The following is a 72089-nucleotide window of genomic DNA, read 5'->3' as shown; positions in this document are numbered from 1 at the left end:
CAAACCTTAACATGCACTCTCCTTTCCCCATGTCTTGCCAAATGGTGGGGGACTCTGGGAACCACAGGGTGGAGGGAGTTGAGGGAGTCATAGATGCAGGGATCCTGAGTCCCTGAGTCACACGTTGGAGGAGAGCTATGCAGAAGTGCCACCTAACCAGCAACACCCACACTGGGATGTTCTGTGAGTAAGACATAACTTTGATGTATTAAACTACTAAGATTTTAGATACAGCACTTAACTTACCGTAATACATCCCCTGTTCTATAGATTACGGAATTGAGACACAACACATTTATACAACTTTGCCTAGGTCAGATGGCTATTAAGTGGCAGACTAGGAGTCACAGATGATTTTCTGACTAAAACCAGTGTTTTTGCCACTATACCACAGCTGCTTCCTAATTGTTTCTGCTATTTCCTTCAAAGAAGCAACAGATCTGCTGAGACAAGCAATTAGCTCAAACAGATGCAGTTACAGTTCACTGGCACTAACATAATTAGGACCTTAATGAAGATGGCGCTGGAGGAAAACAGACTGAAAGCAGGAGGTAATCAGGGCCGGGTCCTGGGCATTATATGGGAAGAGATGCTGCAAAGTCCCCTTTGAGGACATGAAAGCAACTTCACCCACGGAAGGCAATCTAGGAAGCTTGCAACAAGGGTAGAAACTGGTTACATTGGACTCACAATAGAGAAAGGTAGACCAGAATTAGCCCCTGGAAGGAAGGAAGCCCTAAATGTGCAAAGAGTCCTGGAAGGTTTTGCACAGCCAGCCCATCAGCCCACTGTCACTGCTCGGTCTGAAATTCTTCAGTTACTTCTCAATGGCAATAGCATCAAGTCTGGCCTTTTAACCACACACAAGATCCACTATGACTTGCTCATTCTTACCTATCCAGCCTCAACTCTCTTTCTTAAGGATGGCACAGGGAGTTTGCAGAGAATATGCCTTATACTCCAACAATTTAGACTATCATAACTCCCAGAGCCCACCATGCACCCCTGTTTCCTCTGCATTGGCCCCCATCCCCAGTCCCAGCCGCCTGAAAGCTCAGGTCTTTCTCCAGTCTGTGGCTTATGCCCCTCTCCTGTATCCCCATCACTCCCCTTGCACTCCTACATTATAGTGCTTTTCAGACTGCCTTACAATTTTTCATTCTTGCCCCCTACCAGACTATGTATTGTGCATCCTTGATTTCCATGTGCCTAGTAGAGCACATGGAACATAGAAAGAGCTCAACAAATGCTAGGTGAATGCATGAGTATGGCTGAATAAACAGAATCCTGAAGGAAAGTCACTTGGCACCAAAGTAGGGAGAAAAATGGTCCCCCACAGGTGTCCACTGTGATTTTGTTATATTACATGGCAAAATGGAATTAAAGTTACTGATCAACTGACCTTAAGATAGAGAGACGATCCTGGAGTGTCCAGATGGGCCCAGTGTAGTCACAAGGGTCCTTAAAAGGTGGAAGGGAGAGGAAGCACAGTCAGTGTCAGACAGATGCCACGGGGAAAGATCCAACCAGCCAGTGCTGACCTCAAAGAGGGAAGAGGGCCACGAGCCAAGGACACAGGCAGCCTCTAGAAGCTGCAAAAGACAAAAACAAAACCAACATAAAGAACGGATTTTCCCTTAGAACATCCAGCAAGGAACACAGCCCTGCTGACACCTTGCTTTGAGCCCTGTGCAACCCAGTTCAGACTTCTGACCTCCAGAACTGTAGGATGATACATTTATGTTGTTTTAAGCCACTGTTTGTGGTAATTTGTTACACAAACTAGAGAGAAAAAAATACAGGTGTTTTTAAGCTGTGTGCAAAGAAATTTCCAAAGAGAAAACTGCTATTTGTTCTTCCACATTAATTGAACAACTTCTATGTGCACAGCACTATGCTAAATCTGGAGGAACACAGAGGTAAATGGGGACAAATCTTGACCTTGGGGTCTGTCCTTCCAGGGGATTTGGGGGTGGGAGGGTTGAGGCAGGTGATGACCAGTCACTGAGAGACATTAGCAGCATTGAAAGAAGGAGGGAGCTAAAAATCAGAAGGAAATAGAACCTGACCTGGAGTTGAACAGATCTCTCCTTACCAAGCACAGGGAGCCATACTCAAGAAGGCCACTGTAGAAAGGGACTTTGAAGGCAGTCATGCAGTGTGGGCTCCCGACCAGGTTGCCATAGGAACCCAGAGATCCCTACCTATGCAAAAGCGCTGTCCTTGGTGACAAACCTATGTAAGAAAAGGAAATGAGAATTACAGAATGTTGAAACCAGAGTCGCTCTTGTCCAGTTCCCTCATTTAACAGATGAAATGATCAAGGTTTTGAGAAGGAAAACCACCTTCACTTTGAAGTCTTCTTTGACTCTTTGCGTGCAAGTCCTGCATTGGCCATGACTCCTCAGACCTTGACCCCGATCTCCATGGCAGTAACCATGACAGGTTCAGGTTAATGTGCATGTGGTTGCTCCATTCCCTTGCCCTGTATCTTGAAGGCAGCGGCTAAATCTTATCCATTTTATTTTCATTCCCCTTAGCAGTTGCTAATACATGGTAACTTAAAAAATTTTTTTCTTGAGTGCAAGATTCTGACAGGGTAAATCAGGTAAGCAGAGACTTCCCAAATCAAGGTACCAGACAAAAGAGAGAGAATAAGAGCAAGCTTTCTACAGTAAATATTTATTACTTTTATAGTCTAAAAGAGAGGGGTTTTTTAAAAATAAAAATAACTCCGTGTTTTTGGTTTATTTCAAAGCCTATCTTCTTCAGTTCTTCTGCATTCTCAGAAACCCAAGTGATATTCCACATTCAGGCACTTGGCAGTTGCATCACCGTGGCCTGGCAGGTTAATCTATGAGAGCCTGGTTTCCTCTAGGTGTGGATAATAGCACCTATTTTTTCTGATTGTTGAGATGATAACAAGTATTTGCACAACCCCAGTGCCCAGCGCATAGTAGATGCTCAACAAGTGTCACCTGCAATGAGCATTCTCCTAGGTTGGGGTATGTCCCTGTGCACTGGGGGCATGGACCCCGACATCGCGGAGCAGCTCCAGCCCTTCTGGCCCCTCCCACCACACTCTCAGAGCTCGTTTCTCTAATACACCTCTGCCTGCTTCTTCCTCAGGCTAGCATCGCCCAGGCAGGGCTGCTGAGCCAGGGGAGAGCTCTGCTCCGCCCAGGACCTGGGCCTGGAAGACACTCACCAGCACCACTGCTCTACCTTATCTTCTAAGAAGAGCGTTATCTTCTAAAGCCTGTAAGAGAAACTTCTGTTTTTCTGCAAATGGCTTCTCGAAACCCATAAATAAGGGACTTGTGAAAATGGCTGGTTTTCAACATAAAATGTTAAATTAAAAAAATCAAGCTACAACTGTATATAAGGTTTGGTCCTAATTTTATAAAATGCTGGACACGTAGCTTCAAAGGAAAAAAGACAAGAAAGAAATCAAGAGAAATTTGTAATTATTCCTTCAGAGTGGTAAGATCATGCATGCTTTTTACTTATTTGTTTGTTTTTCTGTTCATTTGTTTGTTTATTTTTTGCCTTTGAGACTTTGTAGCTGCCGGATACATGAGGGAGATATGCGGGCTTAGGGAACCTTAGTGGGGCTTCTTTCCAACTTCATGGTTCACCCATGTTAATGCGTTTTTAGAAAGTTTTACAATGAAAAATAAAACATAAGTATTATTCATTTGTCTCTGTACACACTTCCTGGGGAGAAGGCACACGGTCTCTGCCAGGGTTGGTCCCCACTCCTTCCCTGCCCTTCCATGCCATCCAGGCAAATGCATTTTGGGCTGTCTTTGCCCCGGCTCCACGTCTCTGTTCACTGTAGCCACCACCTCGGGCCAGCCTCAGGCCTCTTGTGGCAAGAGTCCACCTCTCCTCACTTACCTCCTCAAATCCCGCCTTCGTCAGGAAGCCCTCTAAGCCTGAGGCAGGAACCGAGGCCCTGTCCCCCACCGCCTGCCCACCCGTTGGCCCCCCCTGATTCCCGGTGGTCCTGCTTCCTCTCCTGCACCACGGAAGCTGATTCAACCAAGTACCAGAGGAGTAGAAATGAAAGTTGGGACTGAAGGTGAAAAGAAGGGAAATGGATGAAAACCACACAATTCAAAAGAGGCATGACTGAGTTTGGACAATCTGATATATCTGGTTAGGCATCCAGCGGTTACAAAATCTCAAGAGACAACAGCAGAAAGGGATTCAAATGGTCCTTTTTCTCTGATTGCTGTGGTAGGAGGCAAGAGATTATATATCTAAAGAGAGGAAACAGAGTGTCCCTTCTCTGAGAACACACACTCTCCGAAAAGAAGCATTGTATTACCAGCTCTGACCTGAGATGGGGAACACCTAGTGCCCAGGTAAGCAGAGCCATGTCCTCAGGGCCATCCATGCAGGCAGCTTATTTACCTCAACTTTTCTATTCTCTGGCTCATGGATTTAATTAAACTCTCTCTCTGGCTGTGTGTCTTTTAATATACTGTTTTTAAAATCCCAGCCGTGGCTTTTGCACAGACTTATATACCCAGTGTAGAGGTTCATTTGTAATCACAAATATCAGGAGTATGATGACAGAGTTGAAGGTATTTCCTATTAAAATAACATTATAAAAGCATCCCTAATTCACTATAAATTTTCTCTTTTAAAATCTGGGATGTTTGCTTCTCTTCTTGTTGCTATTTCGGGGAAAAGGACTGCCAAGTGGAGTTTTTCCATATTTGACTTGAAAGGGGGCGGGGGTGGGGAGAAGTCGATCCTTGTTATAACCCTGGTGCCAACAGTTGGCCTGGAATCAGGGTTCACAGCCAGATTTTCAGATTCCAGTAACCAGGAGTCCAGAATGAAAAGCCGCCTACAAACCTCTGTCTGCGAGGCCTCTGGCCAGGAAGAGGGGAACCTTTGATCTCGTCTGGAGCCCAAGGGTCTAAGGATGGAGCAGAGACAGGCGAGAATGCTGGCAAACAACTCGACTGGGCGCGCTCATTCAAAACATGTCTTAGATAAGGTCTCTCCGCTACGGGATTTGCCAGACAGCTCCAGCCAAGGGCCAGGGCAAGCTGCATTTCAGAACAGTTGCCTGTTCATTCTACCATGTTGTGTCCAGGGAGTGACCGGCCACCCGGTCTATCTACCCCAGGACTCCCGACCCGACCACAACCGTCCTCTCTGGGCACCTTGGATGTTCTCTTAAGAACCGCCCTTCCTTGCCTTTTGGGTGGAACTCGTCCTGGGCGACTTTTATTTTTCCAAACCCCTCTGTGCATAAACAGGAAGTTTGGAAAAGCTCAAGATGGCCGGGGGTCTGTCGAGGTGGCCAGTGATTCTCCTTGGGAAGCTGTATTGAGCAACATCAGTGGAATTGCTTCTGTCTAGATAGATCCCGGAACAGCTGGATCCTGCCTCCTTCTCTCTCTCTCTCTCTCTCTCTCTCTCTCTCTTTCTCTCTCTCTCACACACACACACACACACACACACACAAAGAACTTGGTGACAGGGAGTTCACACTGGCAGGGGTGTGGTAGAAGAAATGCCTTCATTTGTTAAGAGGCATGAACTCCTGCTCTCAAAGTGTTCAAGGGAGAAAGGTGAGTCCCAGGCATGGGGACCTTGGTCCCTTTACAGAGCTTTTCTCAAGATCCTAAGGGCGGGGGTAGGACTCCAAAGAAGAATCCTGTGAGAAACAGCCTGTCCATGGTTAAAGGTCCCTTAGGCAAAAATTCCCTATTACTCCTTGATTAAATAGAAAGATGCACGGAAACCAGTCATCCAACGATCAATGGCTGCCAGTGCCTGCTCCACCAGAGCTGACCTAATCCCAGATGCAAAGAGCTGAACTTCTGAGGATGGACAGCTGCAAGGAAAACCTCAGGCACGGCGAGACAGCCAGAGCCGCCCTGCAGGGAGGGGAATAAGAGCATTGGCAGCCACAGACAAGGGCCTTTTCTCCAGGCTCCTTCACAGCCACCCCTGCCTGGCCAGTCCCCAGGTTTAGCTAACATTTGCACCCTGAGCCACTACCTGCCATTGTCAGAGTTCTCTGAGGGCTACCCAGAGCCACAAGCCTCCTGCAGCAGCTACAGGCACAGCCCCCAGCCCACCCCGCCTTCTCCATCACCAGGCAGGAGCTGCTGGCCTGCTGACGCGGCCCTAGGGCATGTGGGTTACCCGGCTGGCCTTGCTGCACCAGTGCAGCCTCCTCTGGCCATACCTGTCCCGCATGCAGTATCCTCTATTACCCAAACTAGCATTGAGTTGCCTCTCTGCTGCCCATGAGCCAGTGCTTTCCTGCCCCATCAGTCTATGCTCCCTGCTCCCTAAGCCATGCTGGGCAATTCTGGAGTGCAAAGGTTCAGCCCAGGGCAGCACCTTAAAGCCTGGCAGGCAACCAGTCCCCAGAGCAGAAGCCCTGCCCAGGACTGACTGAGGAAGTGACACCCTCATCAGAGTGGCAGGACCCAAGGTTTAGAAAGCAGAGCATCCGTACCTACAGTGTCTGTACCACAGAATCTGTGGTACCTCCCCTGCACCTCGCACCCTGGCATCTGTGAGGAAAGACCCCATCAGGTAGGGAAGGAAGGAATACCATGACATGGCTGGGGGCGGGCAGCTCTTAGAGGAGAGGGGTGCCATGGATAATGGTGCTAGAGCTTTGAGCTACTCTTGGATTCCTTTTGTTGCCATTGTTAATGCACTCATATGCCTAGACTTTGTCTCATAAAACAGAGGAAACTGGGGAAGTCCATGTTACTCCACCTTCAGCAGACTCAACTCTCCTGACCTGGAGAGAAGCTCATGAAGACTGAAAGTCACTGGGAACTGAGTGCCAAGGAGTGTTAGACCATGAGACCCGCTGTGCCCCAGCAGAGGCCCAGCAGACACTGTGTCCAGGCTGCGTACATGCAGCCATGGCTCTGACAGCCAAAGCACATGCACCACAACGTGAGAAGCAAAGACTGCGGGGACACCAGTTCTGTCAAAGACATTTAAAAACACTTTGCAAATGTGGGACAACATGGATGGCCCTAGAGGACATTATGCTAAGCAAAATAAGCCAGACAAATACTGCATGACCTCATTTTTATGTGGAATCTAAAAATAGTCAGATTCATAGAAGCAGAGAGTAGAATGGGTGATTGCCAGGAGCCAGAGGAGGGGAAAGGGAGGAGATGGTCAAAGGACACAAAGTTTTAGTTACCAAATAAAGTTCTGGGGCAATACAACATAGTACCCATAGCTAACAAAACTGTCTTGCATACACTTCAAAATTTGCTGAGGGTAATTTTTATGGTAATTTTGCTTACCACAAAAATAATAATAAAGGGGGCAAGAGGTATAGCCTCAGTGGTTGTGATGGCTTCCTGGCTATATTATCATCATAACTCATAATAAGTTATCCTCAAACTCATTGAGTTGTGTATGTAAATATGTACAGCTTTTTACAAACCAGTCATACTTCAATAAAGTGCTTTTCTTTTAAGTTGGCCAAAAAAGAAAAGAAAAAAGAATAAAATTCTCATAAAGAAAATGTGAAAGAAATCTCTCTGATTGATCGGTTAATGAAGAGCCCAGAACTCTAAAGTGTGGGAGACCACCCAGTGGGTTTCAACAAGGTTGGGGTAGAATTCTCAGCAGTTTCCCAACAGATATTATCGTTGGGATTCAAGATGAAAAATCAGAACTTTCAGGAATTTTCAGGAATTCCCCAAAGTATAAGTTACTCTTTCAGTATTTCTAAAATTAATTATGGGTATCTAAAAAGTTTTTAATCAGTAAGAAATAATAAGTTGAGTAATGTTTTTAAAAACTATAGTCTATAGCAAATATTTGAACCCCTGGAAAATGTTAGCAAACATCGCTGTGCAGTTTTCAAAAACATTGTGTAACATCTGCATCTCCTGGTTAAGAGGTTAACTAGGATAACAGCCTAGTCAGAATGATATGCTGAAGATGCCGATTTAAGGACATATTTTACTCCCTAAATTTGTTTTTTCTTGGAACACTATTCAAGAGCTTTGCATAAAGTACACTATGCATAAAAACTCAATATGTGTTTTTTATTTGCAACAATTACCATTAGAGGCAAACACGACATGGCTATTGCTGTATGTATGACCAACTCATCAGATAGAAACTGCCTTTTGTTCTGCGTGCTCCTGTCCTGGTTTTTGATAATGTCACCTTTAACCTTGGATTCTGCGAGACATTGCTTCCTGATTTCTATTGGACATCACGGATTCTTTCAAACCAGTAACCCCTCTATTGACTGGCAAAACTTTAATTCTTGCAGGAGAATTTTAGAGCTCTTTCCTGTTTTCCTAATTTTTCAACTGACTTTTCTTGGAGTTCAAAACTTGGCAAAACACAAGAAATTTTCCAAGCAATGCTGAGAAACAATTCTCTTGTTAAACCACAGTTGAGATGTCCATCAGGTCCAGTGGGGGAGGCTCACAGGAAGGGGAAGCAAGGAGTTGGATGACAGGGGACTAGTGGGCACTTCGAGGCTGCAGCCAGTCCCGGGGCAAAGCATCTGTGAAAACTTGAAAGCACAAACCCAGCTTTTTCAATTCAGCCTTGGCCACAATATGTATTGGAAGCAGAAGCCACCAGCTTCATTTAGCAGTTAATGAAGAACCTTTAAAGAATGGAAGCTTGACAAGGTGCTTGGGAGCCATGAGCTAGCCATGACCTAGCTAGCCATGAGGACTTGTTAGAGAAGGAAGTTTAAAATGCTACCAATTTACCTCATAGTCATGAAATTAAGTTTCTGCCTACATCTTTTTGTTAAGGAGGCCAAATGGCTTTCCGGTAATACCGAAAGACTTGGTCTTTCTATTTCCAAGGAGAGTAGAATTGTAATCTGGAGGCGAGGTTGCTCCTTGAAACTACATTTGTCAACATGTTTTTGGGGGAAACATGTTTGTTATAATTATAATTCAACAACTTGAAATCATGAGAAGTTGAATTAATCCACCAGTTTAGTGATAATCACTCAGCCTGACACTACTGACCTGAGTCTATTTCACTTAATCTCTATAAAAGGACTTTCAAATTTCCTTAAAATTAGGAGATTAGCTAAAAGCATATTTGCAATTGTAAAATGGATTATAGATAAAATAAAGAGACTCCTTAAGAGATTAAGTTCAAAACTGCTGGAATCTCATATTGTTATGACCTAGCCCTCAGCCCTGTATCCCTTAGGTTTTGCAAAAATGAGGGAGTTTCTCACCCTAGAAAGAGCATTGGGATGCCCAAGCCTGGCATGTGTGATGCTCAGAGCCTGCAGGAAAGGGCCAGCCGGGCACATGATGGTCGGGCCACAGTCTCCAGGCCCAACCCCATCAGGGAAGTGCCAGTTCTAAAGAAGCAGCAGCTACAGTCGGGAGAGGGCTAAATCCCAGCTGAGCAGGTTTCTGCCGGAACTTGCGGGGACCAAGCAAGACTACTTTGTACCTTTAGTTTCGGAAAGATGGCATGAAAAGAAGACACAAGCCTGACATTTTGGGCTGACAAAAGAGAAACATTCTATGACACTAAATGTGGTTCCTTCTGTCTGCTTGTAGGCTTGGTTTCTCCCCATGGCCCCATGAGGGGTAAATCAGGTAAAACCATCAGGAAACCCAGAGGTAATGTGGGATGGGGGAAACAATGGACATTGCAAGACACCCCAGGGACTATGGCTGTCTGAGCAGAGGGAAAGAGCTGGGTAGCAACAGTTCCAGAGAACCAACCCACGGGCAAGCTCAGAATGACTACTCTGTTGGGGTGTTGTGACTCCTCGTACACCAAGGGCATCAACTACGTAATACCTGTCGTATTTTGGTTATTTATAAGGTAACTTGAAATTATAGGAGAGCTCCAATATCCCCAAAAGTCAGAGAAAGTGGAATCAGGGAGTAATTAGCCTAGTTACCAAGGGCAGTTTCCTGACTGTGACGAGAGAAACAATATCATGAAGAACTTCGGGCAAGTGATGGGCAGCAGCTTCCCCGGCATTAACTGATAGGCTGTCTTGCAGGTCAGAGCAGCTGGAAGAGGCTTAGAAACTCTAGAAAGCGGGGGAACCTAAGGTGCTTTCTGCCAACCTAACCATGAGTATTTAGAGAATTAAAGATTTCCCTTGAAGAATAAGGAACACAAGGTTAGATTAAGCAGCTATTCCTGGTCTTTGCAGCTGAGCAGGAAGACATATTTAATGTATATCTAGACAGGCATTTTTCATTTGAGTTTTTTATATCTTGTTTTTCAAAGATTCAGGCTTCCAGAAAGGTACAAACATAGTTCAGAGAATGCTTGTATCGTCTTTACCTTTCATCCAGATTCACTTCACCACGTTTGTTTTATTTCCTGAGCCATCAGTCTGCTCCATCTGTCTCTGTCCGTCTGTCCAACCACTCTCTACGTCTTTATCTATCACTCCATCTGCATATGCATAGCTATATAGACATATAGAAATAAAAATAGATAAAATTCCAGAGGTAATGCATCTTTTCCCCCAAGCCATCCAGTGAGCTTTTTGTAAACTCAAGGACATTCTCTTATATGGCCAGAGTGCAATGATCAAAATCAGGAAAATAACATTGATACAGTACTATTATCTAATCAACAAATTAATTTCACTAGTTGTCCACTGCTGTTCTTTATAACCAAAGGAAAAATACTTCCCCCTGTAGCCCAGATTCCAACCCAGGCTCACACATGCCACTTAGCCGCCATGCCTCTTTTGTCTCCTTTAGTCTGGGGCAGTCCCTCAGTCTTTGTCATTTATGACTTTTTTTTTTGATATTTTGAAGCATACAGATGTTCTGTCTTGAAGAATGTCCCACAGTTTTGGTTTAACTGATATTTCCTCAAGATTGGAGATTCAGGTTCTGGGCAGGAATACCATAGAAATGATGTATTCCTTTGGGTGCATTCATATCAGGAGGCACAAGATATCAATTCATCCAGTAACTGTGGTGTTAACATTGATCCCTCAGTTAAGATGCTGTCTGTCAGGTTCTCCACCATGAAATTATGACAGTTAATAAATACCTTTCTTAATAGATATCTTCTAGGGAGCTACTTTGCTACTATGTCGGTATCCTGTTCCTCATCACCCACTAGTTTTAACATCCATTGATGAGTCTTGCCTGAAATAATTTTAACTGTATGGGTTGCCAAATATTTTTCTAATTACATAATTCTTCCTACATTTTTTTGTGAGCATTCTGCTATAGGGAAATGCTTTCCTTTCTCCCTATTTATTTATTCAGCCACCCATCCATCCATCCATCCATCTATCCATTTACTGGTATAGACTCATGGATACATATTTTATTCTATGGCTTATAATCTAAATAATAAAATCATTATTTTAATGCTCAAACTGTCCCAGATTTGGCCAATGGGAGCCCCTTGGACCTGCTGCTGTAAAGGTGATACGTTCCTATCATTCTTTGAGCAGTTCCTTCTTTTCTGGCACAGGAAAATGTCTCAGCACCCAGCCCTAAAATTAGCTATTTCCCAAGGAGCCCTAATTTATTTTCCTAGAAAATATCTAAAAACCAAGATCTGGATGCTGGATGCTGAGTGTGCTCAGAGAGAAAGCATATGCATTTAAAATAGAGAAATACAATCAGGTTCCTTTCTCCTTTGTACTCCATTTTGGGTTTCCCTCCATCCTTGCTGGTTTTGTGTGTTTATGCTTTACACATATGAAATAAAACATGGTTTTAAAAGTCTAAATTTTAGGGGGAAAATGTGTATTTTGAGAAGTGTCACTGCCACCACATCCCTTCCATACTGTTCCTACCCCTAACCCTGTCCACCTTATTCCCAACCACCACCCATTGGCAACCAATCTCATTAGTGTTTTGGTTTATCCCTATGTTTCATTTTGAAGACATAAACAGATATATGTAAATTCCCCTGTATTTCTTGAATAAAAGACATATACTAAAAATTCTGTTTTCCTTTTCTCCACACTAGAAATCACTCCATATAAGTTTGAAGAAATTTTCTTAGTTCTTTTCTAGAGCTGCATAGTACTCCATCCTGGGGATGTACCCACCCCCTCTCTGATTTTGAGCATATGGTTCTCTTCCAACACTTTACAATTACAATAAATACTGTAAATAATTACTTTGTACACAAGCATTTTCTTATTTTCTGGGCATGTAAATTCCTAGAGGTGAAATTACTGACACAAATAGAAAATGCACATACAGTGTTGTTTTTAGATATTACCAAGTATCCTTCCAAAACCATTGCACCAGTTGGCACCCCTGGTATGAGATCACCTGTTTCCCACAACTTTGGCAACAGAATGTGCTGTCATATGTTTTAATTTTCACCAGTGTGAGTGAAAAATCATTTCACAGTTTTAATTTGCATTTCTCTAACTATGAGTGGGATTAAGCATCTTCTCATATTTAAAGATATTGTGTCTTTTGCCCAGTTTTCTATAGGGTACATTTTTTTTTACAACTTCGCTATGAATGGCATTTCCCCTTCAATTTCCTAGGCAGAACTAGAGGTCACATATTTGCTTATAATTTATCCTATCCCTTCATTTTTCAGTTAAATCTTTCCTGTGGTAACATTTTAGTTCTTGATATGGATACGGCCATTGTGAAAATGCTATCACACTTGACTTGTACACTTTTAAAAGCTTATTTTAAAAATTCTCAACTGATTAATTCTGTGCTAAATTATCAGCATCTTGCTGTCTAATTCCTAAAGAAAGCCTAGTGATTGCCAGAACCACACCAGAGGAGCCGTGGCGTGGGACTAAGCGGGAGAAGTAGCCTTCAGAAGAAGGGGCCCTGTGAGCACATATCAGGAAAGTGAGCCCACAACACAGCGCGCACATAGGGTCATCCTACCTCCTCCCCCACCATGCTGCCCACGCCCACCGACTTTCCCAACTCACCAGTTAGGGGAGAGGATTTACCAAGTGGACAGCAGTAGGGACCCCTCATTTTAAGTTTTTGCCTACAATCCTTCCTTCGTGTCCCTATAAGTGACACCCCTCTGTTTCAAGCCTCATTTTCTCTGTGACTTCCAGGGGTAGTAGAAGGAGCTAGGTGATCAAGTCTATCAAAAGTCAGAGAAGGACTGAGATGGCCTCGACGTTTTCTCCCATTCCCTAGGCACAGTGCAGAGCGGCGGTCAGTTGCTGCAGGCTCCTAATCCTCTAGAATCTGCTTTGGTAAGGGAGAGATGGGTACATTGAATAAAACTGCCGCAGGGCATCCATGGAGGCATCTTTTAAGAGTACTGCCTAGTTGTTGGATCCTGCAGGGAAATCCAGGGAAGAGGGAGTGGGGGCAGCCACACATCTTCAGAGCACTGGTGTCCCCTGAATACTTGCCACACCGAGGCCTGCTGATGACCCAGCTTCTCCCACGCAGCAGCCCCACGGCTGTCTGGCAAGTCTCTGAGCTGACAGTCCAGGGAGCAGGTGTGAGGCAGCTGTCAGGAAGGAAGACTGCCTGGCGTCGGGTGTAATTGAAGGTAAGCTGCAGCCCTAGCTCTCTCCCCACTTTCCAGCCCGATGATGGTGACTGTTTCAAGAAGTTTCCAAGAATGGCATAATCTATCGCGACCTTCCAAGGTTCCCTCCCCCAACCAGGACACATCGGCCCAGGACCGGCCCACCTCCCCACGCCCTGTGCTGAAGTCGCAGTGAACACACACACACTCACTTTCTTTCTCTCACCCTGCCCCACCTTGAGCAGCATTTGGGCTAGAAGCCATGCCCCTGCCAAGAATTCATGTCCCGAATCAGGCTGTCTGAGCATCACTGATTAGGGTGACCCCCAGTGGCCGACAGTATGCTGTTCTGTCCACACCTGCGTGGTGCAAGCCCAGAGCACAGGCATATAAATAACTGAAGGGTCCCTCTTCTCCTCCAGAGATTGTTCGGGGCCTCAGTTTATGACAGCCCTTCCCTGGGTGGGGCGGAGGGGGACAGAGTCAGTGCACTGGAACACCTGGGGCACATCACCTGCCCTGGGCCACCTCCACCTGCTGTGTGTGGAGACATGCCTGAGGGGCCCCTCAATCTTCTGCAAGTCATCCAGAGAAGAAACGAAGCGAAGTGTGGAGGTAGGTCACCCAGCACTTTCCCTCCTCGCCCCGTGGCACACTCATCACGGATCTGGGAGTGAGTGCTGCCCTGCTGGCTTCCCGGGTAGCATCCGCCTCTCTTGAGATTGAAGCATCAGGGACGGCAAGACATGATGCAGCTTGGGGCACCATGGCCCTTCTCTACTTGGTCTTCTCCACATCTTCACCCTGAGCCCGTGAAGCCCATCAGGATTCCCCCCGGCTCCTCAGCGAATCCCTGTGGTGGGACTCAGGCAGGAGCTACACTCAGGGGTCTCAGTTTATTTTCTCCACCACCATGGCTGGCAGTTCCCCTGCTGTTTTCCCCAAGGCTTAGTACTGGGAACATTATGGGGATAGAGCCTCAAGAGTTTGGGTTAAATCCCTGCTCCCCATGTATAAACAGATTGGCCTTGGGGAAATTTCCTGACCTAAGTCTCAATTTCCTCATTTAAAAAATGGCTTTAGAGCTAATGTTAGGGTTAAAATTAGTATTAATGGGTATTGAGCATCTTCTGCATGATATGAAAGATATGCTACAAATGTTAGTTCACCTCCACCTTTCCCCATGCATGAGGGGCAGGAGGGAGCGAGGGTCATCCTTTCCTTATTCCTGTGCCTCACGTCCAGGCCCCTGAGTTTGTTCCATGGCTCAACACCAACACCCGCCAGCTGTCCTGGGCTCACCTCCCCTGCAACCCCACTCTGCACACCTGTCTCCACCTCTCTGCAGAAATCACTCACACAATCGACTTTAGTGCCTGGGTGAAGCCACCTCCCCTTTATCCAAACATTCCTCTGCTCTCATCCTCAGAGCAACAGGTTCCATTTGGATGTCTAGTGAGAAAACCTTTTCTCACTGTTCTACCTCGGATAACCCACCACCAAGTGTTTTAACCCCAAGTTGGGCTGCAGCTCTATGTTCAAATTGCCTCCGAGCCCCTCATGTCGTCCAGCTGCAAGCTGGCCCCAACAACCCTGCTTCCCCAGACTTACCTGGCCCTGGCCTCTGGGACCCCATCTGCCTCCTGTCCCCACCGCCACCGGCGCACCGTCCGGCGTGGCCGGTCATTCGGGCCAGCTTTCCCAGTTCTATCCCCCCTCCTGTGACTCCCTCTGCTCCTCCTGGCACCCCTGCCAGACCGCAGAGTGCTCCGGGAGTGGGGCCACGAACCGAGCGGGCCTGGCCCACAAACGCACCTACAGCAGTCTGGCCTCAGAGCCCACTCCTTAGGGTTACTCTTCCCCACCTCCTGAGCACCCTTCACCCACCAGTCCCCACTCACTGACACACATTTTCACTAAATGCCTTTATTTTTCACTTTGTCAGAAAGACCACACTTCCAGTCAGTCTAGCCCATCACTAAATGCCATGAGCGATCCTGGGACACTGCTCCTGGGTGGCCTCAAAGGATCTCTCCTGCCTCTTTCTCCACTGCCAGCAGCCCCGTGTGCTCTGAGCCCAGCCATCCCTGACGCTGGAGAAATACTCTTCCTGGCTAAATGCTTCCTGTATTTCTCCCCCTTGGCAGATTCCTTTTCTAAGGACTTAACTATACCCAAATGTCCCAATATTAGAGGGGGGAAAAATCCCCTAACTCTACCATCCTTTTCAACCAACATTCAGTGTTTCTCTCCCTTTCAGAATCAAACCTTCCCAAACAGCAGGCAGTAACCAAAAGCAGGTAAGATTCTGTTTGAATCCTAGGCTTTTACTCTGCTGTGTGACCTTGGGAATATTACTTGACTTCCTTGTGCTTTAGTTACTTCAGAGGCAAACTCGGTGTAATGACAACCCTTCTCATAAGATTTACGTGAGGACTCAATTAGCTAATGTTTAACTCAGTGCCGGGCACGTCATGCGTACTCAGTAAGTCATGGATATTATAATTCACTGTGGCTTTTTAGATCAAATTGATGATTTCTCTGTCTTCTTTCCATTTTCATGGGACACGTGCTTTGTCAGTATTGCTCATTTGGCTTCTTTTACATTGTGTTCACCTTACACATTTCTGTACCTTATGCATTTTCGATCTGGTTTTTATTATTTTGGGGGGGGGATGCTACCTGCCAGGGTTTTAAGGATTTTTGTTTTTCTTTTTCACTTTCACAAAAGAAATACGTGGCTCACTTTTTAAATTTGGAAAGCGTATTTTAAAACTTAAAAGCACTCATAATGGGATAACATTGTATATGTAGCTTTTTAATCCTGTTTTTTAAATTTAACATCATATCGTGTGCATTTTCCAATTTTCTTAATTTTTTGACAATACATTTTTGTTTGGAATGGCTATATACTATGCAGTTCAAGGGATAACAAAAATCTCCCCTACTCTGAACATTTCTTTTGTCCTAATATTTTCCTATGATAAATACTGATATTTTCTTGACATCAGTCTTGACATACATTCTATGTTATTCCTTAAATTAAGATATTGTCTTAAAAGAGAATTAGGGCCTTAAAAGGGGACATAATTAGTTTTGTGTTAAGGAAACAATTACAACATCCCAAATATTCTGAAGGCTGCCTTTCCAAGAGAGCTTTGGAAGATCACTTCTCAGCTGGTGGAAGTTGCTGGTGGAATACAGACCTGGAGCTGCCGAGTACCTCGGGGGAGTCTGCCTGCCACTCTGATGTCCGGGCTGGGTCCCCTTCTATGGCCACGAGGGCAAGGACTCCAAAAATCAAATCGTTTTTGATTCATGTCAGGGCTGAAGATTTCAGATGATGACCTTCACTCAAATTCTCCCTTATTTCAGCTGTGTCTCTACTCTCAGCTCTGTGTTCTGTCTCTCAAAGTCCAAATGTCTCCAATGAGCCTTATCTCTGCAAATCGACCCCTTCCCGGTCACTGGCGCTGTCTACTATGTCTCGTGGTCTTGGGCAGCATCCTCTGGTTGACTCAAAGAACTAATCATGGAACTGGAAGAAGAGAAAGGGATTATCTAGTCTTACCTCCCTCTCAATTCTGGATAATATTGTTGGTAATTTTTTTAGTAGAATGAGTGTGCAAGTTATGTCTATAAAGTAGATAGAGCCCAAAAGGGACCCAACATTCAATCAAATTATCATTTTTGTATCTGAAAGAATTACAGTCCTGAGAGGTAAGACAGAGGTGAAAGGCTTAGATAGAGCACAATGACTCAAACCTGACTTGAAATCGGGTAATGCCTCATGAGCTACATGATCACCTCCTTCTCTAACTTTTGGAGTTCTTGCCGTAGTGGCCATAGGAAGGGACCCAGCCTGGACATCAGGGTGGTGGGCCGTGTTCCCCTGCATATCCTGCAGCTCTAGATCTGTAATCTATCAGCAAGTTCCACCAGCTGCGAAGGTGACCTTCCAAAGCCCTCCTGAAAAGGCCACCTTCAAAATGTTTGGAATGTCATAATTGTTTATTTAACACACGTAGTATTTTTAATTCCCAAGAGATTTAGGAGAAAGTAGAGATGTTAAGGAAATCCACACATAGTATTTGTTAATGATTCTGTGTATATTCACTATTTTTAAGTATTTTCTATATTTAAGAAAATTTGTCTTAGAGATTCACCTTGTGATACCAATTTAAACGTGTGTATTTGAATAATTAAGTTCGTGATTTGATGTCAAAATTTTACTGGATGACAAACACTTTCGAAACATTTAAGGGAACTTAAGAATCACTCAGCCTAAAGTCAGCTAACTGAAGTTCTTAAGAAAGGATATTTAGTGCATTAAACACATAATGTTTTCCTGTAATGTTTAAGGCAATTCATTAAATTATAAAATCTCCTTTCAAGTTGCTAAGAGAGTAGATCTTACGAACTTCTCACCACAAGAAAAAAATTTTTTGTGATGATATGTGGTAATGGATATTTACTAGACTCATTATTGTGATCATTTTGCAATATTACATAAATTATGTATATTATGTTGTACACCTGAAATTAATATGATGTTAATTATATCTCAATAAAAATAAATATTTACAACAAATAGTTTTATACTGATAAACTTGGAAAATGGACCAATTCCTCAAGAATCATAAACCACCAAAATACAATCAACATGAAATAAACGATCTGAATAGCCCTGTACTGTCAAAAAAAATTTCAGTTCATAATTTTAAAACTCCTGGAAAAGAAATCCTCAGGCCCATTTAGTTTCACTGAAGAATTAAGCCAAACATTCAAATTAGGCTTAACACCAACTTAAAACAGTCTCTTCTAAAAAATGTCTCTTGTAGAAATTGGACCATTATGTCATTTTTATCAACAGGACAAATTTTATCAACAAGAGAACATTTCCCAACTTCCTTTATGAAGCCAGTATTACCCTGATACTGAAACCAAAGACAGGACTGAGACAAAAACAATTTTTTCTGCAGGCCATTATTTCTAATGAACTTAGACACAAAAATCTTCAACAAAAGCAAATCCAATAAACTATGACAAGAAGGATACACCATGACTAAGTGTGATTTATTCCTGGTATACAAGGCTGTTTCACCATTTGAAAATTAATCAGGGTAATGATATCAACAAGCTAAACAAGAAAAATATACACTATTATCAATTAGTCCAGAAAAGCATTTGACAAAATCCAGCTCACATTGATAATAAAAAAATTTCTTAGCAAATTGGAAATACAGGGAAATTACTTCAATCTGACAGGCAGCATTACAAAAAAGTATGCAGCAAATGTTACTCAATGCTCTCTCCCTTCATTTGGGAATAAGTCAGGGATATCCTTGCTCACCACTATTAGCTAGATAGTCTAGCTAATGTAATAAAGTAAGAAACAAATAAAAGTCACACCAATTGGAAACAAAAGAAAAGTGATTGTTAAAACATGCTAGGTTTATAGATAGAATAATATTTCTAAGCTAAACATAAAGCTTTAAGTAAAACTAGAGTTCTTTAGTTTATATCTTATATAAATTCATAATTCTTTAAACCACAATAAACCTGTAATAGTGTTTTCTGCACACAAAAGATATCACTGGGGACATAAAAACCTCGCATTTCACATGCTAGGACTGTCAAATGCTCAAACATGCTCTGCTTGGCGACCACCATTGACAGAGAGCTCACAGCCTTGTTAAGCAGCCCATTCTTAGTAGGATAGCTTGAACCTTTAAGTCGGTTGAAAGGCTTCCCCTGCCCCTTATGTTAAATCAAACTCTGCCTCCTTGATCTCCAACCATCGAACCCAGTTGTGTCCTCCCATAGACACTGAACAAGTCTGCTCCCTCTTCCTCGTGGAGACAGTATCATCTTTTCTCAAAGTTCACCTCTCCATGCTCATCTCTGCAGATCTGCCAATCCCTCATTTGCTTTGCACCCATTTGTTGAGTGCCTGCAATGTTCCAGGCATGTGCTAGAACAACAACAATAACAAAAAAAAAAAAACAAAAAAAACCCAGGCCCTGCCCTCTAGCTCACAGTCTGGTAATGAAAAGAAGCAGGTGAGGAGGCAATGAGATGAGATCGTGAGACAAGGTCTATGCCAGGGGCCCTGAGAACATAGAAGCATCGCTCATCCTAATCTATGGAGTTACAGGTGGCTTCTCAAGGAAGGCCACGTCTAAGCCGGAGGAACACTCTGCAGTTGGCCCAGTGAAGAGGTGGGAGGAGCAGGAACAACATGTACAAAAGGCATAAGAGAAGAGGGAGCACAGCCTCTCACAGAATCATACATAGTTCCATGTAATCAGAGCTTGGACCAGGAAGACAGGATTTACCTTCTTTTTCTCACTGGTAATTGTCCTATTCAGACAGACTTAATCTAGGGTCCAAAAATTCCTCTGGAACTGTAAGCAAAACTGTGCACATAGGTGTACATATATGTTTCCTAGACAGAGTCCATAACTAGCAGCAGATTCTCAGAAGGTTTATTAGCATTAAGTTAGGAATTCCTGAGTTAGGTTTATCCATGTCTCTTAAAATGTGGTTCCTGAACCTAACACAGTACCAACATGCTCAGAGATAGGATCAGACAAGGCATCACCTCCCTCGTGAATGACATCACATCCCTGCCAGTGGGGCCTAAGGATGCACCCATCACACAGTAAATTCACATGTAGACAGTGGTCAGCCAAATCCCTCATGTCATTGCCACATGAATTCTGCCAGATTCCCTCCACCTTGCTCTTGGTCAATTGATGTTGAAATTAAAGTTAAACTTTTACATTAGCCCCTGTTAAATTCCTTTCCATGATCCAGACTCTCTGATCATCATTCATAATAAAACTAATAGCAATGACTAATATTCATTGAACATTTCTATGTGCCAGCAACTACACTAAATGCTTTTCACACATAATCTCATGTAGTAATCCTCCCAACAGGCTCCTAGAGTAGATATTATCCCCGTCTTAGATGTGAGGAAGCTGAGTCTCAGAGAGGGTATGGAACTTGCCAAGTGACCGAATTCAGATTTGAACCCAAATTCTTAACTGTTAAGCTATTCCATATTCAGTATTTCTTCCTTGAGCCACCCCACCTTAGTCAACTGACTCAGGGTTCCATGCCCGGTTCCCGGTTTGCGGTCTTTTCCCTACACACTGCCACAAAATTATTCTTTCTAAAATACCACTGAATCTAATCTGAACCTCTCAGATATTTGAATATGCCTATCTTTTAAAAAACAGGTGACTCGCTCGTGGTTTACAATCCCAGTACATGTGCAATCCAGTTTTGGCTGCCTTGGGACACGACTCTAGAGTGGGCTGCTCCCCACTGCCGGGGTCTGTCAGGCAGCGATCATCAGCACGTGTCCCTGCAGTCATGGCCCCTCCTAGAATCCCCAGTTAGGTGGTAGCAGACATCCTACAAGAGAGCAAAGGGATCTGCCATGCATATAGTTCGGGGATGCCCTTGACCCTATGGAGGGCATGAAGGTGCTCTTGGGTCCCTTAGATAGATGCTCATTCACTACGGGAGCACTGAACTTTCCTGAGCAAGATGGATTCACCTCTGCTTCTCTCTCCCCAACCCCGAGTTGATTCTAGGAGGAAGGCCAGCCATGAGGAGGGGACACTACCTGCTTCCTTCCATGCGAGGTCTCCAGAGCAGCCACGGCTTGCATGGATGAGGGAGCTTATCTTTAAAAAAAAAAAAAAAGCACTGAACTTCAGAAGCTGTCTTTGTAAGCCCCAGCCATGGGCTTCTTGTCAGGAAGCCTTTCAGATTCTCAGTTTGACTCTGCCTTGCTCAGTGAGCTTGGCCAATTAAGTTGTCTTTGTGTCTCAGTTTTTTCATTTGTCAGGTGGAAACACTATGTATCCTGCAGACGTCCAAAAAGTTCCCGTAAGGGTGACATGCAAAGTAACATGATAAATGTGAATATTCTCAGGGAAAAAAAATGTCCTCTAGCTGCACTTTCCACCTGATGCCAGATTTCTTCTGTCCCATGGAAGACTTCCACTGAGCCTCTCCCTGCTATAGCTGCCTGTTACCTTCACTACAGAAACCACAGGTAACGCCACCTGTCCTCCTTCCAGGGCATTCAAGGAACCATGGGAGGATGGAACAGACAGAGAAGGAATGGGACAGCATAGCCTTTCTGACCATCCTCCCTGCACCTGAAATGGGACTGGCTTGCCATGACTTTTTGAATGAACTTGGCAGTTCCTAGTTACAAGTACAGATTTGGTTCTGCCCTTCCCATTACCCAGCATGCTCAGCATCTGCCTCCCCGTCATCTAACACTGAGCCCAAATCTGGCAAAGGCTGCCAGGGGCTGAGGCACAGCAGACTCGCCCTGTCGGGACAGAGAAGTCTGCAGACTGTGGCTGTGACAGTAACACATCCTGGAGGTGTTGCCTGAAGGAAGTCCCTGGTCCAGGCAGACACTTTCATCCAGGGAATTTTTCATCTGAAGAAGCAAAGCACATAACACACTGTTGGAAAGAGGCAGAGAAAGAGGACCCTCAGACCTCCCCAGTATACATTTTCTCTGGCATTCCAAGGGAATCAGAAATGACCAGCCAAAGTGGGCAGCAGTTTGGGGTCCTAGCAGCTATTTTCTAGGCACTAGACACATGCAGGGCCTCACTAGACACCCGACCATATCAGCACAAATAGAGAAGCGGTGCCTATGTCTGCATTCGGGGGGACGAGGCAAACACCCAGGCTGGCTGAGAAACTGAGGAGGTCGGAGCAAGGGCTGCGGTTTGCAAAGTAAGGGAGCAGAGGCAGAGAGAAGGAAAAGAGATGGGGCTGGCAAGCAAGAGAGGAAAGGAGCCCGGAGGGTCCCATGGCACAACGCCAAGGAAGCAGCGGGGCCAGGAAGGGAATGGGGCAGGAGGGGTTTGGGAAACCGTTTTCTCGGCAGTCATGTGATTCTGGTCTCCTGGTCTTTCACAGTTGAACATTTAAAATCTCAAATACAATTTCATAACAGGTACTCTCCCATAGCCCACAGTGCTGTGGATTGGCTTCAGGACCAGATAAACATTTTTCAGATACCAGTCAAAACTTCTACATTTCAGTTTCTCCCAGAGTGCCTTTCTGGAAGAAATGTCTACCAAATTGATGCCAGAGTTCTGTAAATAAAACATGGAGTGTTCCTGGGCCTCACAATGTCCTTGACACCACCAAAGGGTCTGGATGACGCATGAGAGAACAGAGTATTTTCCTAGTAGCCTGTAAGGTAATCCTGATAATTTTTAATTTACAGTTTTCCAGGAAAAGCCTGAACCCTAGGAAATGCTGCTTTCAAAGATTCTTGCAAGGACTGAGTCACTCAGATTTTTTCTTGTCATTAGCAAGCTGACACAGACTGCTCCTGCTTGAGGTAATAGTTACATCAATAAGGCACATAATACCCCTTGACGGCCAGGACAGGCTTTCAGAAGAACATTCTGGCAGCAAGATTTGGAGCTTAGAGATTTGCTAGAAGTGATATCTGTCAGGAATCAAAGTGAGAGAATGCTTTAGCCCAGAGCCACAGCTTGGAAACAGAAGACAGCATATCACACCAGGCTCAGCTGGCTGGGCAGACGGGCGGGCGGCCTCTACCGAGAAAGGCATCCTTATTCACGTGCATCCAACAGGATTACAGTCCCTCCTCCCACCCTCATCCATCCTGTCTCCCATGGTGTGGCCTCTTAACAGTGAGCTCCTGATGTCTGACCTGCCCCATGGAGAATCCCTGATGACAGTGGTACATGAAGATCCTTGGTTTGAATCGTATCTCCTCTGCTTACTATCTGGTTACCTGGAACATAGTCCTTTCAGTTCTCTGGGCTTCAGATTCCTTATCTGTAAACTTAGAATAATAAACAAACCTACCCCCATACATATGTTGGAATGATTAGTGAATGCACAGAGCATAGAACTCTACATAATTGTTGATGTCATTATCATCACACCCTAATTAGGAGCTCACCCTAATTCTTTAGGGCGGGATGGCACTTTTGCTCCATCCTTTCCCTTTTCTACCATTCCCACCATCTCCTCCTCCTTTGTTCTTCCTTGCTTCTGTTTGGTTCCACGACAAACCTGGAGAGGTATGTTCCAGGCCAAGTAGACCGTGTGTTTGCATTCATCCATCCAGACTTCAGCCACGCGCAGAGCACTGAGCTTCAAGGCAGAACTCAGATCTAGGGCATAGAGCTTGTGGTGTCTCTCTAGATGAGCAACCCGGGAGCAGGGCAAGATCTCGATTTTCTCTCCACACTGCCACACCTGAAGAGAAGGGGAAAAAGAATCACCTGGGCAGGCTGGGGCCCATGGCCAATAAGTGACCCAGCTTGTTGACTAGCAGATGCCACATCTTGGAACCATTTTTTAAAGAATGTAAATTCATTCCCCCAACTCCCACCTCTACTCCCCACCTGCTTCTCTGTAACAACCTTCCTTAGAAGTCTTCCAACCTGCACCTCTCCTGTCTTTCAGACAGCTTCAGAAATCCTACCTCCTTCAGGAAGTCCTCCTGAATGGACCTAAGGAAGGACTGCCCCAGGCTCCTTTATCCCCAAGGAAAGTGGCAAAGTCCTAAGAGGCACCCTGCCATGAGCCAATCTCCCTGGACTTAGTTTCCCACAACCCTTCTCCACCCTGCATGCCAGATGTAAGGCGACATGGTGGACAGACCCGCAGGTGGCCCCCGCGATCCCTGCCTCCTGGTCTTGCACGCTTCCCTAATCCCCTCCCTTTGATGTGGGTTTGTAATCTCCTTTTAACCACAAAATACGACAAAGGTAACAGGATATACATGGTCACCTGTGTGTGACGTAAGATTGCAGTTGTCCTTCTTGCCAGGAAGCATGCTCTCTTGCTGCCTTTGCAGAAACAAGATACCATGTTGCAAGCCCCCCTGTGGAGAGGGCCAAAAAATGAAGGGCAGCTCCCAACAGAGAGCTGGGAAAAAAGCGCACGCTTCCTCGGAATGGAAGGCCTCCAGGAACTGAGTGCTGCCGACGATCAGATGAGCCTGGAGGCCGATGCTTCCCCAGCCAATCCTAGACGAGGACCCAGCCCTAGCCAAAACCTTGACTGCAGTCTTGCAGAGGATCCTGCCAAGCCAAGCATGGACTCCTGACCCACAGAAACTGTGAGACAATAAAACACATCTTGCTTTAAGCTACTAAGCTTGTTATAATATTGTTACATGGCAATCGGTAATGAATAGAGGTGATCCATGACCAAGAGATACTATGATTTATGACCTAATCCTAAATAATCTTCCATGCCATCCTGATGGGTACAAATATACTTGTCAGACCACACATTCTAATATTTGCCTTAAAAATGTGGTCTTCATCCCTATAGATCACAGAACTATCTAATGACACTAGATTTATATAATGTCCCCAGTTCATCTGGAAGTGGTGAATGATCTTCTGCATCCACGCCTATGGGAGTCCAAGACAAGGGTAAGCAATTTAAGACCTGCTAGTCCAGTGAACCACCTGAGGGCTCAGTCTTCCTATTTGACTTTCAGATTTTTATGTCCCTTTCTCCACTCTGAACCCAAAGATTTCCCCTCCCTCACCACTCCCACAACTCACAATAGCAGTAACACAAAGCCAGGCTTTGGAGTCAGACTGACCTGTGTTCAAATCCTGACTTGACCACTACATGCCTGGCAGTAAGAGGCTGATTCTCATCTGGCTCATCCACAAAACGGCACACCCACCCTTTGGGCTGTTAAAACTAAACTTTGTTTTTGAATTTTATTTCCTACAGCCAAAGATTTAAAAATCCAAATGTAACTTTACTTCAGTTTTCCTAGTTGATAGAGGTTTCCAAACCACAGGAATTTAGTGAGAAAAATTAACTGTTGGCACAAGAAACATTAAAGTTGAGTAAAGAGATAAAAATCAGAGTTGCCATTTATGAAGTAATGTTAACTATTATCCTCGACCAAAAGTCTTCCAATTTTACTGTTTATTCCCATGAGCCAAACACCCCCCCATTCTCACTCTCTCTTTCTCACCCCTCTCTCTCCCTGACACACACACAGACATGAAGCTTCTGCTTACAACATCACTTACTTTGTGCTACCTACTATCCTAATATTTTGCATGAATTTAACCCTTGCCATGTTGTTATTATTATCATATCCATTTAAATAACTTGCCCATGTTTACCAGCTAGTGAAAAACAGCTGGATTTGGAATTCCGACAGTCCACGCCCACGTGTTGAGCTCTGGCACAGTCCCAGAATACACAAGGTGCTTAGCAGATGCTGGCTCTCCTTTCTCACCCATCAGCCCAAATTCTCCACCTCCATTTATAAGCCTCCACATGCACCAGCACAGCCATGGCTCCCAGACATCAGAACAAAACACTCCACGCCTCGCTGATGTTCTCCAAGATTTGTTATTTGAGAAAGACAGATCTAACATGTGCTTAGAGGTTTTAAAAGGCAAATAACCACACACAGAAACCAAGGGACCTGGATCTGGGGAGAACTGGGTTTTTTGTTTGTTTTTTTAATGTTTTCAATTTTGATATCATTAATATACAATTACTTGAACAACATTATGGTTATTAGACTCCCCCCATTATCAAGTCCCCCCCACATACCCCATTACAGTCACTGTCCGTCAGCATAGTAAGATGCTATAGAATCATTACTTGTCTTCTCTGTATATACTGCCTTTCCCGTGTCCCCCCCACTACATTATGTGTGCTAATCATAATGCCCCATTTTCCCCCTTATCCCTCCCTTCGCACCCACCCTCCCCAGTCCCTTTCCCCTTGGTAACTGTTAGTCCATTCTTGGGTTCTGTGAATCTGCTGCTGTTTTGTTCCTTCAGTTTTTGCTTTGTTCTTATACTCCACAGATGAGTGAAATCATTTGATACTTGTCTTTCCCCCTCTGGCTTATTTCACTGAGCATAATACCCTCTAGCTCCATCCATGTTGTTGCAAATGGTAGGATTTGTTTTCTTCTTACGGCTGAATAATATTCCACTGTGTATATGTACCACCACTTCTTTATCCATTCATCTACTGATGGACACTTAGGTTGCTTCCATTTCTTGGCTATTATAAATAGTGCTGCGATAAACATAGGGGTGCATATGTCTTTTTCAAACTGGGCTCCTGCATTCTTAGGGTAAATTCCTAGGAGTGGAATTCCTGGGTCAAATGGTATTTCTATTTTGAGTTTTTTGAGGAACCTCCATACTGCTTTCCACAATGGTTGAACTAATTTACAAGCCCACCAGCAGTGTAGGAGGGTTCCCCTTTCTTGGGGAGAACTGTTTTATCCAAGCAAAGGAAAAGGATGATCCTTTCCCAACACACCCTACCTTACATTTCAAGCAAAGTCTATTAAAAAACACAAAATGTTAAAAGAAAGAGGATTTCTTGTGGAAAGTCAAATGGCAAAGTTCTACATGTGGAGTAGGGGAATGGAAACCGAGAGGGGGACAGAGGGGAGAGCAGAGAAAAGGAGCTCAGGAATTATAAGAAGGGCTTGGGGTTCTAAGGTGGGGGGTCAGGGTTCCTACCAAATTCATGGAAAGTTCTGCTAAGTAAGAAAACCCCAGGCACACTGTAACTAGGGTACTTTGCTAAGTACCATGCTTTAAATTATTTCTGCATTTACATTTTCGTGCTGGAGACTATTGTACTCTCAGTATCGATTCACCTGGACATCCTTAGTTACAGAAGGAATAACTGTAACCAACCGGCTGAATCTCCACTTCCCAGGCTCCTTTGCATATAGGTGTGGTCAGGTGACCCATAGCGGCCCGTGGAATTTAGGGGAAATTACATACACACTTCCAGGTAATACCCTTAAAAAGAAGGAACAAGCTCTGTCTTTCCCCCTTTTCTCTTCCTACTGACCAGGCCACAGGCGCAGTGCTGAGCACGGCAGAGCCACAAGCTGGAAGATCCTTTGCCCACATCGCCGTGGAGCTGCCATCTCAGTCCTGAACTGCTGATGTTCAAACTGTTGTGGGAAAGAGAAATTAATTTCTATCTTGTTTAAGCCTCTGCTATTTTTGCCTCTGTCACAGAATCCTAACAAGGGTTCTTATAATTATCTTTATAAATAATCTGAAATGATATACTACATTTTAACTGCACCATTATTCTCATGATGTGAAACAGGATACTTCTCATTTTACAAATAGGAAAACTGATCAAGACCTCCATGCAAAAAAATTAGTCTTCTCTGCCAGAGAGTATGATTGTGGCTTAAAATATAAACCAGACAGGGACTCAAAGTTTATTTGTTAACCTATTAACATAAAGTACTAATTGGGTGCAATATGTGGCTATAGGATAATTAGTTTCGATTGGAAAGAAATTGAGGGGTGTATCTGAATTAACTTTAGACAGAAAATTGTCTTTTTCTTCCAGACACTATAATGGACCAGAGATCATCTGGTCTCAGGCACAGAATTCCAGAGCAGAGAAGGGGGGATAAAAGCTATTTTATACAAGCTCAGTGCACAGTGAGTTAGCAGAGCCAGGACTAGAGCCTAGGTCTTGCATTTTCTACAATACCAACCTAAAATCATTATTATTGTTATTTTTATCATTAACCCTTTAGGGAGTGTAAGCCATGTGTCACTTACCACACTAGGCACTTGATAGAGCCAGGTCCAGTTTAGAATGCTTGTATTTGCCCAAGATAACACAAACTTCAGGTGTCAGGGTAGGCTTTGGACGTAAGTCTGTCTGTCTGCAATACTGTGTAATTTTTGCTACCTTATACTGCCTCATTTAAGAGTTCAGCCTTAGAATGGAAGATCCAAGAAGGATAAATTAACAAGAATAACCACAAAACCAAGGAGCAAAAACAAGGCCTGTAGATTATACTTCAAGAGGCAAAATGGAAACTATGGAAGGGATATTTTTTGCATGAAGCTGTCCCTAATTGATTGTGATGGGTTGAATTTATTGGCCCCAATTCTTCATACCTCTCTTCATGGCTTTGCTGTAGGCAGAAGATACCCCACCAGTCCCTGACTTTGGGCTGGACCATGAGACTTACTTTGACAGGTGAACAGGGCAGAAGAAATAATGTGCTAGTTCCAAACCTGGGCCTTAAGAGGCATCATGTGGTTCCACTTGCCCTCTCTTGCAACATCAGGAGAGTTTAGGAAGGTAGCTGCTGTCCCATCAACCTGGGTCTCAGAACGAACGTGTGTGGAACAGAGCTGGCTGGGCCTAAAGATCTATGAGAATAAATCATTATTTTTTTAAGTCACTGAGTTTGGGGTGGTTTATTACAAAGCATTTCTGTAGCAATAGCTAATGGATACACTAATATAATATGAACCTGCACTTGGAATTTCCCCAATTGTCCTAGTTTGCACCCTGAATTCCCTTACAGAGCACAAAATTTCAGATTTTTCATCTGACCTGAGAAGACATGAGAAGCTGAAGAAGACACATCATTGTTGAAATGTGAAACCAGTGTTGTTCCAGACACACAGGAAGTGGGTCTGAACTAGAACTGGTTAGAGGTTTTCACTGATATACAAGATACAAGCCATCATTGGCTATTAGTCCTTGACTAGACTACATCTTACCACAGACTTATGTCACATGCCAGCTGCTCCAGCCGTCCAATCAGGAGCAAGTTTGCTGCCCACACTCCTGTGTCTCCTGGTCCTCTGCCTTCTCCAGTTTCCCTTTGACTGGTTTTGTAGAAAGCTGTCTGCCCCAAATTTGGTTTATTCCAAGAGATGACTGGAAAATGCCTGGAGTCCTTAAGGGAAACAGGAACACCATTGCTCAGCCTCAGAACCCCTTCCCATGCCTTACAGATTGCATGGACCTATTCCACTGCAGAGCCCTGTGGCCTGTCCCTACTGACCTGGCAACAGGAGGATTTGCCCACCTCTCGAGCCAAAGACATTCAGCCTTGTTCCAGGATTCCAGAGATCCTACTCTGATTATTTCCACTTCTGCTTTGCCCTATAATAAGAGTGAGACTGTACCCACAGTCAGGCTGAGTTCCACATTCTCTCCTCCATAGATGAGTATCCCACCATCCAGAGACCCAGTCTCCCCCACGAAGAGCCTGTTGGCAGCCAGGATGCTCAGGTTGGAAGGACTCCTGGAGCGCTCACAGCAGGAGAGTCACTGCCTCCTCTGTGAGCGACTGGTCGGGATGGGGGTGAGGGGCAAGGAGCCCAAAGGTGGTCTGGCCCTCAAAGCTCTCCCCAAGCCTCCTCTTATCCTAGAGGCTCAGGCTGGGCTAAGTGCACGCAGCCCTCCTCCCCACTGTGCTGTCATGACCCTGCTCAAATTACACCAAAGTTACATCCTTCTCACCTTGATATCCCTATTTCATAGCCTGATAAATGCTTAAAACGACCCAAATGTCTCCTAAAACATCAAGTGCTTTGCTTTGTTTTGTGCAAAAGCCCCTAAACAATACAAAGAGTCTGTGATAGCTTATGTGGGACCAGCTTTTCTATGCCCTGACCTTCACCCTCTCTCCTCCACGCCCCCAGCCAACTCCCAGTACTACCACCAAAGATAAACTACACCCACCCCATCCATTCATGACTCATCATGCGCCAACCAAGTTCCCGAGCCCATTCAGACTTACTTCTGTGGGGTGGTGACATCATGCAGATCCAGCCAGGCCTCTGGCTGTAGGTCGTAGCAGCCCCATAGTCTCCAGTCAAAACCATCAGCTGCCAATGTGTACTTTTACAGTTCAAAGGTGTCAAAACGAACGTTATCAAACACAGAAGACACAATCACAGTGCTGTCTTCCTGAATTAGAGCCAAGATGGGCTCTGCCCTTGAATAATGTATAACAAACCCAGGCTGGATATGAGAGTGAGCAGCTCAAGCAAGCAGACAGAACTGTGCCAAGCACCTTGACCTGACACAGAGCACCTTCATCACTTAGGCTGTGCTGGGTGGTGAGTGGAACTCTCCACAGTCCAGAGAATCTCTGCAGCTTTCAGGAGAGCTGGCTGACCCATGTCAAGAGCAGCTTTAGAATTGGTTTATCAATATGCCAGCCCCAAGGCATTTTGAACAGAACCCTCAGTATTCTACCTTAATTTACATTATCTCTTGATTCTCTCTGTTTCATGTTTCTTTGCCCTCTGATTCTCCACATTTTCCAAAGAACACAGCTCTCTTTGTATCATGTAATTTCAGGGCTGGAAAACCCTTAGGAATTACCAAAAGATTATCTCTTCATTTTACAAATAAATACATAAGGCAAAGTGACTGACTTATTCAAAGTCACAAAGTATTTGCCAAAGTCAGGGGTGGATCCCTCTGTGAATACTCCAAGCTCGTTGTTTTTCTTTAGGGGAGGGGGCAGACCGTGAGCAAGAGTCACTGGTCCTCTGAGGAGCCTCAGCATCCAAAGCCCTCATTCCTCGGTGCTGTCCTTGCAGAGAATGATTCCAAATCCCTTCGTGGCATCTGAAGGTCTCCTTTGGACCCCACCTCACCCCCTCAGGCCTCCTTCATGGTGCCTGGAAAAGGGCACAGGTGGCTTTAGAGTCACGCAGTCCTGACCTGACTCAGCTCCACCACCAGGTGATCTTTCCGGGTCTAGTTTACTAATTACTCATCTGTGTGATTGAGATGGTGACCCAGTCTTGACTTTGTGAAGACCAGTGTGCCCAGCACAAATGTGCTCATCAACAGGCCCTCAGTAAGTGGTCCCTTTCTTTGCCCTACCTGAGAAGCACAGTGTGCTAAGCTGAAAGTTAAAACCCCTTCCCAGCATAGCACAGCCGGTAAATGGTCATTTTTACCATTATTCCTTAGTCAAGCTGCTCACCATCTGAGCTGAAATCGTCCACCAAGATGATCTCCTTCACACCCGAGAGGGGGTCGGGTTGATGATACTGGTGATGGCCCACCTGCATTACACACAGAGCTTCATTCATGAGTGTGAGAATGACACTGAGGGATGGGAGTTGCAAAGAATATTTCTTCCCAAGACACCAATAAAAGACCACTCTTCATAAATGTATTACCTTTTAAAACTACTAACCAATCTACCCCTTCACTACATATGGTGTTATTATGTATAAATCAACTCACCGATGCCCCCCAAACTCATTAGGAAAGGAAATGCTCAGTTGCTTATCACAGTAGCAAGAACATTTTGTATGTTTTTCCCAAAATTCTCCTGCTATGGGAATAAAATCCATTTCTTTTTGATTAACCTGCAGTGGACATTTCCATTTGAACATCCAACATGGCCTAAAAGGATCTCCTGTTCCTCCCCCACCCCTAAATTAGCTTCTTTTCAGACACATTCTTTCTATCACTGCCGCCACCCTTCCCCATGTTCTCAGACCTTCAGTCGTTTTTTGACACAACCTTCTACATCACCACCGTAGAGAGGTGGCAAACTGTCCAAAGAATGGTGCCCGACACATTTTTTAATGTCACAGTTTACATTTATTAAATGCTTACCATACACTAGGCACTAGCTTACTCTTATTTTTAACATCTTTATATATCTTTATTGAGATATATTTTACCTAGGATAAAATTCACCCATTTAAAAGTGAACAATATTTTTTATATTCACAGAGTTGAGCAACCATCACCACTAATTTCAGATTTTCATCACACTTGAAAGAAACCCATTACCAGTCGCTCTCCATTCTTCCCCAACCTATTCCAGCCCCATCCCCCCAGCCATAAGAAACCAATAATCTACTTTCTATCTCTGCAGAATTGCTTATTCCAGACTTTTCAGATAAATGGAAGCATGCAATATGTGGTCTTTTGTGATTGTCTTCTTTCACTTGGCATAATGTTTCCAAGGTTCATCAATGTTATAGCACATATCAGCACTTCATCCTTTTTTATTGTTGAATAATATTCCATTATATGGATATACTGCCTGTTTATCCACTCATCAATCATTGGACATTTAGGATCTCTCTTTTTTTTGGCTATTGTTAATACCTGTATGAACACTCTTGAACAAGTTTCTGTGTTGGCATTTGTTTTCATTTCACTTATATACACACCTAAGAGTGTAATTGCTAAGTCATATGAGAAACTCATGTTCAGCAATTTGATGAACTACCATACTGTCTTCCAAAGTGGCTGCAACATTTTACATTACCACCAGCAATGAAGGAGGTTCCGATTTCTCCACAATCTGGACAACACTTGTCATTATCTGTTGTTTTGATGATAGCCATCCCATGGGTTTTACCTCATTGCGATTTTGCTTTCCATTTCCCTAATAACTAACGATGTTGAGCACCTCTTCACTCATTTGTTGGCCATTTGCTTATCTTCTTTGCAGCAATGTCTGAGTCCTTTGTTAATTTTTAATTCGGTTATCTATTTATTATTGAATTGTTAAAGTTCTTTATGTGTTCTAGATTCAACTACCTTATTGTATATATGTCTTACAAATATTTTACCCCACCCTGTAAGTTGTCTTCACTTCCTGATGATATTATTTGCAGCAATTTTTTTTTTAAGTTTGGATGAAGTCCAACTTTTTCATTTCTCTTTTATCCCTTATGCTTTTGGTATCATATCTAAAAGCCATTTCCATGGTGGTTACCATGGGGTAGGGGTTGAGGTGGGTGGGTGAAATAGGTGGAGGAGACTGAGGCACAAAGTCTCAATCATAATATCAATTAGTCATAGAAATAAAAGTACAGCATAGAGAATATAGTCAATAGTTCTGTAACACCTTTCTATGTTGACATTTAGTAACTACACTAGTTGGGGTGAGGATTTAATAATGGGATTGAATAGGATTGAATCACTATGTTGTATAATTGAAACCAATATAATACGGTATATCAACTATTCTTCAATAAAAAAATATAAATAAAAAAATAAAAAAAATAAAAAAACAAAAACCACTTCCAAACACATGATTTCCAAAATTTACTCTTATGTTTTCTTCTCAGATTTTTATAGTTTTATCATTACACTCATATTTATGACCTCTTTGAATTAATATGTATGGTGTGATATAGGGATACAATCTCATCTTTTTTCACACAAATGACCAGTCGTCCGGACTGTTTGTAGAAGAGACTGTTCTGGATTGTCTTGGCACCTGTAAAGAAGAAAAACTCTCCTGTGTGTCTCTTTTTTTCTACTACAGTACCCACTGCTCACAATGAAAACTTTGGCAGCCAGATGTGTGGGCATTTTCCCACAGCAGACAATTCTGTGACACCAGTTGGGTGTCCTTCAGTTTAACTCAGTTCTGATGCTATCTACCTGAAGCTAACATCAGATTCCACAAGTTAAAGGTTCAGGCCCACAAGAATATCCCACCACCACCATTCCAGAGGCCAGTTACAATACCTGTGTTACCTGTCCTTTGTACACACTGGCTATAAATTGGAAGTTCCCATGCCCCGTTCTTAGATTAAATTTATTTGCTAGAGCAACTCCAGAACTCAGAAAACCAGTTACTTACTAAGTTACCAGTTTATTAGAAAGGAGATTAAAGGATATGATCTATATGTCTATCCTCAGCCAGTAGCATCTTGTCTTGATTACTGTAACTTCGTAGTAAGTTCTGAAATCAGGAAAATGTGAGTCCTGTAACTTTATTCTTTTTTAAGATGTTTTAGCTATTTGCAATAACTTGCATTTCCATTGAATTTTGGGATCATCTTGCCAATTTTTACCCAAAATTCAGCTGGTATTTTAATAGGAATTGTAGATCAACGTGGAAGCTATTACCATTTTAACAAAATTAAATCTTCTAACCATGAATATCAGATGTTTTCCATTTATTTGAATCTTTAATTTCTTAACCCATGTTTTATAGTTCTCCATTTACAAACTTGCACTTATTTGTTAAATGCACTCCCAAATATTTTCTGATGCTATTATTTGAATTGTTTATTGCAAATCTATAGAAACATAATTGGATTTTGTGTATTGATTGTATATCCTGCAACTTCCTGTATTCATTTATTAGTTTTAATTAATTTTTATGGATCTTTTTATAAATTTATGTCATCTGTGGGTAGTGAGTTTTACTTCTTCCATTCCAAACTGGATGTCTTTTATTTCTTTTTCTTCTCTGGCTAGAAATTTTCAGTAAAATATTGAATGTGAACAGTGAGATCAGACATACTTGTTTCAGATCACATGGGGAAAGATTTCTGTCTTTCGACATTAGGAATGATGTTATCTATGGGCATTTCATAGATGTCCTTATTATGTTGAGGAAGTTCTCATACATTCCTCTCTCATTGAGTGTCTTTATTATGAAAGGGTGTTGGATGTTATCAAATGGTTTTCTCTGTGTCTATTGAGACGGTAGTGTGCTTTTTGTCCTTTATTCCATTAAGATGATATATTACAGTGACTCATTTTTCAGAGTTTGAACTATATTTCTGGCTTAAATCCCACTTATTCCTGGTGTATAAGTCTATTTTGATGCTGTTAGGTTCAGTTTGCTAGAATCTTGTTGAGGATTTTCACATCTATGTCCATGAGGGAAGTTGCTCTGCTGTTTTTTTTTCTTGTGATGCATTTATCCAGCTTTGGCATCAGGGTAATACTGCTCTCATATAATGAGTTGGTGAGTGTTCCCTCCACTTACATTGTTAGGAAGAGTTTAAGAAGAGCTGAAGCCACTTCTTAATTAAACTTCAGTAGAATTCACCAGTGAAGCTAGCTGGACCTGACCTTTTCTTTGTGAGTGTGTTTTTAGTTACTAATTTAATCTCTTGTTACAGGTCTACTTAGATTTTCTATTTCTTCTTTAGCCAGTTTTGGAAGTTTGTGTGTTTCTAAGAATTAGTTCATTTCGTCTGAGTTATCCAGTTTGTTGGGATACGCTTGTTTATAGTATTCCCTAATACTCCCTGATTTCTGTAGGGTCAGTAGTGATATCTCTCTTTCAACCCTGATTTTCATCTTTTCTATATTTTTCTTGGTCAGTCTAACTAAATTTTTGTCAATTTTGTTGATCTTTCCAGAACAATCTTCCCTTGAAGATATTTTTTTTCTATTTTTATTTCATGTATTTCCCCTCTAAAAGCTTTAAATGGTTCTTTTTTATAATTTTCTCTAATCAAATCATTACTTCGTTAGAGAGAGGAAATGCTGCACTCACCATCCTCCCATTCTGGCAGCAAGACTCAGTTGACACATTTTTTAAAAACTGAAAGCTTTTGCCAATATAAAAAAAGTCCAGAATTTCAGTCTCTCTGACAAACCAAACATTTGTCTTACTGCAACCACTTTCTCTGCTGATAACACCTCCTCTGGCCAGAGTCAGAGTTACTAAAACTATTCAAATGGACACATGCTGTGAAGAAATACCCTGCACAGCAGTGGCCAGAGACAGGGCTGGGGAGATCCTCATGACCAAACAAGGAAGGCTAATTAGAATGGATTTTAACCTGGAGATACTGAAGGATTTTAAGCAAAGGATAGCATGATCAAATGAACATTTTTTAAAGATTATTCTGGCTGCTATAAGAACAGATAAAAAGGGATCAGCCACCTGCAGCCCCCATAATACTGGTGGGCAGGTCTGAAGACCTCAGCTAAGGCACACCCTGAAGAAAGAAGGGGGTGAAAGAGAAGTGGTCTCAATTGGACTTCCTAGTCACGTGAATGTGGTGGGTAGGGGACGTGCAGGCAGGATACTGTATTGCAATGCTTTTCAGGCTCTAAGGTGCATGCAAATCACCTGGGAATCTTGTTAAAAGCCCGACTGTGGTTCAGCAGGTCTGGGTGGGGTCTGCAATTCTGCCTTTCTAACCGGCTCCCGGGTGGTGCCAATGCTGTAAGAGCGGGCACGACGAAGCAGAGCAAAGCCTCCAGAGAGACCGGTACTAGTGTCACAGCTCTGTCACCTTTCGTCTGGATTGCCTTGGGAAAGCTACCTACCCTTTGTGTGCCTCCTTTACCTGACCTTTAAAATGGTAGTAGTACTAATAAAAATAATATTCACGTCATAGTTGTATAAGAAAAGACTTTCCCAGTTTTCCACCTATGTAAGGAAAAACCCAGTTCCTTGCTGTCTATGTATGTCTCCTTTATTACTCACATTATTACCACACAGAATGCTTCAGCTCTGACACTTCCAGTCACCAAATGTGTGGGAGTTTTTCCAACACCAAGAAATTCTCTGTGACATCACTTTGGTGTCCCATGATTCAACCCAATTCTGATTTTAAATAATGTCCGATTCCACACGTTAAGTGCTTAGTCCCAGAGGACTGCCCCCATCCCTCTTCGGATGTGGTCGGCCCTCATGTAGTAGGCCCCCAAGGCACCCATAGCTTCTGTCAGACTTCGTACAAGCTGGAGGTGCCCATGACACCTCCATGGGCTCAATTAATTTGCTACGGTGGCTTGCAGAACTCAAGGAAACACCGATGCTTACTGGTTTATTAAAGGATATGATAAAGGACGAAGATGAAGAATATACAGGGTGAGGTCTGGGAGGATCCCTAGTACAGGAGTTTCTATCCCTGTGGAGTTGGGGTATGTCACCCCTTCCAGCATGGATATGTTTACCAACCTGGGAGCTCACCAAACACCATAATATGGGATTTTATGGAGGCTTCCTTATATAGGCATGAGCAAATATTAATTCCATTTTCAGCTCTCTCCCCTCTCTGGAAAATGGAGCTGAAAATTCCAAGCTTCTAATCATGGCTGAGTCCTTCTGGTGGCCAGAAACCATCCAGGAACCATCCAGAAGCCCACCCAGAGTCACCTCAATATAACAAAAGATGCACCTAGTGCCCTTATCATTTAGGAATTTACAAGGGTTTTAGGAGCCCTGTATCAGAGACAGGGTCCAAGACAAATACTAGAACAAAAAATGCTTCTAGTGCTCTTAACACTTAGGAAGCCAAGAGCTATTATGTCCCAATAGTATTATTACGAGTGTGAAATACAAAATGAAGTGCTCAATAAATGTTAACTGCTGTTATTACTATTTTGGTAATTATTTTTGCTCCTGATGTTATGATTATTACTTGGACAATGACACCATTCACTGAGCTAGGAACAGTGAGAGAGGGGAAAGAAATTGAAACATTTAGATTTGGCCATGCTGAGTCCAAAGTGCTTCTGACTCACACCATGGAATTCTCTAAGCAGGTCATTGTGTATGTGGTCCTGGGGCCACAGCTGAGCAATCAGGATTGGAGACGTGAATTTGGAAGTCATCACCATCTAAATGGTGGTGGAATTCATAAGAGTTGGATAAAATCATCCAAGTTACATGCAGAAAGGAGCCTTGAGCTAAAGTGTGAGAATCATCAATATTTAAAGCAGAAGCAGAGGAGCCTGGGAGAGGAACTTTAAATTTCAAACTCAGTGGCAGTTCCTAATGTCTAGTACAGACTGTTTATATAATAAATATGCTTTAATTGAAAGTAAGAATCAGTAACCATGTTAAATGAAAACTCTGCTCAGCTTCTCTTCTCTCTAATCCACACAATCTGATAAACTACCTTCAGATTTTCTGTTCTCCACCCATCTCCCATGCATCATTTTGAATATTTTTTGGTTATATTCTAAACACTTTCACAACACTTCTCATCCATTGCCCCACATTCTCTTTCCCACCTTACATCAAGAGACACAAGAAATGTGGTTCCTGCAGTTCCAAAAAGAACGCCCTTATTTCTTAGCACCTGACCTGGAATGTGTAGAACAGCTCTGTCCAGTAGAATTTTCTGCAGTGATGGAAATGTCCTATGTCTGTGCTGTCCATTATGATAGTCACTAACCACATGTGGCTACTGAACACTTATAATGTGCCTATGTAACCAGAAAACTACCTTTGTAATTTAATTCAATTTTAATTAATTTAAATTTAAATAGCCATATGAGACTAGTGGCTACCATACTGAACGTACAGCAGAAGACACTGAAAAATATTTATTGGTCAAATGACAGCTAGAGGAACAGATCTGCAGTGACTCCTTCCAAGCTATAGCCCCGCGCCCCCTTGTCCCTAGCAACAGGAGAGCATGATGGGAGAAATAGATTAGGTAAGTTCTAGGTGTTAGAGCTAGAGGGGTGAACTTTATGCTTATCACAACTTTGCCTGAAACAACTGCTGTGTAGAACAAATAAGCTGATATGTACACATGAAAACAGGATATAAGTAATTGCAAAATACATTCTTACATTAGGATTTCCTAAGGCAAATATGGCAGCAGCCAGGCCAGCTTCTTGGTTGTGTGACCTACCTCTGCAGTCACACGGGTCGCCACACTTAGTGAGTTAACTTGGCTTAATATTTTGCCATCACCATCTTGGAATTCTTAGTAATTTTTTAACCAAGGATCACACATTTTCATTTTGCACAAGGCCTGCAAATTTTGTGGCTGGTCCTGGCCACTGCATTTTGGTGGACTCCCTAATTGAGATTCACTGTAAAAGCTATGCCTTTTCCTGGGTTTAATTGTTTATTGGTATTTAATCTCTACCTGAACTCAGTAAACTGACTGATTCTCCAGTTCCACAGTAGCCATTTTCTCCTGAGTAGCCATTTTCTGGTCTCGGAACCATAAAGAGAGGGCATGACGTCATGAGAAGTGTCAGGGCTGGCACCTTCTGGCATCCAGCAGCTATCCAGAAAGCTGAGGAAGCAGTAACCACAACCCCTTGGGCATCTTGTTTAGTAGGAGGCTGGACTAAGTGCCATAGAAGGTCTATTCTTTCATTATCTTATCTCTGATTCACCAAATTATTTCTCTCAAAGAGAGTCAAGGGAGTGATCTTCCTACAATTCTGAAAGTGTAATGGTTTCCAGAAGGCTTTAGCTCTGAAATCCAAGTATGTCTGAGCCACGTGGATTTTTTATGGACAGCAAGGAGGAAGGGTACTCATTTGGTTTCTAAGTATCAGATGTGACTCAGATGTTGTTCAAGTATAGAAGGAAACTATTCATACATATTTTTTTATCCACAGTAATCCAAGTATTACCCTGGATAAAACTAAATGGCAGTTTCATGACTTAATCCCTGTGGAATAAAAATTGAAAAGCAGTTTCATGAGTTAATCCCTACGGAATAAAGCCTGAATGCTCCAAAATTACATAAGTACAGGCAGTTTCAATTACCAACTGATCCCAGCATATTATCCTCATACCTAAAAACCTAAATTATGCAATCAACCCAAGAGAAAATGTATGAGGACCTATTTGTCTCCTGGTTCACAAGTGGCAAATGCTGACGTGTGTGTCACCACTTGCCCCTTGCCTGATGCCAGGCATCACTAACCAACTGTGGAACTCCTGCCTCTGAGCACATGGACCCAAAGGTGCCCCCACAATACTCCGAGTAACCACTACCGATCGATCATCTGGGATTGACAGGAAAGATGAAACTTTGTTACCTCCCTTGCTTAAACTATTCGGTAAAATATTTGTCTTAAAATGCCTTCGGGGCAAATCTATATGCTGAAACGAGTGGGTTTAGTGTGGAAGCAGCTTCTTGGACCTCCATCTGTGGCTACACCCACTACCTTCTGACCGAGAGAATCAGAGGAGACTGGAGAATCATCTTTTTATGGGGGGTACCAATCCATCATCCACAGCACACACTGGGCAGCTCCATGCATTACATGGATTATGGTCGGTTTTTGAATTTTGATTCCTTTGTTCTGTTGGTGAAAAGTATAAATGGAAGGAAAAATTAAGGAAAAAAATTCTGGCCACAATTCCTTCTTCATTTGATGTCTGATAATTCTGGTAGCACTCAGAGGCTGCAACTTATATTTCATAACCCCCAAAGTATTCATACTCAAAAACTTCTAAGAACATCCATGAAACTCAACAAATTCCAAGTAGGATAAATAAGGCAATGTACACCCAGACACGTCATAGTCCAAGTGGTGAAAGCCAGTGACGCAGTGAGCATCTTAAAAGAAGTAAGAGAAAAACGACTCGCTACATACAAGGAAACCCCTGTAATGTTAACAGTTGACATCTCATCAGAAAAAATAGAGCCAGAAGACAGTGGGATGACATATTGAAAGTGTCAAGAGAAAGAAAAAAAGCTATCAAGCAAGCATCTTTCATCGTGTATCTTTAAAATGCAAAGGTGAAATAAAGATACTGGCAAATAAATATTAAGAGAATTCGTTAGTAGCAGACCAACCTTATAAGAAATATTAAATTCTTTGAGCTGAAAGCAAGCGATCCCAGACAATAATTCAAATACACACACACACACACACACACACACACACACACACACACACACACACACAGAGCACCAGTAAAGGAACTGCATAAACTTAAGACAGTATTATTGCTTATTTCTTCTCCTAATTTTACAAGCAATTGTATTTTTTAATGTATATAATTGCATTGTTGGGCCTATAACATATAGTAATTTAAAATGGTAAATTCAACCCACAGGACTAAACACAGAGACTCAGACATGGTAAATAAGATAAACATAACAAACCCTATCAATCCATATCTCCTCCCCTTTTTTCTCATCTTTAATAGACATGTTTTCAAATTGATTATTGTGATGGTGCACAGCTCCAGTTACGTTAAAAACTATTACATTGTACACGTTAAATGGACAAATTGTATAGCAGGTGAATTATATCCCAACAAAACTGTTATTTTTAAAACTTATGAAAAAGTGCAGGTGAGGCAGAGAGAGGAGTGTCTTTAAACCAGGGTGAAAACAGAGAGGAATCCAAGCAGAGACTGAGGGGGCCCCAGGGGAGAAAGAAGAGCAGCTACCGTGTGACTTAAGTAACTGGTTTCTCTTTCTCAGCTTTTGTTTCTTCATCTGTAAAGTTATGAGTCAGACCCATCATCAGAATTAGCAAGGATCTGCGTTTCTCTCCATCTCTGTCCACCACCAAGGGGCCATGAATCAGTACATCTGTCAGTTATCTCCTCCGAGCAACCATTATAAAATGGATTAAAAACTAGAACCCTGCTCAGACTGCCAGCGAGAACTTTCTATGTTCTGACCCCCTTCCTGCCAATTTCTCACTCCTCCAACCCTCTTTACAACTTGACTTTCACCTGCTCCCAAAGCTCCTCACCAGTCTAAAATGAGGTTCCCAGGAAGCCCAACCTTAGTCCATCCTACCTGGCATCCCACGTGTCTGGGATGACACGACTGAGGGGCAACTGGTTACCAAGGTAACAGTTGTAACCCAACTTCTGGACTTCTGGAAGAGGTCCTGGGCCTTTTTCTGCTGAGCCTCAGAAAGATCCTCCCCCAACTGCTTGAAAAGTGGTGAATCTGGAAAGAGTTTCTCTTTGGGTTTGTGCTTCTGCACATCCCTCATCCTGGCTTCCACTGCCTCTCCAACAGGACGTTCTTTATCTTTTACCCTCTCCACTGTGTTCTCTGCATGTTCTTGTTGCTTCATAGCCAATTTCACATGTTCTTCTGCAAATGAAGGGCAGGGGAGAAAACATTTCAGCCAATCCTTAATTACCTGGGCACTGCTTTCCATCCACATTTCCTTGAAGTGTTTCCCTCTCTCAGTTCTAAAATTCACAGGCTCTCGTCCCAGAGGACGCCGCGTGCCTCAGGACCTCACCGAGCCGTGCTCTGTGTCCCGGCAAGGCGGGCACCAGCACACACCTCTCCCTTCAGCTCTGTTAGAACATGTGGAGCCCGAGTCCCACACCTCCAAGGCTCCTCTGGGAACTGTGAGCTGAGAAATACATTGACAATAAGCTAATGCTTTTCAGAATAAGGCCAGAGAACCACTTACATCAGAATCAACTGTTACGATTTTTTAAAATACAGATATCCAGATTTATCCCCCAAATCAAAGGACTCGGAATCTCAAGGCCAGATAAGGGTAAGAAAAGTTACTGGAACCTGCATTTTTAACAAAATCAAGGAGTAATCCTTTTGTACAGTAAAATTTGAGGAACATCCTACTACACCATCAAAGTAGCTAACAAAGGTGAATCTATTCTGACCTTCACCACCAGGATGCTTTCACTTCTCATGCGCTTAATTTACCAGGAACTTTAAAACTGGAAATACACTAATCCCACACTCTCTCACTTGCTTGATCATAAAAACGTCTTCAAAAGTTTGTTAAAAATACAGAATCCCAGGTTTCCCCCCAGAGATCAGATTCAGTGAGTCTGGGTTACAGCCCAGGAACCTGCATTTGTAACAATTGCTCCAGATAAATCTAATGGTTACATGCATTTGGGAAATGCTGCTTTAATTAAAAAAATGAACAGCAACAGACCCAGGCAGAGGAGGTCTTCCAGGATCCATGACATCACTAGGAATAATTTTGGAAAATGACCTACAGATTTCAGAGCACTTTCGCATCCATTACTTACCTCACCTTTGAGACAGCCCTGTTAAGTTTCTGCCTGAAGAGTCTCCGCATATTACTCTCTCAACTAAATTCTGTGAACTCTGCAGAGAATGAGAAAAAAAGTACTTAGTGCAGGTGCTTCAGCCTGCAACCCACTCAAAGACCCAAGGCCTCTCGGTTAGGGTTGAACTATAATTATTCTTCTGTCACATTGGAAAACTTTTCAGAGTGAATGGAGCACCACTTATATATTTCTGAAGCGGGTATAACTAGGGCAACATGTGTAAACAAACCAGGACTATTCCAGGCAAAGCAGGACTTAGCATCTCCTGCACAAAGGAAGCAGGAGAATCTGTGAGTCTCTCCCGGAACGAGCCAGCATAGCTGAGCCCGACTCTGGTATTACACGTGTTTTCCCACAGCACCATCCGAGCCAGTGGTCTTACCTCCAGAGACAAGGTCCATGACAGAACTCCATGCTTTACATAGAGGCAATAACAACGCATTCCCCCCACATGTGTAATGAGCTAGCCAACCAGGGCCAGGTGAGCATCCTGGCCCCAGGAACCTTCACTTTATCCACAGTGGGCATCCATAGGACCCTGCAGTTGTAGGACTGGGGACAGAGAGGAAGTAAACCGGAGACACTACAAAGTCTGTAATGGGTGAAACTTTGTCCAGAAGGCCAGCAGGAGCAAAGACAGCAGAAGAAAGAGGGCAGCCAGGTTTTCATACCAAGTCAAGAGCCACTGCAATAGCCTTCTGACTCTCTGCTTTCTTCAATCTGACCAGACCTGGAGCTGATCGATATTCCCCAGCTCAGCATCAATGATGACACTCCTCAGTATTAATCCCCAGAGTGTTAATCAAGGCATCCACCATGGGGACCCACTTCATTCCCACTAATCCTCCCCTCAACTCAGTATACTAAATTCCAACCAGATTGATAGGATCACTTCTAGTCCATCTAGTACCTTCATGCAAGTTAGAAAAAAGCACCCCCTTTTGCAGATGACTGCAGGCCCGGGGCCCTGGCTTGGCGAGGGGACAGTCTCACCGCGTGAGTCGCCTCTGGGTGGATGCAGCCCCATGCCACAGCACATTGCTGAGCAGAACAGGGGCTGAATTTCAGCTACATGCACAGCTTTTAAGATGGAAACAGGGAAGTCCTGTGACTGGAAGGAGAGCATGCAAAATGGCATAAAATTGGCCCAAGAATGGGAATCAACTATGGATGGGCTTGAGGCAAAAAGAGGAGGGTCAAGGCAAACTTGGAAAGACAAAGAAACGGTGGGTCTTTCAAAGAAGGCGCATGTGAATGCCATGCATATTGGCTCAGGTGGGAAATAGAAGTGAGAGCAGAATTTTTACACTCTTCCAACTTGAGTGGTGTTTTTATTCAAACTCTTCAGTATGAAGGATATGGGGACCACAAGGTGGTCTTAGGTTCTAAGTGCCTCTAAACTCCCCTGCATTCTTCTTGGGAGATACCTGATTTCTCTTTCATCCAGTCCTGTCAGTGGGAAATTGTTTGGATCTGGACACCCTACAGTCAATTTGAGCACGAAAGTGCAGAGTCCAGCATGATGAATACAGTGTCACTGGACCAGCCCCATGACTTACTGAAACTTTCCAGAACCCAAAGGGACACGCCCAGTGGCATTGCCCTGGTGGGTCTTTAATTACCCCTAGGGAAGCTCCCGAAGTTGGTTTAGAGTCAGCAGCTCCTCCCGCAATAGGGGTATAATTACCACTACGGGTTTGCGCTTGCTCTGGACAGTTTACCTCGTTTGCCTCGGGATTCTTTTTGACATGATTTTCTTCAGTCTTGCAGTCAGTGAGCACCCAGGATGACTAGTAATTGAAAAGGCTTTCAATTCCAGGAAACCCTTCAGGAAAGAAGAGCATTTGTGATCTGGAAACAGAGTCCCGAAAACATTTTGAAATTCACCTCAGGTGGTAGGGAGACCCCGACACCACATCATCTTAGAGTGACTAGCGTGTGGGGAGCACTGAGAATAACAAGAAAAGGAGAAACTGGACATTGCCAGGAAGGAAAGGGAAGTATATCCGCTGGCTCCAGAGGGCCTCCCGAGGCATACTGGGTGGGTCCCAGTTGAAGGACAGAGTAGCTGGGTGGCACGCAGAACCCCTACTACCTGAGAGCCCGAGGAGGCTGAGCCAGTAGGATGAGCCCACTGGGGGTGGTGACCGAGTCCTGGTGTGCATGGTGCTCCCCAGGAGTGACAGTGACTGCCCCTCTCCAGGAAGCTGCACAGCCAATGTCCACACCAACCGGATGTCCTCACAGCCAGGGCTTCTGGGACTGACAATTTTCCTTCTTCATCAACTCTCTTGCCCTCTGCTCTCTCCTTCCCACACGCACTCATTATCTAGTCACCGTAAAGCTTCTACGTGCCAGGCACAGGGACAGAGTGGGAAGGCGCTCTGTAGATGCTCATTAAACCAGCCTTTACGAAGCTTGTCCTGTAGGAAATCGTGCCACAGTAAACAGGCTGAGATTGTGGGGAGCAGATAGACGACACTCTGGTGCCTTTTGCCTCCTTCTCTCCCCACTGCCTCATTTTCCCTTTTCCCCTCTTGCTTCCAGATAAACTTTTTCAGTTGATGGCCCTGGACTCTCACTTCCCTGCTCCCTTTCTGTCCTGTCTCTTTGTTTTCTCTCATCCCCTTTCTCTTTACCTTCCCAATTTCCTCTCTTCCTTTTTTTTCCCCTCCTGTCTGTCCTTCTGTCTGTCCCTTTGCTTTGCCCTGAATCCTGGCGATCTGAGGTATCATTTTAAAAGACACTTCCCCAGTGCAGCCCCCACGCGCCCATGTCCATGCCTCTGTACAGTTACCCCCCTCACGCGCCCAGCCCTGCCTTCAGGGCACAGCCCTCCATCCCCGTCGCCGGGAGCAGGGGAAACACGGCTGCTTCCCATAGTGAAGTCGGAGTTGGGCGCCAAGACGCCAAATCCCAGAGCACAGAGGCTCCTGGTGAGCCAGACCGAGAACAAGCTCCAGAACTCTGAGGAAGAAGTGAAAGTTTGGCTGACCTTGAAGGCATTATGCTAAGTGGGGCAAATCAGACATACATAAATACCTTATGATCTCACTTGCAGGTGGAATCTAAAACAAAGAAAGAAAAACCCAGCTCACAGATATAGAAAAAACAGGTAGATGGTTGTCAGAGGCAGGGTGGGGGGTGGGCAAAATGGACAAAGGGGATCAAAGGTACAAACTTCCAGATAAAATAAGATAGTCATGGGGTATAACATACAATACGGTGACTGCAGTAAATTATACTGTACTGTATATTTGAAAGTTGCTAAGAGAGTGTATTTTTAAAGTTCTCATCACAAGAAAAAAATATTGTACCTGTGGTGATGAGTGTGAACTAGACTTACCGTGGTGATCATTTCACAATGTGTACAAATACTGAAACCTTATGTTGTACACTTGAAACTAATATAATGGTACATGTCAATTACATCTCAGTTGTTAAAGAGATGTTACAGTGAGGTACCCACCACTTTATAAAGCCCTTTCTGCATGTATTTCACAACTGTGTGAGGTCAGGAAGGTAACTTCTCTTTTCCATTTACAGATCAGGAGCCTGAAGCGAAGAGAGATAAGCACTGGCTTCAAGTCACACAACCATTTTGGTCATACCAGGATTCGCTCTCAGGCCCTCTAACAAGCTCCTATGAGATCCTGACATACGCTCACAGAAAAATGGTGGTGAGGCCTTTGTCCCAGAAATTGTCACCTCTGTATGACAGCCTCTGCCACACGAAGGCCTAAGGACAGGACTGTACTTAGTATTCCTGAGCCTCTCGGGATTCTTATTCTGAGCCTCAGCCCCCCTACCTGTATATATGTCCCTGTGATACACGTGTGTACAAGTGTAAACACATGCCACGCACCCCTCTCCTCAACTGCTTGCGCGGACTGCCACTACTGCTCAGTTCCTGCCTCCCATTTGGAGGCGTAGAAGTCTATGGCAGATGCTTGAACTGAGCAGCTGAAAGACGAGCACATGACCTCTTACTCGTGTTGTACGCCGTGCCCTTTTTTCTAAGTGTCCCTAAACACACGCACACACAACTCCCCCACCCCCAAGTTAGTGTTACGAACGTACTCAGATGCTGCAAAATACCTCCAAGTGAGAGAGTCTCTTTATCCCGGCCCCGCTCCATTCAGACAGAGGCAAACGAAGCTCCTTGTGGAGACCGCTCAGAATCCACTTCTGTAAAGTCCCATTGGCATGAAATACCAGAAGCAGATTGATGGCACTGACCAAAATCAGCCCCCTGCAGAGGACTCTGGGGACATTTCTCCTGAGCATCACCCCCGCCTGTGCATTGCCACTCCCTTGGGGGCTGAGCTTGTCCCGGCTCAGGCAGCCTAAGGATCAGAATCAGCTGAGCCTCGTCTCCACTGGCTGCATAAATGACGCCCCGCCTGCCCAGCCAGATGTTCTCCGGCTGAGAAAGCTGTCCCACGCTGCCTGGCTTCTCCGTGAGCAGTGTCGGCTGTGTGGAGTGTGGCCGTGGCAGCCACCCAATGACGGGCGGTTCGCCTGGGCACGCCTTGCACCGCCTTGGAAGCCAGGTCAGCGCTCGCTCCTGGAACTGGCTCAGGCTGCAGGGTGGGAGGCTTCTCTCTTTCTGTTGTTTTTCATTTTGCTTTTGTTTTTAACATTTCCTTTCTCTGGTAAAATCACCTGGAGACACTCTGAATGGATGTTTGAGGTCTGGTCCTACAAGCATGGGGGGGGATAAAGTTTGAGAAAGGAATCCACAAAGGAGGAAGCTTCTGTACCATATGCTTTTTAAGAGTAAGGATCATGTCTCAGATGTCTTTTTATCTAATTCTACAGGGTCTTGAACACAGTAGATTTGCCATAAACATTGGTTCAACAATCTTGAGGAGAGACTTTCCTGCTGGTCCTGCCTAGAAACAGGTGGGGGAGCTGGAGATGGCCGCTGGCAGTGAGCCCCAGGGGACGGCCCTGCCCTCTGCTTGTCATCTGCACAGTTCCACACGCCACGGCTCTACCGTGCCCCAACGTCCGGTAAGTTTCTGCTTCCACACTTCACACTATATGTTTTTAACAAATCACCTAATTATTATCTTGGAGATTAAATACGTAAAATTGTGCCCCAAAGCCAAAAGTTTAAAGTTCTCGATCTAGTCTTGGATCCTTCCACAAGGATCCACCTTGTTCCAGCCCCTTGGACTCCTTACTAGGTTCCCAAACAGTATATGCAGACAAGAGCTGAAGCAGACATGTGGATTAAAGTAAAGAAATGTGGCTTTAGGACAAGTACCACATGATTTCCCTCATTTGTGGAGTATAGCAAGGAAGCAAAACTGAAGGAACGAAACAGCAGCAGACTCACAGAATCCAAGAAAGAACTAATGGTTACCAAAGGGGAGGGATGGGGGATGGTTGGGAGGGATGGAGGGAGAAGGGGATTGAGGGGTATTATGATTGGCACACATGGAGTGGGGGGTCATAGAGAAGACAGTGTAGCACAGAGAAGACAAGTAGTGACTCTGTGGCATCTTACTACACTGATGGACAGTGACTGCAGTGGGGTGTGGAGGGAACTTGATAATATGGGTGAGTGTAGTAACCACATGTTTTTCATGTGAAACTTTCATAAGAGTGCATATCAATCATACCTTAATTAAAAAAAGAAAAAGAAATGTGGCTTTAGGAAAAGCAGGTTGAATGAAGAAGAACAAAATTAAAAGTAATCAGTGCTTTTGTTTTTCATCAAAGGCTTTCACCTGCAAATTGGATTAAAAATAAATTTTAAAATGCATCACTTCCATTTCTGGCATGAGATGGAGTAGACCCATTTATCTCTATTCCTCCTAACAAAGAGCAACTAAAAATTCTGGACACTACATATAAAACAGACATAAGAAGACTGCAGGGTGGAGAAAAGAGGGCAGACCAGCTAGAGATCTTGGGCCCCCGAGGAGCAACACCTGAGTTACCTGAGTTTTCTTTTTGCCAGGTTATCCTGGAGTCTAGCCTCTCACTTTCTCCTCTCCTGGGATTCCAATGGAATATTAATTTTTTTTTTTTGCAAACATCTCAGGTTCTTGAGGTTCTGTTATTATTTTCTTAGTCTGTTGTTCAGACTGAGTAATTTCTGTTGTTCTACCTATCTTTTAATAAATTTCCCTGATCCTTCTCTGTATCTTCTTCATCCCACTGTTGAGGCTCTTTCAGCGACTTAAAGATTTTGTTTATTGTATTCTTTACTGTTAGAATTTCCATCTGATTCTTCTTTTGCCTTCTCTTTCTTTCCTGAAACCTGCTATTTCCTTGCTGAGACTTAATATTTTTTCTTTTGTTTGAAGCATGTTTGTAACTGCTCACCAAAGCATTTTTATCATGGCCACTTAAAAATATTTTTCAGACAATTCCAACATCTGTGTCATATCAGTGTTGATATACCTGTTGATTGCCTTTTCTCATTCAAATTGATATTTTCCCTGTTCTAGGTATAATGGGTGACTTTTTATTGCATCCTGGCCAATCGGAGTATTAAATTATGAGACCCTGGATCTCATTAAATCAGCTTTAGCAGGCCCTTCGACACTGCTCTGGTAGGGAAAGGGAGATGTCACCTTTGTTACTATCAAGTGGGGATGGAAATCCAAGTTTCCTACTTGGCCTTCACTGACACCTGGAGAGAAGGGTGTCTCACTACTTCTGGCTGAGGAAGAAGTTCAGGGTCTCCACTAAGCCTCTGTTGACACCACATAGGCTGAGAGAGGGAGAGCCACTTCATTACTGAGCCCTTACTGACATCACGGGGGGACAAGGTAAAAGCTATGACTCACTGCTAGCTTTTTCTGACACCATCCTGGAGGGAGATGGGAGGGGCACCTCATCACAGTAGAACTTGATGCTCCCCACATAGCCTTTGTTGATGAAATGGGTATAGTATAGCAGGTTTCTCAGTCATATTTGGCTGGGGAAGATCAGTTATTGTCTAAATATTTTTTATCTTGCTGGGCTGCCCATTTCCTATTCCTTTTGCCAGAGAAAGCTGGCTTCTCTTAGGGCTTTTATTGCCTTTGTCCATTGACATTTATTGGTTGGTAACTTCTCAAAGATATACATCTATAGATTCAAGAAGCCAAATGAAACACAAACAGGATAAACACAAGGCGATCTACACCAAGACACATCATAATCAAGCTTCTGGAAACTAAAGACAAAGAAAAATTATTGGAAGCAGTGAGAGAGAAAGGACAGCTCACCTACTGGGGAAAAATAATTCAAATGACAGCAGATTTCTCATTAGGAACCATAGACCCAGAAAGAAGTATCACAATATATTTCAAGAGCTCAAAGTAAAGAGTAGGCAACCTGCAATCCCATACCCCATGAAGATATCTGTCACAAATGAAGGGGAAATCAAGACATTCTCAAACAGAAAGAAAATCAAGGAAATTTGTTGCTAGTAGATTCCTCTAAAAGAAAATTTAAAACATTTTTCAAAGTGAAGAAATGAAAAAAGCATGAATCTTACAACATTCAGAAGAAAAAAATATATAAAAAATGAAATACGGAACAACCTAAGACAGGCACAGTCTCAGGGGGCCATCAGGTGAGAAAATGGGGATCAGCAGAGGTGAGGCTTAGAACCTCCCCCCTCATGTTCTGAGAGAAATCTTCTGCATACATGGATGTTTATTGCCCTTGTCTAGCTTGGATTAACACATAGTCTACAGGCACACACCTGATCATCTACATTTGCTCTCTTACAACACTAAACTCTGTTTTCTACCTTTATCTCGTATCTACCTACCACTTCAGCATTTTATTAAAAATAATAATAATAATAGAGAAATGTGGTATCCACATATAAATCAAGTTTAAAAATCAAATGAATATTCATATTTGAACTGTTTATAGTTCATAATGCATGAACAAAACCGAAAGCTTCTGTGATGACTGCCCTTGCACTGTTCACCATGTAACTTATTCACTATGTAAGAATTTGTACTCCATGTAAGAACTTGTTCGTTATGCTTCAGAAGATTGGAGACTGATGAAAATTAGGCTTGGGGTGGATTAATGATTGTTCATTGAGTATTGACCCCCCTATACAGAATTTTATTATTGTTAACAACTATTTGATCAATAAATATGAGAGATGCCCTCACACACACACACAAAAAAATATATATATATATATAAACACACTTCCAATTGTAAAATAAATAAGTAACCGGGATGTAATGTATAGCATAAGGAATATAGTCAAAATATTGTAACAACTTGGTATGGTGATAGCTGGTACCTAGAATTATCATGTATATAAATGTTGAATCACTGTGTTGTACACCTGAAACTAATGTAATGTAATACTGTGTGTCAACTACCCTTCAATAAAAAAATAAAAAATAAAAAAAAATAAAAATAATATTAAAAATAATGAAATACATGAGTAAATACAAAAGACTGTCCTTTTCCTCTTGAGTTTTCTGAATTGTTTGACAGTTGACACAAAAATCACAACACTGTCTGATGTGGTTTTCGAAGTATGTAGAAGAGATATTTAAGATAATTGTGTTATAAATGGGAGAAGGAAAAGGGACTTAAATGGTAAGGTTTCTAAATTTCACTTGGTAGAATAAAATATGACCCTGGTAGACCATGATAAGTTATGTATATATAGTGGTGATGGAATAGTTCTAAACTATCATCATTATAGTGGTGGCTTCATGAATCTATGTATGTGATGAAATAGCACAGAAGTATATGCATACAGTATCAATGTCAAATTTCTGTTGACATTGATACGGTGTGTATCTTTGCTAGTGTAATTTTTGCTATTACACTATAATTATATAAAATATATCCACTGGGGTAAACTGGATGAAAGGTATACACAAGTACATTTTCAAATTTTTGTGAATCTGCAGCTTTTTCAAAATTATAGTTTTTTTTAAAAAAAAGTGTTATCCCTTCCCTAAATAAATTTACTGCTAAAGTAGATCACTTTCTGAAATTATCAACCCTTTATTAAAAACACAAAAAATAGAGGCTACTACTGGGGGTAATGATGGCTAAGGAGCTTAGGTATAATGATAGGAAGGAGACTGACTTTTCACTGTACAGTTTTTTACATATTTTAAATTTTGTATCATGTTACATGAATTATCTATTATTAAGTAGAATAATTCAGTTAAAGTTTGCATCATAATCTTTGTCATTTTATTGCTTTCTAGAATAGGAGAGAAGCTCACTCAGCTAGAGAGACCAACAAGTATTTCTTTCCGTGTAGTGTCCATTTGCACCCAAAGGACCATGTGAATGTCCTCACAGGAATGCTAGGTGCCCTTTCGTGAACTGCAGCAGCAGTCCTTAAATGTTCACGTTCATAAAAATCACCTGGGCAGCAGCTTAGTAAGAGAAGTCCAGGTCTCAGGCCTACAAATTCTACTTCTTTAGGTCTATATGGGATCTGGGCATCTGCATTTTAACAAAAGCTTCATATGAATAAGCTTACGTTTCTGCCCCAGAAAGCTCACAAATCCATGGGGGAGAAGGACTAATTTACAGTTAGAGTCAATGTGATTAGAACCCTGAAGGAGGTAGCCAAGGGCCACAAAAGGGTAAGTGACTCTTCTGCCTGGGTATGTGGCATCTGGAAAGGTATGTAAGTTTCAGTCCCTCCAGCAGAAGGAACAAGTATAAGGAAGTTTACAAAGACAAGAAAGTACAAATAATTTTAATCAGGACAAATAGTTCAATGTGGTCATAATATAGAGCAGGGAGTGAAATTAAAATAATAAAAGTCGTTCACCTCATTTTTGTTTATAGTAGCAAAGAATAACGAATTAGCCTAAATGTCCAACCATAGGGGAATGGTTAGATAATCTGATACATTAATAGCTAAGTAAATTATGGTTTGTACACTCCATAGACTATTAGAGTATTATGGGCTGCAAGGAGAGACTGTTGGAGAAAGTATAGATGTTAAAGTAAGACAATGATTCTGTTACTCAATAGTGAGGTAAACTCAGGCAAGTTATTTCATTTCTCTCAAACTCATTTCCCTTATCTGCAAAATAGGGATATATAATACTCTCCTTTGCAGAGTTGTTGTGCTGTTTAAATAAGTTACTTTTGTAAAGGGACTGTATATTTGATAAACATTGTTATCATTGCTGTTGTTTTTATTAAAAAGGTTTTGCAGGTCATATTGCAACATGAAAAACTGCTTATAAGATAATTCTAAGTGAAAAAAACAGGCTAGAAGATTATGTAGGCAGCCCAAGCTTCCTAAATGAGGTCTTAAAAGAATACTAAATAGTGTCACAGTGCCACTAACAGCCCAAATTTGTCGCTTACCATGCCTGCTGTTACAGGATTCCAGGCCTCGGAAAAGACTTCTCAAGAATTTCTGAAAGTCCCCTAAGGGGTCTCTGAAGCAATATGGTCAGGCTCCATGTAGCTGCTTATACTTTTCCTCCTTAACCCCAGTGAGTACTCTCCACTATACATGACAGCCTTTTACAGCCCGCCCCACTCCTGTGGAATACCCAGGCCCCTACTGCTTCAGAGGATGTGCTCACAGGCATCTTAGAGGTGCTGACAACTATGAGATATCCTGTGTCAAAGCTGGAAAAAAATGTATTCCTACTTTTTATGCTTCCTAGTGTAGGGTTAGGGAACATCAAAGCCTATCTGTATTGTACTTCATCACCTTATAATTTTCAGTAGTGAAAATTACTCTCTCCATTTTTACCTATAGACAGATTTTTTTCTCCCTAGGAAGAAATCCAATGGGCAATGGGAGGAATGTTGAATCAGAGATAAACCTAAAATGTCACCTACCACATCTAGGCAGAGTCACTTCTCCCTTTGATGATGAGGACCGTGCATTTGTCCACATTTGTCTGCCTAACTTCCTTCCTTAGCATAGTTCTTTCCCATCTAAGGCATCTTTCCCATCTAAGACATCTAGTCCTCAACAGACTCCTGGTTGCCTAACCCTCCCACTCTGCCAGATGTGCCCAGAGCTGGCTAAACCCAAGCAATGAGCATAGCTTAGAATCTGGGTAGGAACCAGTCCCTAGCCCAATGTCTGATATGATTATAGCAATGTTTGAAAGAAAATCAACATCCAATGCCCAGATTCTCCAATACAAGGAACCAGTGTACTTTAGAGAAATGGTTTATCCTGGGCAGGAAAAATACAAGATAAACCTGAAGCAAGCTGTAATACTAGAAGCTTAGAAAATGGTCAAAAAGACAAAAAAGGAAAGCAGAAAACTAAAACAAAAAACCAAAGAGAAGTACAAGAAAAAAGACTGCAAGAAAATATGCTGAAATGATCCAAATGATTGTACTCGGGTAGTAGATGTATAATAAGCAGCTCATTTTCTTTCTCTATTTTTTTAATTATTCTATGATATGGTCCTATCAGCTGCATAATAGAAAACATCTCTAAATTAATGATAGTTTAAAAGTAGAATCACCAGACATGGTAGCCATCTGAAAATGGAGGCTGAGAGGAGGGAAGTAGTGAAAGAAGTTTCTAGACATTAAGTGCTTGGGTACCCATAATGTAGAGTCTGCAGAGGGAGAGAGTAAATATAGGAGGAAATAATCAGGTCAACTAGTCATGTTTCATTTGAAGGCCTCTGCAATATCAGGTATGTCCTGTGAGAAAATGGGGATTTGGCTCTGAAGCTCTGGGAGATATCAAGGGCACTTTGCCCAGAGGAAATGAATAATGTTTGGGGCAGTAGAAGTGTATTGGAATTAAACTTAACAATGGAGCATTTAGGTGTGGACAATTTTATTTTATAATGTCTTAAATCCTATTGGAGAAAAAATGGTGATTCAGTCATTCATAATGCCTATCTTTTCTCTCACTTAACATAAAACCTGTATTTCAGAATGGATTGCTTTTGTTGATCATAATGCTGACTTATGGGGAGGAAACTACTCCACTTCTCTTATTTTACCACTGAAATGTCCTCTCATTTTATGCTCATTTGGGGATAATATGTTCTTGAGAGATTAAATGGTACCCTCACTTAATCAGTTACAAATGTCTGAATAATTTCAGAAGACTCATTCATTTGACAAGGAATAGGGTTGGTAATAGTAGCCGAAAAATGTTTATTTGTAGAGTGTAAGCATGTGTTGGAGGTAAAAAGTGAAATAAGTATTCTGTAAGCACCTTCTACAGGCCCACCAGTGTTAGGCATTTTATACATGGGCTCTCATTTGGTCTTCATAACCGCTCTGTGATGCAGGGATTACACACCATTTCACAGGTAAGAAAACTAAGGATCAGAAAAAGCTTGAGTAATATTCACTCTGGATTAGGTTGCATTCTTTTCTGTTCATTGTTTTAATCATACTTCTTTATCCTACAGTTTCGGAGGTTAGTTACTTCCTTTTGCGTATGTATCCACTTCTCAATGTCCTTCCTGAGCTCCTGGATATTCATCATTGTGCTGAAGTCTATATATGACACAGACACAAATTTCCTAAGACAATAGTTTTTCACTCCAGCTGCTCAGCCAGGAGTGGGAATATGAATAGTAAGACCCAGAAAGAAATCACAATGTAAGTAAGATTCTTGAGTAAGAAAACTTTCAGATAAAATTCACTTTAAAGATGGTCTTTCCCACCAATAATCAAGAGGCTTAGATAGACCTCTCCCACTATAGCAACAGAGGAAAAAGAATCATACTGCAGAATTAGAGAGCATCATAAAACCTAATATATTTGTACATAATTGAGAGTACAAAATAGGAAGAACCAATGGGGTAGTTGATACAACTTATAAACACCTAACTTTGAGAAATGGCAAAATAACAGAATTTTTCACAATTAATTCATCAGCCCCGAATTCCTATAAAAGGACATAATTGGCCCAAGGAAAAAAAATTAGCCTGGAAAATAGACAAATGTAGATTACAGAGCATGACAGCAAAAAAAAGAGGAGAATTGGGACCACAAACAAAACATGGGATTTGTTTTTTTAACTACACCTGGTTGTGAGTTTCGTCAGTGACCTATTGAGGAAGTCTCGGCCATTACCATCAGAACTAGAGTAGTCACAATTTTTATACAGCCAACACTTGTCCATATAATTCACTTTTATAAGACTTTAAACTCTGTTCTCCAAATTTTATCCAATGGTTGGTGAATTGAAGCACTACCTTACTTACCAGCTGCCACCTGCCAGCCCACAGCTCAGTTACCATTTCATTTAGGCATTCCAGTGAGACTTTAAATAATTCAAGGTGAAACTGTCAGTTTGAAATAAAATTGGAAGAAGCACTTAGGAAGAGATACTCTGGAATAGCAGGCAAGAAAATATCAATTTGATAGGTTGAAAGAAGATATTTTTATGTTGTATTATATTTGCTGAAGAATCAACTGATAACTGATGAAAAAGCACCACAATATTTTTTTAAATGTTCTGAAATCACTTTTGCTTCCAGCTATGATGGAGTAACTAGGATCAGATTTTTTCCCTCCTGAGAAAAACAACTATAAAGCTGAAATAATATGAGCCAACTATTTAAAAAAAAACAGGCAGTGAAGGACTGATCCCTGAAAATAGGGAAACATGAGGTGAGCCCTCCACTTATCCTGTTTCTTTACCTGGGGGCAATTTTGTAATCATGGTATTGAATGTTGAACCCCAAGCAGAGCATGACAGTCCCCTGAGTTGAGTTAGAGAGCAGAGTCTGAGCTGCTAGAGCATCTTGAAATTTCAGTATGGGGTAGCAAAGTTAAAGGAGCCACAGAAAAAGAGGGGGCTTTCTGAGAATTTTCTCTGGATTGCCAAAGTATAGGCTGAATGGGTCACGTGAGAAACCCCACAAGGTCTAACCTTATCATCTTCTATAGGGTTAAGAGCATAACAGAGACACTAGAGGGCACACCATCTTAGGAGGCACAAGAGTTCTGGCTGGAGAGTCACAATGGAGAAATCTTACTGAACACCATGGACACCCTGAGTATTCTGCTAAGACACCATGTAAACCACTGCTTAGGTGTAAGGATCATGTCCTTGGGTAAATATCACTCTAAGTCTAGTCTAAAAAAGCCTAAAATGAAATCTCAACAGCATCAAAATAAGCTGCCAGTATGGTAACAACCCAAACAAACTCAACACTCTTTAAAGAAAGGCAACATAAACCAGACACTTCACAAGGATTTATTCACAATGTCAAGGATACAATCACAAATTACTGGACATGTGAAGAAGCAGGAAAATATGAACCATCAAAAAATGAAAGTAGTCAATAAAAACTGACCAGAAGATGACTCAGATGTTGTAATTTTTAAAAAAAAAAGAGCTTTAAAATGGCTATTGTAAAAATGTCCAAGGATTTAAAGGAAAAGATGGGCATAATGATTGAAGACTTGGAGAAATCTCAAGGAAAAACTAGAAACTAAAAAAGAATCAAGTGGGAATTCTAGAATTGAAATGTCCAGTGTCTGAAATTCAAGATTTACTAGGTAAGCTTAGTTGAGCAGCAAATTCAGACAAAGGTAATGAATTTCAAGATATAGCAATAGAAATTGTCCAATGAGAAGAAAAGGAGAAAAAAAAGTTTTAAAAGAAAAATAGACTCAGTGATATATGGACAATATTAAGTGGCCCAACTAATTGTAACTGGAGTCACAGAAAGAGAGCAGAGAAAGAATGAGGCAGAGAAAAACAGGAGGAACAATGAAGAAAATGTGTCAAATTGAGTGAAAGCCATCAAGCTACAAAAACAAAAAAAAAGGCTCTTTAGCAGAGTGCATTTTTTAAAAACATATGTAGCTACCTCAGACTCAAACTGTGAAAAAACAGTCTTTTTTGTTTTTAGTCATCAGTGCTTTATTTATAATTACAACACCTTGGAAACAGCCTAAGTGTCCAACAGTAACTGAAGTAATTATGGCCTATCCCTATGATGGAATATTATTTAAAGTATAAAAGTCATATTCAGTGTTCCATTGGGGGCATGGTCCCTCCCTCCCTCCCCCCCACCCCCGCTCTCTGTCTCTCCCTATCACACATTGAACAAGCACAGGAAGCAGTAGAGTGCGGAAAAACAATCTTAAGAGCCACTATAGGAGCAATATTAAGATATGGAAGCTAGAAGACAATGGAATGACCGCTTTAAGGAAGTGGCTAGAGGAGAATCACTGTAGTATCCTACCTCAAGCAAAAATATTCTTCAAAAATAAACACATGTTCAGATAAATGAAAACCAAATCAGTGCACCTGTACTACAATAAGTGCTAAAAGAAATTCCTCAGAGTGAAGGGAAATATCACTAGATGGAACTTCTGATCAACAAGAAGAAATGAGGAACTCTTTTAAATAGTAAATATGGGGCTAAATATAAAAGATTATATATTTTTTCTTCCCTTAATTTCCTTAAAGGACAAAAGACTGTTTAAGCAGAATTAGTGACATTGTAAGGTAGCATTGCAGTGTATTTAGAAGTTAAACATGTGACAATAGCACAAAGCATGGGAAACTAATGGAATTACACTGATGTGAGGTGTCTACATTTAAAAAATATCAAGTGTAAAATTATATATACTAATTCTAGGTAGACAACGATAAGTTAAGGATGCATATTATAATACCTAGGGCAACTAATAGGACATAATAAAGGACATACCTGAACAGACAGTAGACAAACTAAAGCAGAATAATAAGAACAAAATTGATCAAACCAAAAAAGACAGTAAATGGGACAACAGAGCAACAAGAAACAGATAAGATAAATAGAAATAAATAGCAAGATAGTAGACTTAAACTGAACCATATCAATCATATAATTACATTAAAATAAAAAAGGCTAAACATACCAATTAAAAGGTAGAGATTGTCAAACTAAATTAGGCATCACCAAACTATGACCCCACAGACCAAATCCAGAGTTCCATCCATTTATTTAAGTTGATTTCATTTTTTTAGAGCCGTTTTAGGTTCATAGCAAAATTGAACAGAATAGAGAATTCCTATATCCTCCCTGCCCCTACACATGCATAGCTTTCTCTGCCCCATCAATATCCTACACCAGAGTTCAACAATGAATGTACACTGATACATAATTATTATTAAAGTCCATAGTTTACACTAGAGCTCACTCTTGGTGCTATATATTCTATGGATTTTGACAAATGTATAATGGCATGTTTTCACCATTATAGCATCATTCATAATAGTTTTACTGTCAAAACCCCCACCCCCCGTGCTCTGCCTATTCATCCCTTCCTCTCTCCAAATTCCTGGAAGCCTTTTATGTTTTTACTGTCTCCATTGTTTTGTCTCTCCCGAATGTCATATAATTGGAATCCTACACAATGATATTTTTTTCAGATTGGTTTCTTTCACTTAGTAATATGCATTTAAGATTCACCCTGTCGTTTCATAGCTAGATAGCTCATTTATTATTTTTTATTGAAGTATCATTGATATACAATCTTATATTGGTTTCAAATGTATAACACAGTAGTTCAACAGTTACCCATATTACTAACTGGTGCAGTTACTGTCTACATAAAAAGATGTTACAGAATCTTTGACTATATTCTCCAGGCTGTACTACCATCCCTGTGACCAACTTATATTGTGATTTTGAATTATTGTGTGCTCCTTTATCTCCCTCACTCTCCCCACCCATCCACCCCAACTCTTCCCTCATGGTAACCACTGGTCACTTCTCAGTGTCTGTGAGTTTACTGCTTTTTTGTTCGTTCTGTTTTGCTTTGTTTTTCTATTCCACAAACAAGTGAAATTATATGGTATTTGTTTTTCTCCACCTGGTTTATTTCACTGATCATCCATGTTGTTGCAAATTTCCTGTTTATGGCTGAATAATATTCCATTGTGTATATGGACCAAATCTTCTTTATCCAATCATTTACTGATGGACATTTAGGTTGCTGCCATATCTTAGCTATTGTAAATAGTGCAGCAATAATCATATATTTCAAATCAGGGATTTTGTTTTCTTTGGGTTAATTCCTAGAAGTGGAATTATTGGATCAAATGGTAGCTCTATTTTTAGGTTTTTAAGGAACCTCCATACTGCTTTCCACAATGGTTGCATCAATTTGCATTCCCAAGAACAGTGTAGGAGGGTTCCCATTTCTCCACATCCTCATCAACATCTGTTATTTCTTGTCTTTTGGATAATGGCCATTCTAACTGGTATGAGGTGATATCTCATTGTGGTTTTGATTTGCATTTACCTGATGATTAGTGACATGGAGAATCTTTTCATGTGTCTGTTGTCCATTCATATTTTTTCTTTGGTGTCCTCTGCCCATGTTTTTAATCAGGTTATTTGTTTTTTGGGTGTTGTATGTATGAGTTCTTCATTTATTTTGGATGTTAACCCCTTATCCAATGAGTCATTTACTAATATATTCTCCCACACTGTAGGATGCCTTTTTGTTCTGCTGATGGTGTCCTTTGCTGCACAGAAGTTTTTAGTTTGATATAGTCCCACTTGTTCATTTTTTATTTTGTTTCCCTTGCTCAAAGAGATGTGTCCAGGAAAAATTGCTTATACTTATGTTCAAGAGAGTTTTGCCTATGTTTTCTTCTAAGAGTTTTATGGTTTCATGATTTATATTCAGGTCCTTGATCCATTTTAAGCCTACTTTTGTGTATGGAGTTAGACAAAAATCCAGTTTCATTCTCTACCTGTAGCTGTCCAATTTTCCCAACACTAGTTATTGAAGAAGCTGTCTTTTCCCCATTTCATATCCATAGCTCCTTTATCATATATTAATTTGCCATGTATGTGTAGGTTTATATCTGGGCTCTCTATTCTGTTCCACTGATCTATGGGTCTGTTTTTGTGCCAGTACCAAATTGTTTTGATTACTGTGGCATTGTAGTAGAGCTTGAAGTTGGGGCACATAATCCCACCAGCTTTATTCGTCCTTCTCAGGATTGCTTTGGCTATTCAGAGTCTTTTGTGGTTCCATATGAATTTTAGAACTATTTGTTCTCATTCATTGAAGAATGCTGTTAGTATTTTGATAGGGATTGCATTGAATCTGTAGATTGCTTTAGGCAGGATGGCCATTTTGACAATATTAATTCTTCCCATGCATGAGCATGAGATAGATTTTCATTTATTTGTGTCTTCTTTAATTTCTCTCATGAGTGTCTTATAGTTTTCAGAGTATAGATCTTTCACTTCCTTGGTTAGGTTTGTTCCTAGGTGTTGTATTCTCTTTTAAGCAATTGTAAATGGAATTGTTTTCCTGAATTTTCTTCCTGCTAGTTTGTTGTTAGCATATAGGAATGCAACAGATTTCTGTGTATTAATTTTGCATTCTGCAACTTGGCTGAATTCAGTTATTAATTCTAATAGTTCTTTGTGTATTCTTTAGGGTTTTCTATGTACATCATGTTCTCTTCAAATAGTGACAGTTTAACTTCTTCCTTAGCAATTTGGATGCCTTTTATCTCTTTGTTTGGTCTGATTGCTGTGGCTAGGATCTCCAGGACTATGTTGAATAAAAGTGGTGAGAGTGGACATCCTTGTCTTGTTCCTGATCTTAGAGAAAAAGTATGGTGTTGGCTATGTGTTTCTCATATATGGCCCTTATTATGTTGAGGTACTTGCCCTATGTTGAGATTTTTTATCAGGAGTGGATGTTGAATTTTGTCAAATGCTTTTCAGCATCTATTGAGATGATCATGTGATTTTTTACCCTTCTTTTTGTTAATGTGTTATATGATATTGATTCATTTATGATTATTTTACCATTCTTGCATCCCTGGAATAAACCTCACTTGGTCATGATGGATGATCTTTTTGGTGTATTTTTTAATTCAGTTTGCTAATATTTTGCTGAAGATTTTTGGATCTTTGTTCATCAGGGATATTGGTCTGCAATTTTTTTTCTTTTGTGGTGTCTTTGTCTGGTTTTGGTATCAGAGTAATGCTGGCCTTATAGAATGAGTTTGGAATTATTCCCTCCTCTTCTACTTTTTGGAAAATTATAAGGACAATGGATATTAGCTCTTCTTTACATATTTGGTAGAATTTATCTGTGAAACCATCTGTGCCTGGCATTTTGCTTTTGGGGAATTTTTTTATTGCTAATTCATCCTCATTGCTGGTAATTGGTCTGTTCAGATTTTCTTTTTCTTCCTGGGTCCGTCTTGGAAGACTGTATTTTTCTAGGAAGTTATCCATTTCTTCTAGGTTGTCCAGTTTATTGGCATATAATTTTTCATAATATTCTCTAATAATTATTTGTATTTCTCTGGTATCCATTGTGATTATTCCTTCTTTGTTTCTGATTTTATGTGTGTTCTCCCTGTTTTTTTCTTGATAAGTCTGGCTAGGGGTTTATCTATTTTGTTTATTTTCTCAAATAACCAGCTCCTCATTTCATTAATACTTTGTATTGTTTTATTCTTCTCAATTTTATTGATTTCTGCTCTGATCTTTATTATGTCCCTCCTTCTACTAACTTTGTAACTCATTTGTTCTTTTTCAGTTTCTTTAATTGTGAGTTTAGACTTCTTGTTTGGGGTTGTTTTTGTTTCTTGAGGTAGGCCTATATTACAGTGTACTTTCCTCTTAGAAATGCCTTCACAGTGTCCCACAGATTTGGAGCTGCAGAATTTTCGTTTTCATTTGTCTCCATGTATTGCTTGATTTGTTTTGTTTATTTAGAAGCATTGATTATTTAGAAGCATGTTGTTTAGTCTGCATGTGTTTGTATGCTTTTATTCTTTGTGCAATTTACTTCATTTCATACCATTGTGGTCTGAGAAGTTGCTTGATACAATTTCAATCTTTTCTGAATTTATTGAGGCTCTTTTTCTGGCCTAGTATGTGGTCTATTCTGGAGAATGTTCCATGTACACTTGAAAAAGTGTGATATTACTGCTTCAGGGTGGAATGTATTGTAGATATCTATTAAATCCATCTGATCTGATGCACTTTTCAGTGTTTCTGTTTCCTTATTTATTTTCTGTCTCGTTGATCTCTTTATTTATGTGAGTGGTATGTTAAAGTCTCCTAAAATGAATATATTGCAATCTATTCTTCCTTTAATTCTGTTAGTATCTGTTTTACATATTTAGGTGTTCCTATGTTGGGTATATAGATATTTATAATGGTTATATCCTCTTGTTGGACTGACCCATTTATCATTATGTAATGTTGTGATACAATGATTTATAAGAAATACACATTTGATCATTCATATGACTAAATACATATTTCCCAGGTATTTTTGGTCTTCATCCACAGTTCTTCCTGAATACACTAGAGACTCTTAAAGGTGAAATGGGTGTCTTGTCATGTTAATGAGAGACTTTTGGGCCCCCACCCAAGAGCAGAGGCTAGAGGTTGGATCGACCAATGGCCAATAGTTTAGTCAATCATGACTATTCAATGAAGCCCTCACAAAACCCATGAGAAGAGCTCTCTGCTCTCTCTCTCTCACTCTTCTTTGCCTATTCTGCTCAGTTGGCTGCTTCTTGGTTGGAGAGAGCTTCTATACCTGGGGAACCAGAAGGCCTCCACATACCAAGGAGCCAGGCTGCAAACTCCACAAGGATAGAAGCTCCTTTATTTTGGGATCCCGCCCTATGTCTCTTTTCATTTTGTATCCTTTATGATATCTTTTATTAAACTGGAAAATGTAAGAGTTTTCCTGAATTCTGTGAGCCACTCAAGCAAATTAATCAAACCTAATGGGGAGGTCATGGGAACCTCCAATTTGTAGCTGGTAGGTCAGAAGCACAGGTACCTGCCTGGGGTTTGCAACCGGCATCTGGAGTTAGGGGTGATGGGCAGCCTTGAAGGATAAAGCCCTTAACCATGGAATCTGGGGCTGATTCTTCTCACAATTTCAATATTGCCAGATATAAGCTTTTTTGCAAGTTATCTGAATTAATTAAAAAATTAATGAAAATGCTATTATAACATAGAAAAACATTGCTCGAATTTAAGCACCAATATTATATGAATAGACAAATAAGAATCACCATATTTTTTAAGGAAAATTGACCAACTCTGTGATTAGGAGAATCTAAACAGGAAATTAATTGATCAAAGACAAGATACCCAAATGAAAGTAGTCAGACTTCTTGGGGTGATCTTGGAAAACAGTGGCTTTTGTGTGTATGGTTAAATCTGTCTTCTTCTTAACTGTTACTACTCTAGCATAAAAACAACTAGAACAACTAGCTTGGTAATGATGAAGTATTTGATTCTGAATTCCTCTCTCCTGCAGAGATATTGAGTATAAATAACAAATAGAAAAATAAGAAACGGTGTGGAGGATGGGAAATGTCCTTGAAACCATCAGGAAGAATTGTATTTTGTGATGATTGAGGGCAAAATATAAATATGAAACTGTAAGTATAATATAATTATGAGCTATAAATAGAAAATGGAAACAAAAACACTTTTGAGTCATTTAAATCAAAATCAGTAGAGTGATTAGAATCATTTAGGGAGAAAGTGAATTGAAAGAACTAATAGAAGAAAAGAGAAAAGGAGATTGAAAGTATAAAAGATTTGAGGACATGAAGGCTAAAATTTCCAGATGGGAAAAGTAGCCAAAATAAGGATGTGTAACAATAGGAGCTCACAGCTGATTGTGTTCAGGATCAATGATGCTTTGATACTCAGGATCAAGTACAATTCATCACTGCCAGAAAAAATATTTTAATAAACATCTGACTGCATCATAGTAAAACTTTCTAATCACATTATCTTTAAATCTACCACAAATAGGATAATTGCCCCAATAACACAAGAGTATTCCCTATTTTGTAAATCTGGTAATCGTTTCATCTTATTTGAATTAGCAGCAGCATTAGATACAGTGGATTTCACATTCCTCTGAGAAACCTTTTTTCACTTAGCACCCAAGGCAGTGCACTAGTCTGTGGTTTTTATTTCCTATCTGATCACTACTGGGTTTACACTATAATACCCGCATTTTAGGCCATCATTCCCTTCCCTAAGTTGTTTACTCTTGTATCCTCTGGTTAGTGGTATCAGTATCATTTCATTCAGAAAAATCTAGAAACATGTACAACATTCTTATACTTTTCCTCTCCCTATAAGAATTAGAACAGATTAAATAGATTAGAATCATTTCATCTACTATTGGATTAATGTCTTCAACTGTGTCAGTTTATCTCCTTAATTAGTGTGATCTTCACCATTCCTGACATCACAGTTCTAAGTAAAAACATCATTTGCCTGAAACATCATTTGCTGACTGTTTGTGGTCTGTAACTATGGTGCTTGATTGTTCTTTATCTCCACTGATATAAAATCCATCGTCCTCTGAGCAGGTTAAATTGTCTATCCAACGCATGGAAATCTGGCCTGTGTTTTTTTTTTTTTTTGAGCTAGTATCTATTGAGGCTCTCTTTTCTGTGGCCAGCATATTGTTTGACAATGAATATACATAGTTGAATGAATTATAAAGCAAAATCCCTGTCATCTGATTGTTCACAACCTAAGACCTAGACATAAGCATCTGGTTTTTAAATTAATACATAATTTGCAGTGGTTAACACAATTACTGGTTTTATAGAAGATAGAAACATGACAATTTTGCAATAGATTGCCTATATTGGTGATGAGAAAATGGTGTTAGGGAAGGTGTTCTAGATTAGGTGAATCAGGGGCAGAATATTTTTTTAAAACATGTTAGATATCATGATGAATGGGTTTAAAACACCAGGAACTGAAGACAGAAATGTCAAAGACATAGAAGAAAGGAACTATAAAACTAATAAAGAGAGTTATATGCAGTCCAGTATTGTTGGTTTTAGGTGGGGCTATTGATAGCTGAAGATGAAGATAGAGCTTGAAACATTCTGGAATGACAAGTAATGGGTATGAGTAAGAAGACAAACAAAGATTCATAATTTAAGCTATGTTGTTTAACACTCCTCAGAGGGATTTTATTGACTATGTGGTACTATTCAAGCAACGTAGTTTAAATTACATCATATGTTTCTATCTTCTATAAAACCAGTAATTGTGTTAACCATTGTAAATTATGTATTAATGTAAAACCAGATGTGTATGTCTAGGCCTTAGATTGTGAACAGATGACAGGCGTTTTGGTTTATAACTTATTGAACTATGTATATTCATTGCCAAACAATATGCTGGACACCCAAAAAAGATCCTCAATAAATACTAGCTCAAAAAAAAAAAAACCCACAGAAAACAGTCTTTCTGAAAATATCAGTAATTTCCTGTTTATTTAATTATGCCCTTTTATTAATATATTTTGTTTTGCTTTGGGGTTAATTTTGAGTAAAATAAGGGAGAGAAAATTAATGCAGTATAAAAAGGCTCCAGGCGATTGCGTAAAAGCAGAGGAACATGTCAGTGGTTATTGTCATACTCTCCAAGAGAGTAATGCTAAGAATTGTAGAGTTTAAACTATATGCATTTTTATTCCTGTGTGTGCAAGTAAATCTACTGGGGATAAAGGAAGATGTTACAAGTCAGTTAGAATCTGACCACTTGCTACAAGGTACATAATCATAAAAATGATGATAATGATAATAAAAATATGTTTTTTATTTATTTGGGAGACCTTGCTTCCATCCAGATCTGCAACTAATGAGCCTTTTTCCTAGGGAAAGGTGCTGTCTTATCCTTAGATCTCTTTTCCTGGGCACTCAGGTTAAGTCCTGTCCAAATTTTATGGCATCTATAAAATTCTAGGATTCTGTAACATTTAAAGTATTGAAGTAAACACAAACTCCATTTGAATACAAGATGGAGAAGCTGTAAATGGCATCTTTTTCTCATAAATGTGGAGATTGCCATTGTAGCAGAAAAATGTAAAGTTGAATGGCAAGGAAATAAGCAAAGAAAAATGACCAGGATTCTAATAGAAATATGAAGTCATCTGACTTGTAAATCACGCACATGATTTACTTGAGAGCAATTTTGAAAAAGGCTACTATTTACATGGCTGTTTATTTCCCAAAATCTAGGGTAATTCCAAAGGAAAAAAAACCTTTTCTGTTCTACTATATCACATTGATTGATAATAAAGAAACAAAAAAATGAAATCTCATGACTTGGGCCAAGTTAACATAGTGAAACTATCTCTTTGTGAAAGGAATGACATCTCAGAAGAATTGCTTATTTCGAGCGTTATAGTAAGTTTCAACCGAGATGGAGGTCGTTTATCCATTATTAGCTTAGGAAACAGTACTGAGCAGTATTAGTTAGTTGCCAGTCTGGGGAGCTGCTCCTCTTGCCCCCACTGAGGTGTGCGTTTATGAAACATCTTCCTTGTGTTCATCCGATGCCAGTGTACTGTTTGACATACGTGCCTCGCCCAGCACATACTACCTGGATGAATGTTCTGGATAAATATTTCTTCAAGTCTATTTGTGGAGTTTTTACTTTTATACTGCTCACCATTTCCCTTCTGCTTCAATATGTCCATGCCTGTCTAGACTCAGCCCTGTTTCTCCTGTTCCTTTTACTTCCTCTCTTCTGTGAATTTTAGCATTTGTCTTTTCGACATGTCTTTTATAGAATGTCAAGACTGCCAAAGTGTCACTTCATCATACCCGCACATCGTACGCTTTCATTGCTGGGCAACTGTCCAGTACACTCCTCTGACCACATCCCGTTTTGAAGCAACAACTTGAAGTGAGCATCCTGCCGAGGGGACTGTTTTTCACCACAGAGTCGCTCTGTGGCCCCACCACCGCCTCCCCTGTGGTGCACCATGGGAGCCAGCCTGCATCTCACTGGCCAAGACGGTCAGCGGATTGGGCCGTGGTGGTTACCCTCATTTAACAGAAGTAATTCCTAAATAGTGTGTGGAAGGGGTGGTGGTTGTTCTCAGACGACTTGAATCCAAGCTGTCGGCAAAGTACTGCAACTTCTTTTCTCCAATAGTTTTAAGCAGTGATGTAAATACATCCATATGAATACATGTATTTTTGTAGTCAAATTTTCACTTCTGTGTAAATTCATTTCTGTTGGTTTTATTCCATTTACTAGAAACGTTTTCTGAAAATTATCACATCCTTTTGCAACTTCACGCATCACTAGGACATCAGTAGCGGTTACAAATCAGCAATAAATGTCCCATCATGACAGATGCAGAGTGATGGGTATGCTCAGCATGGAGATAGACACTGGGATTTCTTGAACATATTATTTCTTTATAGAAGCTAGTATTTTTTTAACTCCTCCCCCCTTTACTTTTTTAATGCGTTATCCTGGACTGATCTTAGAATTCGCCTCTTTAAGAACCTTTTCCTCACTCCGTTGGTTTATTTAGGAGTCCCTATATATGACGCCATAACTTCTTCCCATATGTAGCTTATCATGGTATTTATTTCAAGAAACTGTATTGCAGGTATGTTTTTGTGACTTCCCCACAAGCTGTGAGTTCATATTTGAAAAAAATGAGATGAGCAGAATATTCAGATGATTTGTTTCTCCCCTATTTCTTTCTCTTTTTCTCAATGTTAAATTTAAGACACACAAAATCTCAATTAAATGTACAGCTACTAACACAAACATGACATTTCAGGCAAGTATGATTTAGAAATCCTCATAAAAGCCCACATTTAAGCATCCATTCATTTCCTTTTATAAACCAAATATTTATGAAAATGTGGTTGTAAGAAAATAATCAGTTCACATTTCTTGTACATAGGTCTAGTTTTACTATGTATAATAGTCAATGGAAAATGTTGACTAGCTGAAAAGGCTATTGGTATAACAATGTCAGAAGGTAGCATTATTCTTTTTTAATCTTCAATTTGTTTATAGTCACTTTTCTTGTTTAGTCTTGAACTTGTTCATTTTCTAACACCTATACTAAAATGTAAACTCCATGAGGGCATGAAGTTTTGTCTGGACTTTTCACTTCAACATTTTAAAGGCCTGGAAAGCACTGAGCAAATAGTTGGCACTAAAAAAATGTGTGTTGAGCAAACTTCTTGATTGACCACTTGAAACGTAGGACCCTCTATAATTTGCTGTTCTTCTTTCCTTAGTTTAGCTTTAAGAATTTTGAATTTAGCTTCTGCACAACAAAGGAAACCTTCAACAAAACAAAAAGGCAACCTACCTTATGGGAGAATATATTTCTAAAAGATAATATATCTGATATGGGGTTAATATCCAAAATATATAAAGAACTCACGTAACTCAACACCAAAAGACAAAAAATCCAATTAAAAAATGGGCAGTGTACCTGAATAGACATTTTACCAAAGACATACAGATGGCCAACAGGCACATGAAAAAATGCTCAATATCATTTATCATTAGGGAGATGTAAATCAAAAACACAATGAGGTATCACCTCACAGTTAAAATGGCTACTATTCAAAAGACAAGAAATAACAATCTTTGGTGAAGATGTGGAGAAAAAGGAACCCCCTCCTGTACTGAAAGTGGGAATGTAAATTGGTCCAGCCACTGTGGAAAACAATATGGAAGTTCTTCAAAAACTAAAGATGAAAAGTACCATATGACCCAGCAAAGAACACAAAATCACTAATTCAGAAAGATATATGCACACTTATGATCACTGCAGCATAATTTACAGTAGCCACAGTGTGGAAGCAACCCATGTGCCCATTGATAAAATGAATGAGGAAGATGTGGTATATATACACAATGAAATATTACTCAGCCGTAAAAAAGGAAATCTTGCCTCTTGTGACAACATGGATGGACCTAGAAGGTATCATGCTAAGTGAAATAAACCAAGCAGAGAAAGACAAATGGCTTATGATTTCATTTATGTATGGAATCTAAAAACAAAACAACCAAAAATAGACCAATAAATACTGACAATAGATGGTTGATTACCACAGGGAAGTGGGTGAGGGAATGGGTAAAATTGGTGAAGGGGATAAAAAGGCACAAACTGCAGATTGTAAAACAAGCTAATCATAGGAATGGCAGTATAGCATGGGAAATATAACTAGTAATATTGTAACATCTTGGTATGGTGATGGGGCACCTACATTACTGTAGACCACCTAGTAATGTGTATAATCATCAAGTCGTTGTGTTGTACATCTGAAACCAATGTAATCAATTTTGTTCCAACAAGAAAATATAATTAACTAATTAATTTAAAAAATGAATTTTGAGTTTGATAACTATTCCTTAAAATTTGGCCTTATTATCTTATTCTATATTTTACCTCAATCTGAATAAATGGATATAAATAACATGTATACTGAACTGGTGTTGCTAATTGGTGTCAACTTTCATAATACTTATTTTATGCACATAGATGGGTCTATTTAAGTTCCTAATTCTTCTGCATATGATGTATATGGAGTGGAAATCCAACTATATGTTTTTATATTGATATAAGAAATTTCCCAGCACTGATTATTTATAAGTATTTCCTTTCCTACTATATCTTCAATGCCACTTCATATATTTTGTTTCATCTCTGCATGTGACTTTCTCTTACCTATATCTTTTCTTTCTTTCAATTTGTCTGATTTGTCTAGGGTCTCACATCACTTTGTTTTAATTAACACAGCTTTAGCAAAGGTCTTAATATCCAGTAGGGCAAAGTCCCCACTTTTTCTTCTTATTCCATAGTGATAGGACTATTTGGCTCTTGCAATTTAATTAATATTTGGGTTTGTACTTTGCAAGTTTTGCAGCAAAACCTGGGATATTAATTGGAATTGAGTCTCTAAAATGTTTTAGAATTGACACTTTTATGGATCCAGTAGTCTTGTCCAAATTTAGTTCTTTTAAAAACATTCCTAGAAAATTGTACAATAAGTCATATAGATGTCTATTTCTGTTAGATTTATTTGTAAGTGCCTTATAGTCTATTACGGTTGCTAATGGTATATTAAAAATGCTTATTTATTTATTATTGGCCTTTAAGATAACAGATTTTGCAAATCAATGCTACATTCAGTTATATTAACATTATTTGTTAACTGGTTATTCAATTATTTTTTTATTTTCTATGCAGATAAACAGATCATCATGAAAAACATTTTTTAAGGCCTTATCACTTTAATTTCCTGTGGTAGTCTTAAAAGACCTGAAGAATCTCCACAATGATATTGGAAAGAGGTGATTTTTAGTGATGGTTTTCCACTTACGATTTTCTAAAAGACTACTATTATCTTGAAATTAAGGATGATATTTATATAGATCTTAATATGTATGCTAAAGTTTGTTTTTATTATGAAAAGGTGTTGAATTATGTATGAGAGGAATATAGAGATGTTCACAAGGAAAAAGGAGTAAAGGACCCTATTTAGGAGTAGAGATGGATCTGAGACAACCACTTATATCATAAATGAAATAATACTGATCACAAATCAATAATTATTTAAGCTAGGCATATGATGCTTAATCATGGAATTTTAATTTATTTCACCAAAATGAATTTTTCTGTGCAGTGAAAAGGCGGAAGTACTGTGGTTTGTGTTATGCTTCTTCAACAGGAAGATGAGATTAGAGCATTTATCATATCTTTCTCAGGGATCAAAATTGACTGGTCATCTCTAGTTTCAATCCTAAATTGGGAACTCAAGACATGTCTAAATTTTCTGGTTTTGTAGGGAGCTTTTATCCACAAGATCAGGACCTTCCTTCTCTGATCAGGTGTGTATCTATGTGTGTGTGTGTTTTTGACAACTGTTATTCAACAAATGAGAAACCCTTGAATCAAGTTTCAATCTTAAGAAAGTTCCTAAAAATATTCACACTATAAGGTAATTCTAATTGCTTCTTTAGTGTCTGGGTAGAATGGCTGAGGGCCAGGGATGCTTATTACTTTGGGGCTATACTCTCATTTTGTTCAGTGACAGGTAAATAAGATATACTTAGTGAAGGATAAGAAGTTATGTTGTAAGATAGAGCATTATCTCTAAACAAAACTAGAAGAATGAGTCTTTACATTGGAATTAGAGACTTGAATTTCAATTTGAATTTTCTCACAAGTCTTCTGCTCTTGTGCAAGGCACTTACCTTCTGTGATAAACTTTACTTGCAAAATAAAATAAATTACATTCATTGCTTGTATCATGATCAAATATGAGAATGCTTTTATTATTTGTAATCTAAGCACTATGTATATTTGTTAAATAGCTATTTCTTACCTGAGAGCTCTGCTAGACACTGCAATATATTACTATATAAAATGTAAGATGATATGTTACTATACAAACAAATGTGAAATTATTTTTCCTAATGATGATGATGATGAA

At 41.0% G+C, this 72089-nt stretch overlaps 1 protein-coding gene across 1 annotated transcript; it reads right to left on the bottom strand.

The window, feature by feature from the left end:
- Positions 1-13796: 13796 nt before the first annotated feature.
- GALNT8 (polypeptide N-acetylgalactosaminyltransferase 8) lies at positions 13797-43260 on the bottom strand. The gene is given in 14 exon segments (XM_057491277.1): positions 13797-13940; positions 20739-20883; positions 20885-20906; positions 21859-21955; positions 22488-22625; positions 23584-23769; positions 29500-29614; positions 30113-30305; positions 31316-31357; positions 31360-31396; positions 31398-31497; positions 41589-41671; positions 41674-41894; positions 43242-43260. Coding segments are annotated over 14 exon segments (1542 nt in total).
- Positions 43261-72089: the final 28829 nt, after the last annotated feature.

Source organism: Manis pentadactyla, chromosome 14 (assembly GCF_030020395.1).
Source record: "Manis pentadactyla isolate mManPen7 chromosome 14, mManPen7.hap1, whole genome shotgun sequence".
Taxonomy (NCBI): Eukaryota; Metazoa; Chordata; class Mammalia; order Pholidota; family Manidae; genus Manis; species Manis pentadactyla.
This window is presented reverse-complemented; position numbering and strand designations above follow the sequence as displayed.